Here is a 70,957-nt window from a genome sequence, read left to right as displayed (position 1 = left end):
TACGTGTCATATTGTCTATTTTGGTTCAATCGATGAAAACTAGTTCCTTCTCAATATTGGATATCCACCAAAGTTCAATGATATTGTGGAACAACAAGGGAAAAATGCAGACATTTGAAAGCTGACAGACAGAATCTACTTCAAATTGATTTTGCATAAGAAAAAGGACATGAAGGTAGCTAAAGTTACATGAGGCTAGAGGAGTAATGGAGCAAGCGGTTAATGCTTCACCAGTTATCGCTCTCGTCATGGTTAACAAGCAATACTTTTGGATAAAATGAGCTTTTGTTACCTTGATTCTCTCATACTCTCTTAAAGCACAGAACTTAGCATCTTCAGTAGCCCTAATTGTTTCCCTTAGCTCTTCGACTCTGCGAATCCTAGCTCTATCACCACCAAATATCTTTGAGGATGCAGCTTCGAGTTTCTCAATCCTTGACTGTAATGATGCCAAATCTGACATAAGTGTTTGTACAGTCAATAATGCACTTGCCCGATCAGACAATGCAGTGTGGACAGACAGCATTATGCTTAAATGTTCATGCAGCGTATCCTGCCAAAAAGAAAGGAACAAAGTAAGATCATGGCCAGAAGTTCTACCATAAGCCACTTTAAAGCAGTAGAGATTATCGATAATGTAGTCCACAGGCGAGAATTTCTACCAGATATTTAACAGTTTGAGCATTCAGATCTCGGCATGCCCTGCTAGCTTTAACAGCTGCAGTAGCTACGCGTCTGCTGTCAGCTGCTCTTATCCTCTGCGAATCATACATTGCCTCCTCAGTCTCAAACTTTGTTAGTCTAACAAATGCCAGTCCAAGCGCTCCCATTGTTTCACCCATATCTTGTTGGGCCTTGACGAGTGCTTCTGCCTGCAGAGAAGACAGAAAACTTGATCAATAGCTTCCACCAAGACATCTTCAGTAATTTTCAGCATAAAACCAGTTTTCTGTACAAAAATCTACCATCGACTAATGTTGCCTCACATTATCAGACACGCAACAGTGTGGCCCTTGTCATATTCTGTACATGATAAACATGACCACGGCTAGAATCCTCTCGCGTTATTGATTCAAGAATGCATCCCTTGTTAGAATATATTGATGAATTACCCTATTACCTTTTCGAGAGTACTTATCTTTTTTCCTCTTTTGTTAGAACATGTTGGCCCATTATTCTAGTTCACCATGCCAATGTGTACAACATATCATATGAAAAGTTATCAGGAGAAAATGAATCCCAACTGAGTTAATTCTGATTTACAACTAGTTAGGCTTAACACACTAACATAAGCCATCAATTCACAGCTTCTTCTATTTCCCCCCGTTCGATTAAACCACTGCGCAGGCCAAACAAAGCATGTGCAAGACAATTCATAAGTCATAACTTCTGCCGAGACTACCAACATAAAAACAAATTATTACCTCAGTGAGTGAAGAAGAACATCAGGATGGTGGAACAATATGTGGTATCATTCTACTAATATAATAATAATCCTCTGCATGCTCTACTGCATATGCTGCAAACAGACACTCTTGGTCCCCCCCCCCCCCCCCCCCCCCCCTCTTAAAATGATCAAACATAAACATTGAAGCATGTAAAACCTCTTGTAATGTCAAATGTCTATAGTGTCCAAAAGGAACTAAACTTAACACGACCTGCAGAGTATGATGCTGAAGGAGATTCATTGACCATACTCCTATGTCATGAAATCCAATGTGTTTAGGTCAGTATTGTAAAGTTTTTCAATGGGGATATTGGGGGTTAAGTTCATCTTCAACCGAGACAATGAATCACCAATTAAACACTCTCCACTAGTTATTATTTATTAATTAGTAGTAGAATAGAAGAAATCCACTGCCTCACTGGTCAAAACTATGAGATGCGGCCTCCACTAGTTTTGGCATCTGAGGAGAAGAAATCACCTGTTGTGACGCACTGGTGAGATGCTGCTCCCACTCCTGCAGCTTCCCCTTCTTCTCCAGGAAGTCCCTATCCTCCTCCACCAGTGGCGGCTTCACGCCGCCCCAGTCAGTGACCACCGACTGCTTGAGCTCTTTGAATATCCTGAGCAGGTCCCTGCCGCCCTTGGCAGGCTGCACGACGTCCTGCGGAGCAGCGACGGCCTCCTCCCCAGCGATGAGCTGGCGCGGCAGCCTAGCCGCCCCATCGAGCATCCGCGACGCAACATCAGTGCTGCCTGGAAGCGGCATCTTGCCCTCGGTCTGCAGGAAGACGCGCAGCTCGTCGCTGGGCCCGATGGCGGGGTGCTCGGCGAGCCGCCACAGGTATCGTTCCAGCGCGGCGCGGCGCTGCGCCACGAACTCGTCCTTCTGCATGACCTGGCTCTCGACGGTGTTCTTGTCGGGCCGCGGCGGCACGAAGTGACCCCGGAAGGCCTCGGCGAGGCGGTCGGCGAGCGTGACGAAGTCCCGGAAGCGGCGCCGCACGGCGTGGCGGCGCTGGGCGGGGTCCCCGCGGCGGACGCTGGTGACGAGGTAGGAGACGTAGGTGGGCGCGGATCCGGGGACGAGCGAGGTGGCGGCGGGCTCGGCCTCGGTCTCCGGGTCGGAGACGGCGAGCAGGGAGTACTCGGAGGCCGCCGCGCGCGCGGATCTCGGCGACGCGGAGGAGGGCGAGGAGGCGGAGCGTGGGGAGGAGGAGCCGGCGCCGGCGCCGGTGGCGTCGGCGTAGGAGGGCGGGTCGACGAACGAGGAGGAGGAGGTCGGGGAGAGCGTGAAGGCGGCGGCGCGAGCCGGAGGGGAGCGGGGCGAGCGGGGCGAGGCGGCGGAGGCGGAGGAGAGGAGGGGGTCGAAGGTGGAGGCGACGGATGCGTAGTCGGAGGCGGCGGCGAGGGGGAGGGACTCCATGTCGTCGTCGCCGGCCGCCGGCTCCGGCGGCGGCGTTGAGGACATCATGGCGAGGATCGGAGAGGGAGAGGGTAGGCGGAGCAGATGTGGGGTGAGCGGACCACGGAGACGGCGGGCGGCGGGCTCCGGCGGTTTGTTGCGTGTGCGGTCTCTCGCGCGGTTGGGATATGGACACGCTCACATGGCCCCCTCGTGGTAGCGTAGGATACCGTGCATTCAAGCAACAGGACCGTTTATACTTCCCTACCGTGCAATAAACCAAGTCGATCCACAATGGCCATTTTCTTCTACCACCCAGCTCAGATAAAAATCATCTCCACCTCAGACGCCAACTAGCACAAAATCTGGGAAGCCGACACTGGTTTGAAATTGAAAGATAGAGTTTAGTGTTCAACAATTTTTTAAAATATATATATACATATGGAAAATACTCCCTCTGACCGGATGACCGGACGATGGAAGAAAAAACATCAAATGTTGGCGAGAACAAAACTACTGCAGATATTTCATCTCGATTCCATTTTCATACATGAGACAAAAACAAAGAAACATGTGCTACCATCCACATAACTTGCTATCAATCTTTTCTCTTCGTGACCAAAATCACCATGTCAGTTTGTCCTCACCTACTTTGCTTTTTCCACTCATCTATGCAGTAAGCAAGGTCCATAGCTGTTGGAAGTGTTGGTTTTTTTTTACTTTTACATAGTTGTTAGTGTTGCTTTTGTTCACCTTAGATGTTGAATTGAAACACTCCTTAGTGTTTTTCATTTGCTTGCCACAAACCTTTTCATGTTGCAAATCTTGGACATACACGATACATGTTGCACAATTAATTATGTTGCAATCATGGATTTATTGTTGTGCATGTGTATACTTTTTGTTGTGATAGATTATTTCATCTTTTTTAATGTAACCATGGTCATTAATATAATTATGTATTCAGTTCATATTTATAGGTTAGATTTGATTGTTTTCTATACAACATATTTTCCCGCTCTTTAGTTTTACTCTTTGTAGGACATATATCTATTGGCCCACAAGAAGGTTTGGACAGTCCCAAATATAAGGCTGAACATCGAGACGTATCTCACATGGAGACCATGGCGCAGGACGGCATGATCTACATGGAAAGACAAGAATTAGTCAAGGATTAGTAAAGTACTCGTTGTAATAGAGTATGGCTTCTCTAGCCGTATCCGACTAGTATTCTTGTAACCAACCGACCTGTAACCCTGCCCCCGTGTATATAAGGCGAGGCAGAGACCTCCTCCAAAGCAATCCAATACAACTAACACACATGACGTAGGGTATTATGCTATTTAACGGTCTGAACCTGTCTAAATCGTGTGTCTGCATTTACTTTTGAGTTACTGATCTCAACGAGCCCACTAACCAAAATACTACCTTAGGCACCCCCCTCGGTAGGTTGCCGGGTCTAAACACCGACAGCTGGTGCGCCAGGTAGGGGATCTCACCGAGAATCCGTTGGCGAACTTGATGGCACAAGTCATCATAAAGCCAATCATCGCGTTCAAAGGTGCGACGTTCGTCTTCGGCTCCTGGGTTTGCGTTGTAGATGGTGCTAGAAACTTCCGCCGCCACATCGCGCCGGCCCTGGAGAAGAAGCAGTCAACCATAAAGCTCCATCGCGTAGCGCTGGAAGACCTCGTCAAGAATTTCGATGAATTTTCAATTTCTGACCTGGTCAGAGGTTGGGGAGACGAGTCCGAGTACAATTTGACTTCTTCCTCCAGCCAGATTGACTTGCATGAGCCGACGCAGCAGCCATCGTGTGAGTTGGACTACTCTCAGAGTCGATTCCCATTCAGACTCCGTAACACGGCCACTGTCTATCAGACGTCTCTTTCCAGATTGCAATTCGACGCGGATGAGATCGAGGACCGTGATTACTACTCGCATCCAGACAAGGAAACCCCTTTATTAGGTCCACAACATGGCCTGATAATCACATCAACTCCACAAGGCAGATTTGTCTACTGGCCCAATATGAAGCCACTCGCTCTCAGTAGGAATGACGACTCGTGCCTCATTGCCTACCTCAACACCCTCCCGTACCAAGAGGGAACTCCTCTGTCACCCATCCTAGAAGAAGGTGGCTCTATAGAAGTCATCACCTCTAGTGCGGGAAGCTTCTCACCAGAGCGAGAAGTCTTTATGCTCCTTGCAAATCAAGATGGTGATCAAGAAGAAGAGCAACAAGACAGAATCCTCGACACGAACATCATCCAGATGATGTATCTCAAGATGAACACACTGCTGATATTGTTGGGGAGGAAACTGAAGTTCAAATAACTCAACGCTAGGAATGCTGCGAGAGCAAAGCGTCGCTGCCGTCTCGCAGTAAATCTACCCATCCAGATTCTGGATAGAGCTTTCGAAGAAGTTCAGACTCATCATCACCATACTCCTCTAGCCACCATCGTATCCATAGATCTCATTACTTGCGCGATGCCCTAGAACAAGTACACTGATCAAATGGCGGACTTGGCAGAACTCGCATATGAGCAACTTGATCGCATGAACCCCATACAGACAGTTCAACCCACCAAGTCCACTACAAGAAATGCGTTGATCTATGATGAAAATTTTATGATATTTGTTCTCATCATAGATCTATGACATTTCTAGATCAAAATGTCATAAAGTTTGACATCTGAGCAAATTTAGTGATAAAGTTACAGAACGTCATAAAATGTGCCACTGTAGCCAAAAAGAAATCATCACTCGCTGTAAAATGGTGGTTTTGTGACGATATAAGGTCTGTGAAAACATCATAAACCAACCAAGGTCCCACTGTCAGTGTTTAGACCCGGCAACCTACCGAGGGGGTACATGTATGGCGGAACCACCCAAATTAACATGGCTAAAGCACACTTAAGTCGCTTAACACGCGATCATGTACTTTAAACAAGTCAACTTGGTCGTCCGTCGGATTTCATCCGATACACCACTTAACTCAGGATCGAGAAAGCAAGACTCGCTCGAAGGCGAGTGGTTACAAAGATTACAACAGTCCATCCAGATTAAACAAGTGCAGCAATTTATTACAACATCAAGTTCGAAATTCAACAAAGTTTGTAGAGTTTTCAAGCGACAGAAATAAATAAGCGGAAACTAAATGTCATTGCATGATATCATGAAGAAGCCGATTATGACATCAATAATCCCTGTCCTCACCGTCCGAGGAGGGATCCCACTCAACCGTCCAACCAAGAGGAAGTTGGGTAGGCCAAGTGCCACTTCCAGCAAACTCAGGGGTATCAACATCACCTAAAAAGATGTGCCACAAACAAGGCTAAGAAACTATGCTCAACAAGACTTAACCGACAGGTGGTAACTACTCCACCAACTTCTAGACATGCAAGGCTTTTTGGCTGAGGGGTTTGTTTTTGCCAAAACAAACTAGTGTAGGTCCGTACTTTCAATATTTTAACCACCAGTTATAAGTTCATTTACCCGTCTAAGTTAGCAACTATACTAAACAAGCATAGTTTTCAAGCAATTTATGACAAGCATCAATTAAAATCATCATCAAATTCCATTCTTACTTATTATAGCATAGCGATCAAGTAGTCCCAAACTGTGAGAGGCAGACGAATCGATTCAAATTTCTTAACCATGCATGGCGAACCTAATCCCACGACATCCATGCACCGCGAAGGATCGCTTCATTTGCCAGCCATCCCCATCAAATCCCCAGACTCGTGTCAGGCCCACTTTCCTTGGTACAAGGCTCCATAGACCCGACATTTGCTGTTCTATGACCGTACTTGTCACCACATGCAGCCGCAAGGGAACTCCGTTCTAGAGACAGTGGAACAATCCGCTCACGTTCCGGTTCAATCAGGTACTAGGCTTCCCCATCCAATACTAGGTATGAGATTAGTACTTTCAAACACTTTATCACGAACACTATCACATCTCGATCTTACTCCAGTTTCATGTAGACAGACGGGGCAAACCATTGAGTACCGAACATAAGCCCGGCCCCGTCGATCGTCCTTATAGTTGCAACATAAGTAAAGCAATCAACTCGTATAACTCGCGAGTGACAGGAAATCACTTGACTTTTACTGAGTCCTATTAAGCATTGCAACTACTCGACTTAACATACTAGTGTTCAGATCAGGGGTACTATATTCGTGCATCTATGGTTTCAATCAACTCCTAGAACGTAAATGCGCAATCAAATAAATCAATTGTATTGCAAGTATTTAAAGATAGGAATCATGCTCCGGGGCTTGCCTGGAATCCAACACTAGGTTAGTGTTTGTTAGACGACACTCGCTTGGCGAGCATCTCTCATCTCGGCACTTGCTTAGTCCTTCCATCTTCAGGATAGGTCCACCATACACCGTCTTCGAGTTCGGTTCCATCATCACGTCTTTCACGTGGTTTATCTAGCGTATCTAGATGAGATGCAAGTGCATGAATACGAAGAATGGTAACATGAGATGCATTACATAAAAGCATTCAAGACAAGCACAAGGTTACACCACAAGACATAAGTACTTAGAGAGCAAGTTAGTTAACTAACTATCACTCATAACAAGCATGGCACACTAGTTAACTAAAGTCAAGCTATTGCAAGCATTTAACAGTCAAGAGCTAATAAAGCATAGCATCATACAAGAACTAGGGTGATGGTGCTTATCAACATGGCATACATAAGTGCATCACATAACTAGCAAGTTGAAGGTGATCAAAGTATATTACATTTATTTTTAAACCACTCATACACAAGCAAGTCACACACCGACATCACTGAGGTTCTAGCAAGCTATGCAACAAGGTTATTTTGTAGCAACATGCATACATGACCCTTTATTAGTTAAGTGCTTGACCAACATTATATAACACATTTATAAGATTCTCAAATAGATCAATTTAACTCTAATAGTGTTATGAACTAACTAACAAACACACAAGGCAACGTCAAGTTAAAGCTAATAACTTAAGCACATACATCGAATCTATACAGCAACACAGTAGTCACTTGTTGTAACCATAACTAGAGATATAAGCATACAACAAGGGTGAACCTAGACTTTATGTAAGTTTAAGAAAATTATCTAAAACTTTGTTAGTCACACCAAAAGCTGATTCAACAAATAACAAGGTGAAGCACACCAATAACCAGATCGGTATAAACAAGGATAGAAAACTGACATGAACTTCAGAGAGCAATAAAATGAGTTCTAGACATCCACCAAACATGATTATTAACTTGGTATAAACCTTATTAAGTTATATATAACTTTATTATTGTCATATCAAGATGATTGAATAGTTAACAAGGCTATACAATACAAAGAAGCAAATCTGTCCAAACTTGGACAGATTCTGATATTAAAATTTAGACAGCCATAAGTTGAGTTATTGCTTTCACAACAAGATGGTTCTATACTTTTTAGAAATATTATAAAACCTTGCACAAATTTGTTATAAACACCACAAGCGAATTTCAAAGTTAACCAGGTCAAACATCACAAGGAAAACATCTATGTCCAGATTAGGACAGATTCTGTCATTCCACTTCACAAGCTCATAACTGGAGATTTAGAATACCAAAAGGGATGAACTTTAACAATTTGGAAGGTTCATGAAAATCCCTACACTTCTTCTATTATCTCCAAGATATGATTCAAATCTTAACTAAGTCAAACAACACAATCATTCAGACCTGTACAGAGAGCACGCAAAACCTGATAATGAACTTGTAAAATTTATAGCTCCTAAACCATCAGGCTTATGGTCATAAAAATTTAACACAATCTATATTATGAAGTTACCTACAACTTTTGTATTTACCACATTTACATAAAACCTCATTTGCATCACGAAAACATTTGCACCACAAAAGTACACATGCAGCCAAATTTCAGAAGGTAGCATATTGTTGGTTTTCACGTGTTTCTCCCAACAGAGAGTTCATACATATCATTCAAGGACTCAAACAACATCCATATAGATACACTATATTTTACAAGATTGGTGTAAATTAAGTAGCATCTCATGGTTAGGAATATGCCTATTTGTTATTAACTTTCATTAACTTCCATAGAATGACATGTATATATATTATTTTTAGTGCTATATGAGAGCAACTAGTTTGGGGCTGAGATTTTTATGAGTGGTAGATGCTATCAAAACATGACTACGGTACAAATTTCACATGCTCAGGTTTTATAATATGATTGCTACGAAAAAGATAAATTGCTCTTGCAAGAAAGCATGTAAAAGCAAGATAATTCTAAAGATCATTATTTCCAAAAAACACATAGCCATATAATATGTTATTATAGTATAACAACATCATATACAAAGGTAGTGGAACAATATTTTCTATTTTTAAACACTTCTAATATTCATAAATCATATAACAAGTATTAAACAAGTTAAATTAATAACTAAGTCATACATGCACCAATAAATATCAAAGTTTTACCACAGCACAAGAGCATCATTTATAGACTACCATAAAAAGTTCACATAAATTGGAGCACCACGACTTTAGATATGAAAATGACAAGCAAAACAAGCTAAAATTTGCATATTTATCAAGATTAAATCAAAACATGATAAAAAATAGTGCACAACTAACATGTTTAATATTTTTCTTAGCTAGAGGATGTCATCACAAGACTAACACAACTGGAATCATAATTTTTGGACTTCTAGAACTCAAGACACGCATCTAACCAACTTAAAAGGATTTCTAAAAGCACTTTGCAAGAATAAATAAAAAACATTAGAAACTTTCTACTAACATATATCATATTATGACTCTACTGCATAGTTCTACTCACAAGTATTCCAAAACATCTTCATTTTCTATTTTATGATTTTTCTACAATTTATTACGAATTTCCAAATTTTCAGCCTTTTTAGATCTAGGAAATAAAGAAAACCGAGGTAAAGTTGCAATCTAACCCCTGGATCTACGAGTTAATTGCGTAAAAGTCCCTGGATTTCACCTAGCCCCCTACACTTCCTTCTTCTTCCCCACACAGATCTCCCATGCACAAAAGCACAGAAACAGGCACACGGTTCAAACTTGCCGTCCATGGCCCTAGGGGCCGGCGAGGGAAAGGCAAGGCACGGCTTGGGAGAGAGGAGAGGGGCGGCGTAGCAAGGTTGGGAGGCTTACCATCAATCTAGGTGGTGAGGAGGGGGTGCAGCAAGGTCTTCCAGGAGGTTTCATGGCAACAATTGGGGGCGGTTGGATACTCGCCGGTGGGGTGCCTTTGCGGCGTAGGAGAGCGGCCCGGAAGTGGCAAAATGGATGCGGGATGGCTCAGGGGGCCATGGGTGCAAGAGATTGGAAGGGAACAGCTCACGGCCAGAGTATTTGGCCGCAGAGGGCTCCTTGGTGTTCTAGCGGAGGCAGATGGAAAAACATCGGATTCCCGGCGGTGGAGGCATGGCGAGCGGCGTGGACAGGACGGAGGGCTTGATGGACAAGTGGGGGAGGTGGTGGTGCGGTGGATTGAGTGGAGGATGCTGGAGTGCGGCGGAATCGGCCGACAAAGGTGCTCGGGAAGGCACTGGCAATGGTGGAGGAGAGTTTTGGTCTGGTTTGGGGAAGCCTAGCAGCACTAAAAAAGGAGGGGGATGGCGAGACGATAAGGACGAGCGTGAGGATAATGATGACACAGTAGCGGGCGCGGCCATTGGCGACGAGAGCAAGCTCCGGTGGCTGCCAGCCATGTGGCGCCGGTGCTCAGCACGCCAACGGGCGTGCGTTCTGATGATGAGGAAAGAGAAGACGACTTGATGAGTGGGCCCGACCAAGACATAAAACATGCCAACTTTGCTCCCTTATTTGACATAGCTACAGATGTTAAAAAATTCCGCAAAAATACTCGTTGGAAAGATAAAATTATCAAGAATCCAACGCAATAGGAATCAAATCCAAAGCTATTATGGTTTGTGCACAATTGATAAAACAAAATAGCTAAAATTAACTTTAAATGAATTTTTAACCCACATCTCTGAAAATTTTGGTAAAAATATTTTAGAATCACTAAATGGTGTCTAATCTTTAAATAAAATATTTGGGAGCACAGTGGTATGGAAGAAATTGGGGTTAATTCACAAATTTGGTTTTTCACCAATAAAAGATGATTTTCTGGGCACTAAACAATGCATGACCGAAACATTCAATTATGCACAAATGATACCCATGACGGCCAACTATGCACAAAAAGGTGTTCATAGGGCTTAAATATGCATGATGATGCTCATGATGCGTGTCGTGGTGAAGGTGTCGTGTATAACATGCGTTTTCTCAGAAATTTGAATTAGGCGGTTGAATCTCCAAAAGTGAAAGTTTGAGGACAAGGTATGCGCTATAAGTTTCATAAAGGCCACATATGAGAAACTCGATGGGCTTGGAAGTTGGATGGTGGGATCTTTGGTAGAGCATCGGCCAAAGCTATTTTGGAGTTGGATTTGAAATTTGACCGATCGTCTACTTGATTTTGGAACACTCTCTACTCATTTTCAAGAAAAGTGAAATTTAGAAAGGTTGCTCAAGTTGGAAAGTTCTACCACTTTTATATTAGCCAATGTATAAGTCCTTATTTAAAATTTATTTTTATTTGCTTCATAAGTGATTCTCAACAGGAGGGAGTTTTTAACACTTGGTTCAAAATTTGAGGTATTTTTGGACCTTAACTCTCAGCAATTTGGAGTTAGCTTTGATTTGCTTGTTAATCACCCTATTGATTATTTGATTTAGGTTCTTAATTACTCGGGCTGTCACAGCCTACCCTCTTAAAGAGAATCTCGTCCCGAGATTCAGGTGATGATATGGAAAGTGGAAATGGAGGAATAGCAAGGAATTTAGAAACAAAACCCCTGACAGCTTATCATTAATCAGATCCAACCATGGAGTTTTTCTCAGCAGTCTTGAACCAATTGATAGGATTTCGGAGGTCATTGTATAGAGTGTTCATATGTGGCTCAAGTGAGAAAGGTCTAGAGATGGGAGAAAGATCGGGGTTACTTGAGGACAACACATGCACCAAGTGTTGAGAGTGATAAAGATGGCATAGTCAATTCTTGGACGGCAAGCAGATTACTTGAGCTTGGCTGAGAGCTGGACATCCAAATAGCAAGAAAACCAAGAGTTGGAATACCATTTTATCATGATTTTTTTTAGGTACCTTAAGATGTATGCAATGCACGGATGCATCATAACGCTTCCTCACATCGTTCTAAGCAATATATTGGGTTCACACAACAATTTCAGCAAATAACAAACTTAAAGAAACTGAACACTAACAGTCATATCATGTTTTTTTAATTACTATAACTCTTAAGTTACTCATCCACAAATCATGAAATTCTATCATAAGGTTCCTTAGGTATTTGTTCACAAGTTTGTTATTTAAAAATTTAGCTTAAACGGCCTCTAGGAAGGCCATATGATTAGATCTTTCCATTGTGGTGTAGTCTGAAACCGTTTGTAACCACGCCTCACTGATCGGACCATTACTCTCAGACTTCTTAGCAGAAACTTTTGAACTTTTACCAGAAGTACTTTAGGTAATTAGTGACAAGTTTGGTGTTCAAAGGTGGAGCCAAAACAGCTTCTAACCATGTGTTCTACTCAGACATTTACCAGGTGGTACATTCTGGAATTTTCAGAAATAGTGCAGGAATGAGCAGATTATCTCTCTTAAACCATTGATCCAATCCTGCTGAAATTTCACCACAATGTTCTATGCTCAGTGCTTAACAACTTTGGTTTAAGGGGGACTACCAGAAAAAGTCCTTAAGGTGGTCGAAAAATTTAAAATCCCAGTAGGTGTGCAAACTATTTTTTTTTCAGTAAACAGGCGGGTTAATAATCTGAACATATCTCAAAACCTACTTGGCCAATTCTTACCAAATTTTACCAGCATTTTGTTTAAGAGATTTTACACGACTGTCCTATAGAGAGTTTCTGGAGTGAACAAAAGTACACAACTCAAAAGAACTCAACAAGACCAATGTTGCTGAACGAGGTAGCTAGATGATCCTTTGCACGTACAAGCTTTTAGATGAACACATGTGCAAGATCGGTTTTCATCTTTTAAGTTGCCACCTCTTTGCATCTCCAGAAGGAAACTCTACCACCTTTGATTTGATATAAGGATCTTCCGATTAGATATGAGAGATAACCAAGGAAGAGCTCACGTGAAAATAACACATCGGTGTAGTTCTGCAATGGATCATGACTAGAAACCTCGATACCAGCGCGTGATGAGCAGCACAGCCTTGTGTGTGTGTGGCGGATCCACCTCGGATTAGCTTGGTTAAATAGGGTTGCGCCGCCTAACATGCGACACCCATGCCTAAGCCAAGTTAACACGAAGTGCCATCGGATTTCATCCGATTAACCACTTGAACAGGATCATTTTAGCAGACTCACACGAAGGTGAGCGGTTCCAGAGAGTACAACAAGTCCACCGAGTTAACAACTTAACCACTTAGTTTGATTATGAAATAAACATCAGAGTTTTACAGGATTTCAGAAAAACAACAGAAGGTAAAACACTAGCGGAAGCAACGTCGTGGTCGGACATCCCTGGTGAGGCCAGCCGGGACATCACTGATCCCTCTCCTCGCCGTCCGAGGAGGGATCCCACTCGACCGTCCAACCCGGAGGGAGATGGGGCGGCCAAGAGCCAGCAGGAGAAGGGTCGGGAGCAGCAACTTCACCTGAAAAACAGGAGCCACAACAAGGCTGAGCTACTAAGCTCAACAAGACTTAACCGATAGGAGTAAGCTACTCCACACTTCTAGACATGCAGGGCTTTTTGGCTGAGGGGTTTGTTTGCCAAAAGCACTAAGTAAAACCCTATTTTCAAGTTTTAGCTCCGGTTCTAAGTTCATTAACCGGTCTAGGTTTTGCAACCTATTCTAAGCAATCATAGAACCAAAAACAAGGTATGTATATATCAACAAACCATGTCATCATCAGATTCCTCATTTACTCAGGGTGACATAGCGATCAAGCAGTCTCAAACTGTGAGAGGCAGACGAATCGATTCGAGTTCTTTAACCATGCATGGTGAACCTAACCTCACGACATCCGCGCACCACGGAGGTCGCTTCCTTTGTCGGCCTTCCCCATCAATCCCCTAACCCATGTCGAGCCCATTTCCTTTGGTGCAAGGTTCCACAGACCCGGCATCTGCCGTTCTGTGACCACGCTTGCCACCACGTGCGACAACCAGCAGGGGAAACTCCGTTCCAAGAACAATGGGGCGACCGCTCACGTTCAGGTTCAATCCGGTACTCGGCTTCCTCATCCCATACTAAGTATGAGGTTAGTACTTTCAAACACTTGATCACGAACACCACCACTGTCGGGCCTTAGCAAGTTTCATAGATAGACGGGGCGATCATCCGACCACCAAAAATTTACCCAAAACCCTGCCCCGTCCATCGTCCTTACAGTTGTAACAGAAAGGTAGACATCCAACTCCTACAACTCGCGAGTGACAGGGAATCACTCGGCTTTTACCGTCTCCTAGTTAAGCAAGCAGCTACTCGGTCCAACAGCTAGTGTTCAGATCATAGGAAACTAGGTCATGCATCTAGGGTTTCAAACAACTCCTATACGTAAATGCACAAGCATGTTACAGAAGGCATGCGCAAGTCTGGTAAAACAACACAGGGTTTTCATGCAACCGGGGCTTGCCTTCGAGCAAGGAGGAAGAGAACTGCTCGACTTCGGGGGCGGCTTCGGCTTCTGGGGGCAGGAGCTCAGCTACACCGTCGTCTTCTGGCGCCGGGTGCAGCTCGTAGAAGCCGTCGGCGAGGCGCAGCTCTACACGAATGCAATGCATTGGTTAGCATAGACGGTTATTTCAACAGCAACACTTGCAAGCCTGAGCCCAGAAACTCACGACAAAGAGCAGGAGGGTGGGTAGGTTCAAGGGAGCTGGTGGAGATCAGGAGGTAAGGGTTGTAAAGGATCTTATGATCTGATCCTTAAACCAGAGGATGTGGTATACTAGGGATCCTTAGACGCAAGCGCTGAAGGGTTCCCAAGTTTTACACATACACCCTCGGGTTGAAGAAAAAGATCACAGCCGAGCCCTCGGGCGAGGCGGATAGGGGTCGGCGGAACAGATAGGGTCGGGCGAGACGGAACCGGGGTCGGGCGGATAAGAGGGGTCGGGCGAAGCAGACTGGGGTCGGCAGCTTACCTTCTTCCTACAAGGAAAGCTTGGGGTCGGGAAGAAGCAGACTTGGGCGGAGGGACTAAGGCTTTGAACAACGGCTAAGTCCGGCAGTGCTCCGGCGGCGGCGGTGCTTCTTGTGGATCACAAGTGAGCTCTTACGCAGCACGGAGGAGCAAGCGGCTGGGTGGCTTGGGGAAAACGGAGTGGAGCGGAGAGGAGAGTTCCTCAAGAACTTAGTGTGTGGCGCTAGGAGCTTGAGCAGGGAGCCAGAGAAATGGCGGAAGACAGCAATGGCGGAGGGAACTCCGGCGGGGCTCGCGCATTCCCTTTTATAGCGGTTGGGAGGGTAGAAGGGGAGCGGCGCGAAGGCCGAGGAAGAAGCAATGGAGTGCTCTGCCTGGGCGGCAATTGAGCGACGACGGCGGTGGTGCAGGACTTCGGGGATGACGCCAGCGGTCATTGGGCTCTGGCGTCAGGGCAGTGCAGGAGCGGGTATGCCGGTGGTTGAGATTTGGCGGTGGCGGGCATTGCCGTGCGGTAGATTTGATGGAAGTGACCGGTTTAACGGCGCTAGAATCGAGGGCGCACAGGTGAAAAGACAGGCAGCCACGGGCGCGCGGGCGAGCGCGGAGCAACAGATTGTCGGGCGGCTTCTGACAGGGCGGGGAAAGGAGCTATCGCTGCCGTGGTCGGGGTTGGCGAAGGAGGAATCGTCGGGTAGCGAAGACCAAGCGGCGCGACTGTGTTCGAAGTGACGGAAAAGACGGGCAACATCGGGCTCTGCGGCCGGGATCTGGTGATGTGATGATGGGCGCGGGAGGCGAGGCGTTGTAGAAAGGTTGCAGAGGGGCTTCCGCTGCAATTGGGGAAGAGGGCGCGAGAATCCATTCGGTCGCGGGCCAGAGACAAGGCGGAGCAGCGGGCGTCGGAGAAGATGAGCCACGCGGTGGGGAGACTCTGAAGCGGGCATGCAACTCGAGTGCGCCTGTCGCGGAAGATCTGGGGGAAAAGATCTCGCGGGTCCACCGGTCAGATAGAACGGACGTTTTGGGAAGGACTTAGAGGGATCCGACGGTGGGCTAGGTTTGGCGGGGTCGGAACCGGAGCGAAGCGGGGAGGGGTCGGGTCTCAGGGGTCGGGACCGGTCGGAAGGTTGAACACTTAGGCGCGGAAAACTAGACAGGTGATCAGGGGCTCAGATTAAGATTAACTTGGAAGATTTGGGGCCGGTCGTCACAGCGTGCACCCACGGGAGGCTCTCAGTTTTGTCACGGCACCATTAGTCCTTAATCAAGATACCATTACCGAGCATACCACCAACAAGAAATCCCACATGTTACAGATAGATCTTGCATAGACAAGCAGAACATGCAGGAAGGATAGCAAGCAAAGATAGCTACAAGGTATGGAGTCAACAAAGAGATGGTCCAAGATAGAGATACCACACAAGAGTAGATATTGATAAGAGCGTAGTCCAACAAAAGAAGGATAGCATGAGAGAAAACATAGATTAATCGCTAAAGACAATTGAACATGAGATTCTTGCTTTAATTCAAGGCATATCTTCTGTCCACCAAAGAGATTAACAGATCACGATCAATCTAAGATTTAGTTGGTAAATCAACGACAGGCTTTACAAGAAAAATAGTAGGAGACCAAGATAGAAAGCGGGATTAACCTTACACCAGATCATATTAAGGACAGAGAGATCAAAACAAGGATTTTGGGCATGATTTTTGCAAACAAGCACAACAACAACTCATACGCTCACCGAGGACAAAGGTTGACAACCATGGTACCACCTAAAGACAACACATCCCCACCTATGTCACGGTCTTAAGCAAGCATTTGAGAAACTCAATCAAACTAGCTTAAGTAACTAATACTAAGCACCAAGCTCACACAACCTAAGCATTTATCTACAACAACACAACCACATATAAACATGCTAAACATGGTGGTAAGGTGTTGTTATCTTCTATTTCTTTTACTGAATAGGTGTATATCTCTTCTTCAATAAAGAAGGAAAGTTTTTAACTTACATTTAGCAAACTAGTTTCAGGCATGTGCAACATGAAAACACGGTTACATAGACACACCATCACATAAGCAAGCCATAGGAATAGATTAGAAACTAATCTAGTTATATTGGTAGCAAGCAAGAAAATTGAATAATTGCATTCAAACGGAATTCTGCATACCTACAAAAATTACAGCAGCTAAGATACATCCAATAGGCTACTGCAGAAGTTTCAGATTTATTTTTGAGCAAGAAGAACAACCTATATAATCCTAGCAAGCAGAACATGCTTAAAACAACTTAAATAGGTTCAGGCTACTTAATAGTGTCAAACAACAAGTTTTATATTTTTCTTGCATTCAAGATGTCATCAACAAGCTACGAAAATTATTTCATACACAGAAGATATATACAAATTTTATAATCATTTTTGCATGGAAACAAGCATTGAACAAGGAAGATAACATTACATTGATCACTTTATTGCAACTAGTCGTGCATCAACAAGATCACACAACTAGAAAGCACAAGCATGCAGAACCACATACAGAGAGGAGACATATTGTACAAGTTGTAACAAGTTACTTATTTTTTTTTTGGACAAGGGTGAGAGGAGCATGTTTATGCACAAAGCAATAATCATGATGCATGCACATCCTATTCGACCTCACAACCGAAAATAATTGCCAAAAAGCTTTGGACTTACGTGATTAGTGCCGGTGGCAAGACAACATTTACGGCTCTCACTATAATAACTAGTCAAAATTTTCTATCCATCGTTAACTTACGCAATCGCGGTTTCAACTTGAACCTTTCATGCCAGCACGTCACGAAAGCGTCCACAAACATTACCGTTCACTATAGAAACGGCACCCATGCATTTAACGCTGCATGGATAGTGCAACAACCGTGGAAATAGGCCCTTTTGAATAGAACCATATAACCCTTCGCATACTCGTGATGCGGAATCACGCGCACGTATAATAGATGTGGGCGAACAACCGTGATGATAGGCTCGTTGGAATCGAACCATACCACCCTTCGCATGATTTAACATACGAAACCTTTTGCATGTGTAATAAACGTGGGCGAAAACAACCATGATGATAGGTTCATTGGAATAGAATTCCTATTACCCCTCGCATACTCGCGATGCGGAACTCTGCACATGTATGATAAACGTGGGCGAAAAGTGCTGGAAGTCAGTATAAATAACCAATAGTTAATAGCCACCTAAAATTAACCAAAATCCCCTAGGGCTTCTCGTACTAAGTTCATCCTTAACGACCGTACGAGATTTTCAAACTAATTTCTTGCAAGTTTTATTTTAGAAAAGGTGTTTAAGGTCTGTTGTTTTCTCTGTCATGCTTTCAAGCTCTGGTACCAGCTATGGTGGAACCGCCCAAATTAACATGGCTAAAGCACACTTACGTCGCTTAACACGCGATCATGTACTTTAAACAAGTCAACTTGGTCATCCGTCGGATTTCATCCGATAAACCACTTAACTCAGGATCGAGAAAGCAAGACTCGCTCGAAGGCGAGTGGTTACAGAGATTACAATAGTCTATCCAGATTAAATAAGTGCAACAATTTATTACAACATTAAGTTCCAAATTCAACAAAGTTTGCAGAGTTTTCAAGCGACAAAAATAAATAAGTGAAAGCTAAACGTCATTGCATGATATCATGAAGAAGCCGATCATGACATCAATGATCCCTATCCTCGCCGTCCGAGGAGGGATCCCACTCAACTATCCAACCAAGAGGAAATTGGGTAGGCCAAGTGCCACTTGCACTGAGCTCAGGGGTATCAACATCACCTGAAAAGATGTGCCACAAGCAAGGCTGAGCAACTATGCTCAACAAGACTTAACCGACAGGTGGTAACTACTCCACCAACTTCTAGACATGCAAGGATTTTTGGCTGAGAGGTTTGTTTTTGCCAAAAGCAACTAGTGTAGGTTCTTACTTTAAATATTTTAGCCACTAGTTATAAGTTCATTTACCCGTCTAAGTTAGCAGCTATACTAAACAAGCATAGTTTCCAAGCAATTTATGACAAGCATCAATATTAAGATCATCATCAAGTTCCATTCTTACTCAGTGTAGCATAGCGATCAAGTAGTCCCAAACTGTGAGAGGCAGACGAATTGATTTGAATTTCTCAACCATGCATGGCAAACCTAATCCCACGACATCCGTGCATCGCGAAGGGTCGCTTCATTTGTCAGCTGTCCCCATCAATTCCCAGACCCATGTTGGGCGCACTTTCTTTGGTACAAGACTCCATAGACCCGGCCTCTGCCATTCTATGACCGCACTTGTCACCACATGCGGCCGCAAGGGAACTCCGTTTCAGAGACAGTGGAACGATCCGCTTACGTTCCGGTTCAATCAAGTACTAGGCTTCCCCATCCCATACTAGGTATGAGATTAGTACTTTCAAACACTTGATCACGAACACTATCACATCTCGACCTTAGTCCAGTTTAATGTAGACAGACGGGGCAAACCACCGAGTACCGAACATAAGCCCGGTCCCGTCCATCGTCCTTATAGTTGCAACATAAGTAAAGAAATCAACTCATATAACTCGCGAGTGACAGGAAATCACTTGACTTTTATCGAGTCCTATTAAGCATTGCAACTACTCGACTTAACATACTAGTGTTTAGATCAAGGGTACTATATTCGTGCATCTATGGTTTCAATCAACTCCTAGAACGTAAATGCGCAATCAAATAAATCAATTGTATTGCAAGTATTTAAAGATAGGAAATCATGCTCCGAGGCTTGCCTGGAATCCAACACTAGGTTAGTGTTTGTTAGACGACACTCGCTTGGTGAGCATTTCCCATCTCGGCACTTGCTTAGTCCTTCCATCTTCGGGATAGGTCCACCATACACCGTCTTCGAGTTCGGTTCCATCATCACATCCTTCACGTGGTTTATCGAGCGTATCTAGATGAGATGTAAGTGCATGAATACGAAGAATGGTAACATGAGATGCATTACATAAAAGCATTCAGGACAAGCACAAGGTTACACCACAAGACATAAGTACATAGATAGCAAGTTAACTAACTATCACTCAAGTCTCCGTAGAGATAGCAAGCATAACAAGCATGGCACACTAGTTAACTCAAGTCAAGCTATTGCAAGCATTTAACAGTCAAGAGGTAATTAAGCATAGCATCATACAAGAACTAGGGGTGATGGTGCTTATCAACATGGCATACATAAGTGCATCACACAACCAGCAAGTTGAAGGTGATCAAAGTATATTACATTTTTTTTAATTTACTCATGCACAAGAAAGTCACACACCAACATCACTAAGGTTCTAGTAAGCTATGCAGCAAGGTTATTTTGTAGCAACATGTATACATGACCATTTATTAGTTAAGTGCTTGACCAACATTATATAACACATTTATAAGATTCTTAGGTAGATCAATTTAAATCTAATAGTGATATGAGCTAACTAATAAACACACAAGGCAACGTCAAGTCAAAGCTAATAACTTAAGCACATACACCGAATCAGGACAACAACACGATAGTCACTTGTTTTAGCTATAACTAGAGATATAAGCATCCGACAAGGGTGACCCTAAACTTTATGTAAATTTAATGAAATTATCTAAAAATTTGCTATTCATTCCAAAAGCTAATTCACAAGTTAACATGATCAGATATGCCAAAATCTCAGGTCTGTACCGATAAGGATAGAAAACTAACATGAAATTCAAAAATGTATAACCAGAGTTCTAATCATCCAACAAGCATGATCATTAAATTTATAGAAAGCTTATTAAGTTATATACAACTTTCTTCTTATTATATTTAGGTGATTCAATAGTTATTTAGCCTTAAACACACAAAGCAACAATTCTGTCCAAAATATGTGTTGAATGTGACATGCAACTTTAGACAGCAATAAGTTTAGTTCTAGATTTCACAACAAGGTGGCTCTAGACCTTTTAGAAAGATCAGCAAACCACACACAATTTTGTTATAAACACCACAAGCTAATTCCAAAGTTAACCAGGTCAAACATCACAAGAAAGACATCTCTGTCCAGATTAGGACAAATTCTGTCATCCCACTTCACAAGCTCATAACTGGAGATTTAGACCTCTAAAAGGGGTGATCTTTAATAATTCTAAAAGCTACTGAAAATCAACTACACTTCTTCCATTATCTCCAAGACATGATTCAAAGGTTAGCTAAGTCAAACAACACAATCATTTAGAGCATGCAAAACTTGACAATGAACTTGTAAAACCTATAGCTCCTAAATCATCAAGTTTATGGTCATGAAAATTTAACACAGGCTATATTATGAAGTTACCTACAGCTTTTGTATCACTACATATACAGAAAATATCATTTGCATCACGAAAACATTGCTACAACAGAAACTACTCTAGTAGCCATTCAGCACATATGCAACAAGGTTCCTCATTTAGTTCTTTAACAAGTTAGCATATGCATAAGTTAAACACATAGCTCACAACTACTATGAACATAGTTAATTAGCATTAGTTATAGGTAACATGGAACATCCTAAACACCTTAAGCAAGAATTAAAGCAAGGATGAAGAACTTATATAAGCAACATAATCATTAGTTGTTATGTTAACATGAGAGCATACATATGAGTTATCTTCAAATCTTAACCACTTCTTATCATAACTTAGCATCATATGTACCCCTCAAAAACAACTATTAAAAGCATCACATGACTTAAGTATATGCATCTACTAGCAAACTTTCATTAACTTCCATAGAATGACATGTATATATATTATTTTTTTAGTGTCATATGAGAACAACTAGTTTGGGGCTGAGATTTTTATGAGTGGTAGATGCTATCAAAATATGACTACTGTACAAATTTCAAATGCTCAGGTTATATAATTTAATTGCTATGAAAAATACAAAATGCTAATGCAAGAAAACATGTAAAAGCAAGATAATTCTAAAGATCATCATTTTCTATAAAAACATAGCCATATAATATATTATTATGGTAGAACGACCTAATAAAAAGGTAGTGGAACCATATTTTCTATTTTTAGACACTCCTAATATTTATAAATCACATAACAAGCATTAAACAAGTTAAATCAATAACTAAGTCAGACATGCACCAAAAATATGAAATTTTTACCACAGCACAAGAGCATCATTTATAGCCTACCTTAAAAATTTCACAAAAATTGGAGCACCACAACTTTAGATATGAAAATGACAAGCAAAACAAACTAAAATTGCTTATTAAATCAAAACGTAATAAAAATAGTACACAACTAGAATGTTAAATATTTTTCTTAGATAAAGGTGTCATCACAAGACTAACACAACTGGAATCACAATCTTTTGACTTCTATAACTCAAAATATGCATCTAACCAACTTAAAAGGATTTCTAAAAGCACTTTGAAAGAATAAATAAAAACATCAGAAAATTTCTACTAACATAGATCATATTATGACTCTAATGCATAATTATACTCACAAGGATTCCAAAACATCTTCATTTGCTATTTTACGATTTTTTTACAATTTACTACGAATTTCCAAAGTTTCAACCTTTTTAGATCTAGGAAATTAAAGAAATCCGAGGCCATCTTCCAATCTAGCCCTCAGGTCTACGGGTTAATCGTGCAAAGGCCCTTGGATTTTGTGCCTACACCCCTGGACAGATTCCCACCTTAAACATAACTCCTAGACTTTATCCCATAACCCCCTAGACTTCTATTCTTCTCACAACTCACTCCTATCTTCTTCTTCCTTGGAACAGATCGCACAGGCACAACACGTTAGGCACGCAGGGGCAAAAGGGGCCAGTCAGGGAGAGAGGAAGGAGGCGCGGCAGCGCTAGGGGAGGGTGGCAGAGCCATGCCCAGGGCCAGGGGCCCTACCTGAGCGGCGCAGATGGGGGGATAAGCAGCGGCGCATAAGAGCTCCGCGGGGTGGCAGCAAACGCCGGCGACATCGCCGGGAACGCCTGTGGAAACTCGATGCAACGGAAAATGGACAAGAGCATCACGGTTAGGAGCTCACCTAAGTTCCATTTGAGCTGTTTGTTGGGGACGAGGAGGGCCGGAGCATGGGGCGCCATGTGAGGTCAACGGCGATGGTGGAAAAGATTCTGTAACTTGGGGAAAACTTCGATTCCCATCGATTCGGTGGGAGATTGAGGGAGAGGAGGGGCTGAGGGTGTAGCTGGAGAAGTGGTGTAGCTTTGGGTGAGAGGAATCGAAGGGAGATGGCAGGAGTTGGATGGATTTCGCTGGTGAACAGGAACCTCTCGAGCTGGCTGTCTGGGGCAATAATGGAGGAAGGCTTGGTTTGGGGAGGCTCTAGCTTGGAGGATAAGGCCGGCTCAAGGCCTGGGGATGGTGCGAGTATAAGAATGACACGGCAAGGCGTCGGGGGCACGCTAGACGGGCATTGGCAAAGCTGCTGTGACACGGCAGCCATGGTGTGGGTGTGTGCGCACGGCGAGGTGCTGTGGCGAGGCACGACAGGTGAGGTGCTGCAGCGAGACGCGGCAGGCGAGGCAGAGCGTCGACTGGTCAGTGCGCAGGCGCGGGTTGGGCAATAGGGGTGGCGCGGGCGAGCTTGCGCCACGGGGCAGGTGACGTGCAGCACGCTCTGGTGCGCGTGCTCTAGCGCAGGGCGAGAACGCGGGGCAGTTGCAGGGCAAGACTTTGGGACCATATTGCGCGCAATTTTTGAACTAAACCATGTTGGGTCCCTTTACAAAAATTGTTGTCCTAACAACCGAGTTCAAACTTTACTAAAGGTTTTTGCCCAGATTTCAAACAGATTCAGAGATAAATCACATCAAAGTTCATCAAAAACTGAAATTTTCAGACTTTGAAACATTTCAGCCGAGCTGCTCGTGTTGAACAAACTGGCTGTGTTTGACCTCATTTTTGAAAACGTTTTGTGCTGATTTTGGCCTAACCTTAATAAGCAAAGTTGTTAAGGGATTGTAGCACTAAAAATTTGATGTAAGGCTTGACTTGAGTTCATATTAGAAATTTTGAGAAAAAGGGCTGCAAATTTGGGGTTTTTCATGTTTTTCTTAAATTGCCATTGATTTGAATTCTGGGTTTTTGAACTGCTTGTGTTCAATTTCAAACAAAAAGCTAATAATAAAAGTTGTTAGAAATGATGAGTTTAACAACTATTAGTTGGACAAAATTTCAAATTCTTATATAAATTTTAAATTATGGACTAATCACCTTTTAAGCTCTTAGTGGCAAAAGTTGACCCTTGACTCGTTTACTTAGCTGCTAATTGCCTCTCTTAGGCTCAATCAAGTTTAATTAACCTAGGGTTGTTACAGATGGTCCTTCTGATCGAACGTGATTGGGTGGTTTGACCAGAGCAGGAAAGTAGGGACAGCTGAATCGATGGCACATACCTCTCGATAACGCACTTTGTGCTACCGCTTGGAGTGGTAGGCGTCAAATCTCCCGAAGATCATGAGGCAGGTTTCAGGTTCGGGAAAGCTATCTCCATCCTTGCCCGCCGCGGTTTCCTTGTTGGCCACGCCCTCCTTGCTCTTGCACTCCTTTGGCTTGCCAGCTTGTTGCAGGAAGCGTTTGAGGAGTTCGCAGTTCTTGTAGAGGTGCTTGACGGGGTACACGTGGTTGGTGCAGGGGCTCTTCATGAGCTTCTCGAAGTGATCGTGCTGGCCCGGCTCTGGTTGCTTACTCGGTTGGTCGGCCGCGGCGACCAAGGTCGGGTCGGTCGGGCGTCGCCGATCCTTCTTGTTCTTCTTGCCCCATTGCGTGGAGGGGCCCTCATCCCGGTCTTCGCGCTTGGCCTAGCCCTTGTCCTGACCACCGCTGAAGACCGCCCTGACTGCCTCCTCACCAGAGGTGTGAGTCGTGGCGATGTCAAGCAGCTTGAGGGTGGTCCGGGGCTTGACACAGTCGAGTTTGTGGACCAGGGACTTGCACATTGTCCCCGAGAGGAACGTGCTAATGACATTAGGAAGGGAGTTGCATTGCTTCAAGAACCTACGGATGTAATCCTGCAGGGACTCGTTAGCTTCTTGCTTACAACTCTTAAGGTCCCAGGAGTTCCCAGGGCGGACATATGTCCCCTGGAAATTTCCTACAAAGACCTTTTCTAGTTCTGCCCAGTCACGGATGCTGTTGGGTGGAAGAAACTCGAGCCACGCTTGAACGAACTCCCCTACACAGATGGGGAGGTAGTGGATGATGAAATAGTCATCATCGGCTCCTCCAGCTTGACAGGTGAGCCGAAAGTCTTCAAGCCACACTCCGGGATTTGTCTCCTTAGTGTACTTGGTGATGTTTGTGGGCGGTTGGAAGCGCTGTGGGAAAGGCGCTCTTTGGATGCGGCGACCGAAGGCCTGTAGTCCCGGTCCGTCTGAGCTAGGGCTCTGGTCACCGTTCCGGTCGCTCGGTTGGCCGTCTTGCCTAGGGTGCGCTCCTCGTCGGACTGGTTGCGGCTGCGTCAGCCGCCCTTGCCGCCATCCGTTCGACGTCAGCGTCATGCCATGCCAAGCGTCGCGCGTGGATGACGCTGCACACGTCATGGTTCGGCCCCATCCGCTTGTGCATGGGCTGACGCCGCAGCGCTGGTGTTGGGTCAGGCTGCGGAGCTACCGCAGCACTCTACCCTGCCCGACGTGCCTGCGGGGGCGAGCGGATGGAGTGGTTCGGCTGGTGCGCCCCCAGCGCTCCAGTTGGGCAAGAGGTTGCGTGTTGCTATCGCGATGCGGAGCTCTCCGCCTGCTATACGGCGGTAGTTTCCACCAGCACCTGGAGATTCTAGTGGATTGCCTGCTCCTGGGGGTCAGCTGGCTCAGGGAGGCTGCGTAGAAGCATCGCTGCAGCAGCAATGTTCTGTCTGACCTGAGTGAACTGCGGGAGGTCATCCCCTCCTGCCAGAATGTTGTGCTGGACCTGGCGGGCGCGGCCCCGAGCGCCGCTTGCCGTGCGGTGCTTAGTGATGCACTAGGCGCGCCCACGGAGGTAGCTGCTGGTCCTTCTGCCGCTATCGCAGCTCGTAGCCGTGCGCCTGCGCTTGCGCCAGGGCCTCCGCGTGGTGGTTCGGTGGGGTGTGAGTCTCAACAGACTCCACCACCTCCGAAAGCTGTTCCGAGGCGTCCGCCATGGCGCACTCCCAGGACAGAGGATGGTCAAGTGCCATCATGTCGCCAATGCTGGAGCTGTCGCTCTCAAGCTCCTCATCGCAGAGGTCGTGAAGGGAGGCGGGTGCGTAGTCTGCCATTCCTACGAACTCGCACAGGTGGACAGACGATGTCATGACTCTCCAGAGCCCCCGTGTGTACGCGTCCATGATGGATGCAAGACCAAAGGGGAGCCAGGCGCGTGGCGAATGTGGCAGGGACAGCGGAGCTCCTCCAGAGAGCTGATGAAATGTGTAAGCCAGTGAATACATGACAGTATCCACATCATTAACCGCGGGGTTCGTGCCTAGCACGGACTCGGAGCGCAAGCGCCTCCACATCGAGATCGTCGAGTGGCTTGTGGTCGACGATGCAAGCCACCTTTCCCGGGGATGTGGGGGGAGTCGTCTCCTCGCGGAGGTAGAGCACGCTGAGCTGATCGGCGATGAAGTCCAAACTTCCGAAGCGGAAGGCCTGGAACGGCGCAAAGATGGGTGAAACCCATGTCCCACTGAGGGTGGGAGCGGGAAACTCCAGTGAGCCGAAGCGAATCGTATCGCTCGATCCTTTCATGCCGAATGTGGCGGTAAGGTGGGCCATCCGATGACCTGCAAAACACGAATGCAACGGTGTCTTCCCCACGGACGACGCCAACTGTTGGTGCGAAATCTTGCCGATAAGTAAATATTTATAGTTTTGACGTGTGTTAAACCGAATATGGCTTAGCACACAATGACACAGGATATATATTGGTTCGGGCAACGTGCCCTATGTCCAGTCGAAGTCAGTCAGTCGACTTTATTCCTGAGCCCAAGTTCTCAAAATTTGCAGTGGGTGGATAAACGAGAGGAGTATGAGAGGGGGTGCCTGAGTCCTGGCCTTGTTCTCGTCTCAGTGGAAGAGAGTGGCAGGAGCCCAGACGTACGCTAAGTGTGTGAGAGTGCGAAAGCGTAAGAGTGCGTATGTGTGTGTGCTCGAGAGTCTCCCCGAGAGTGGGGGATCCATCCCCTTTTATAATACAAGGGAACGGCCTTACAGGTCAAAGAGGGTAAGAGAGTGAGTGTTCAGGCGCTGCCTAGTCTTGTCGAGGCCCACGTCATCTAGTGTGGTATGGCCTCCATCCTCGGTCCCTGTTCTCCTTGCCAGGTCACTCCGTCGTTGTGAGTAGATTTACGGCGGCACTGTGCAAGGCGCATGCAAAGCGTGGCGCGGTACGGTTTGACGTACGGCTGGCTGTCTCGGGTGCTTCCTCGTTATCCATCCCACCTGCTCCCTTGCCCCCACCAGGCGGGAGTCCCCAATCGGTTGTCCTAGCGGTACGGGTGGTAGGGTGCATCCCCAGTTGGGGAGACTTGGTCGGGAGAACCTGGTCGGGAGAGCTCAGTCGGGGTCGCGCTGCGGCCCCACCCCCGACCGGCTCCTTCCGGTCGGGGTGCCAACTAGGCTTCCTAGTCAGAGAAAAATGGCTAGTGGCCGCATCGAGGCCTCAGCCTGGCCACGCATAGCCGGGCCGGCCCAGGTGTACGTTGTGGCTGTCCCCTTCATTGGGCCAAGTGTCGCGGGAAGGCAGTCCCGTTGGGGACCCTGAGTCTACGGACCCGTCAATACGGGATCATTCCGGTTGGAAACGGGATCCCACAAATACGGGCGGGATACACCCTCAATCGTATCCCGTCCTGTTTCTAAATACTCCTGCCCGTTTCCCATCCCATTATCGGACCTTATCGTCCCGTTTTCATATAACTCAAAATATAAGATAAATATAGTAAAACGGCAGATGGAAATGGGATTTTGTACGTCTGCTTTCATCCTTATCTATGGGACCATATGCTTGGGACGTACTACCTCCATCCATAAATATATGACGACATTCAGGATAAGCTGGTTATTATTTAAACTAAGAATTACTCCAATACTCCAAGCCAACAAATATTATAATAAAATCATGTACTCCTTCCGTCCAAAATTACTAGTCATTTTGATTTCTTTAGATACATAGTTTTTAATGTGCACCTAGATATATACTATGTCTAAGTACGTAGTAAGGTACATGTACGTACAAAGTCAAAATGAATAGTATTTTGAGGACGGAGGGAGCAGGTGTCACGTTGTACCGATTACACTTTCCTATCCTCTTAATAATGGAGTATATACGTGTGTAGGCATGTTAAAAAATTACTAAATTGCTTTTATTCATGCCGCTGCCACGCTCTATTACCGCTATGTTGTGGGGGAAAAAAAACTAAATTGGTTGTATCCGCAGCTTTCAGTGAAGTACTACGTGCTAAAGTCGGAGAACCCGACCCTCTAGGATTAAAATCGGAGAACCCGACCCTCTAGGATCGGAGATGGTGAAGAGAACCATCCATGATGCTTGAGATATACGGTATACCATGAGTTAAACAAGGATCATTGCGCCACGACTCTAAGCCAACAAATTTTATTACAAAGATGGCAAAAAGAGCGAGAACAACATTGAACCTCGCTCTCAGGTCTCAGCTAACAAATATTATGAATCAATGAAATAATACGATTACCACTTAAGAATTTAAGAATTTTTGTTATCTGAAGTCATCATCACGCACCACCGTAAAAACACAGCATATACAAAGACTAGAACTGCAATTGACTAATCTAACGTGTCCTAGACTCCTAGTACACGGCTTCAGTAGTAGCATCAGTAGGAGAAGGTGAGCGGGCGCTAGACGCGGGCGGTGCTAATCCTGCTCGCGCGTGAGGAACACCTGCTGGCGGCGCTCTTCTGGTACGGTGACGTGTGCGATTCAGCTACAGAGACCAGCAGTGACGACGGGAGCGGCGTGCTGGGGGTGTAGTCCGCCGTGGAATTGGCGCGGCTCGACGGGTTAGCTGGGATGTAGTCCGGCGGTGAAGCGATGCTGCTTGACGGGGTTGCCGGGGTATAGTCCTATCGGTGTTTTAGATCGGCAACCCGTCTAGGGGTACCCTAGGTGGTCTTTTATGCGGTAAGGATCGTCGAGAATCAAGGAATCAATGGTGATGCAAGGAACACAATTTAGACAGGTTCGGCCGCTAGATCGCGTAATACCCTACGTCCTATGTGTTGGTTTGTTTTTGGTGAACTGGAGTTGTTTTTTAAAGGGGTCTCTGCCCGCCCTTATATACACGGGAGGGTAGGGTTACAAGTCTGAGTTCTAGTCGGGTACTATTACAGAGTTCTACTCGGTAAGGTCCGAGTAGTTTATCATAAACATACTTGACTAGTCCGAGTAGGATACGCCCATCCTTGTTCTGATCATGTCCGAGTACGCCCCACGGTGGGCCGTCCAAGGTCTACTCGTGGGCCTGGGGTGTATGCCCGACAAGCCCCCGAGTACTTTGTAGTCGTGCGCCATAGTTTTGGGCACTGCGGGCACTATCCGAGTAGCTAGTCGTAGAGGTTGCAGACTGAAGTGCTCGAGTACTGTCGCGTAGCTGGAAGGTACTCTTGTTTTGTTCCTTCGAGTTGTTTCTGTCCCGAGAAATTTTATATTGTCCCAAGAAATTTTATATGGTAGTGCGATGTCAATCGCACTCCATATGGAGTAGCCCCCGAGCCTTAGGTTGAGTCGAAGAGTCAGGCTTAGGGTCAAAACCAGCTTTTGTCCTTTTTACCCTTGGAAATCCTTGAAAAAGAAAAAACTGACCAACAGGTACGGTACCCGCAGCCCCCGAGCACTTAGGCGATCTCTGTCATTGAAGTGGTCAGCAGTCCGTTGAAAAGAGTAGCCGTTGAGTGTTTAAGGCGATTAATCTGCAATTAATCTGTTAGAATCCGTCCGTTGCGTAACTGACGCGTGGAAACCGGAGTTGGCGGAGATAAAACTGGAAATCCCCCTTTCGGTTGGTTTTACGCCCACGGTAATCAGATCTGTTCTTCTGCCTCCCCTATCGTCCTGCTCCATATTTGCGCCACCGTCAGTGCTGCCGCCGCCATTGCCACCCCTTGAGGTAGATCCGAGGAAGGGTGCCGTTCTAGCTTGAGGTTGAGTCCGTCGAATGCGCACCAAGAAGATGGGCAAGAAACTTGAGAAGACCCAGGGTAAGGCTCCGGCGACGGGCAAGGCGAAATCCAACAAGGGGAAGGAGCTGGTGCTGCCGGCGCCGAAGGTGGGGCCGACGAACTAGACTGCGCCGCTGCCGCCTGGGGCAACGTGGCAACATTCCGTGATGAAGGAGGAAGCCGTGCAAGCACTAGCCGATGCGAAGCTTCTTCAGCCGAAAGAGATTCTGGAGTGGCATCCCGCATTTCCAAATGCGTGGCAATTTGAGGAGCATCCAGGCGAGACCGTGATGCTCACGCACTTTGTGGAGAGGGGGTTGGCAGTGCCCACCTCCGACTTCTTCAGAGGTATTCTCGAGTACTATAAGCTTCAACTCGTGCATTTGAACCCCAATGGTGTACTGCATATGTCGATCTTTGTACACCTCTGCGAAGTGTACTTGGGAATTCCTCCAAGTCTTGAGTTGTTTACGAAGCTGTTCCGCTGTAAGCCTCAACCGAGTGCCCAAAGGACAGAAGCCTTTGGAGGCACCGGGTTCCAACTCAGGAACTCGGGCACATACATTGAGTATAACTTGACTAACTCCCATGGTGAGTGGAAGAAGAGGTGGTTCTATATTGGGAACCACGATCCTCGTCTGCCTGTGGTGACTAGTCACGCGCCCAAGCACGCGGAAAACTGGGTGAGCGAACCCGAAGACACTCCCGAGCTTGATCACCTAATGCAGCAGATTACCGAGTTGAAGGCACTCAGTCTTACTGGAATCAATGTGGTGGCTAGCTTTCTAAAGAGAAGGGTCCAGCCGCTTCAACAACGTGCTCACTCGGGAAGTGAGTACGCAGGTCTTAAGGATCCATCGCGTATGTCCAATGAAGATATATCCGATGATGACGTAGAGGCGCTGCTGGCCAAGTTCTTCAGGAACTATCAGGGAATACCAGTAATTCCTGTGACCCTTCGTCAGTATGACGCCTGGTATGAGCCAGAAGTGGTATGTCTTTGCACCTAACTTGTACTTTTTTGACTTGTGTGATATTTTTTTTGTTGATATCGACTTGTTTTTTGTAGTCTTGAGTTCTTGCTGGCTACTTGGTGTAGTCGGAAGAAGAGTTAGAAGCTATTGCTGAGGAGTCAGAGGACGAACCCTCTCCTCCTGTCAAGAAACGCAGAGTGGTCCGCAAGATGTCTGCGGCTAAGTCTGCTTCAACCCCTGAGAAGTCTCGGGGTGCCAAGGTATGTAGTCGTGAACTTATCTGTAGCTGATAAATTTGAACTTGCTATTTATGACCAATTCTTTTTTGTCATAAAGGCTGCTGACACGGCGCTTGGTAGCGATGAGGCTACTTCTGAAGAAGTAGTCGTAACCGACTCGGGTGTCGGTGATGTATGTGTTGATATGGTGCCAGAGATGGTGCCATCAACAGCAGTTGGAGTAGCTCCCGAGTTGTCCGCACTGGCTCCGTCGGCTGTCGTGATGCCCGTTGCTGACCAAGCGGTCCTGGGGCTACCTGCCGGAATAGCGGGTGTTGCCAAGGAGGTGTCGCCAGTACTTGCTACTGGTACTTTGCTGTCCAATGTGATTGCCAGTGGTAAGCATTGTTCCTTTCTAAATGTATTTGTTTGAGTTGTATTGTAGTCTTGACTTTTGCTTCACAGGCCTTGGCGAGAAGATAGCACCGGCAGCTGTTCCTACAGCGCCCTGTACTCGGCCGCCTGTTGCCGAGAAGAAGCGTGTGCGATTGCCACCATGCTCAACCCAGTGACCTTTCGGGTCTGTTGAAAGACTTTAGTTTGTCTTGAAATCCTGTAGTGACGTATTTTGGTGCAGAGATGCAGAGGAAACGATCCCTGTAGAAACAGGGGTAGGGTCGGATCCCTCGACTACATTATCTGCTCCTTTCGAGGACTTAATCGTTGAGGAGGTACCCAGGGTTGACGCCGGTCGTCTTGGAGCTACCATGTCGATGCTTCAAGACATCATCCGTTCGGCGGAAGTTCCTGTCGCTGCATCGGGTTCAGGAAGTGCTGCCTTATCAACATCTACTGGCGGATCACTAGCCGTTGTGGGTGTTGAAAAAGCCAAAGAGGCGACTGCTCCAGGTATGTTTCTGTAGTCTTGTTATTGTAGTCATGGTGGGTAGCTGACATGATAAATATTGTAGGTGCCACTCTGGGTACGATTCCTCATTCTGCGGAGAGTACTCAAAGACCGGTGGTCGGCCTGCCATCCAACTTGGAGTTCCAGAAGGCCATCGATGTTTTCCGGAGCTTCCAGGTGAATTTCCCTTCCCCTTTTTTTTGAGTTGTCACATGGACCGAGTAGTCGTGAGGCTTTTGACTCACCATAATACCTTGCATACTTGGATCTCTTCAGAAACGAAGTCAACAGGAGTGTGCCCGTTTGACAGAAACTCTGAGGGTTCATGAAGTTGGGGCGAAGTCTTTTCCCGTGGAATGTACGGATCACACGGTTCTGCAGCAAAAACTGGAGAGCCGCTACAAGTCGCTGAACAAGAAGTATCAAGGTAAGTATTTCGCCTACTCTGAGTATGTCCAGCTGTAGTCGGCTGTGACTGAACTTGTTGTCTTGTAGAGCTCAAGAAGCAGGAGGCGGCTGTAAGGAGCCAAGTTCTCAATTGGAGAAACGCGCACGACCGAGTGGCGGATGAAGCCGACCATCTTCGGGCTGTGCTGACGGAAGCACAGGCTGCTTGCGAGCATCAGCGGAACCGAAAGATGCAAAATGGCGTGATGCTTGCCATGGCCATGGTAGCATGCAGAGATCATGCTCAGACCATGGGAAGATTTCAGGACGAACTCCAGGAGCTAACTGCAGCAGCTGATGACTTGGTGAACGCCATAGCCCCCGTGGAAGAAGGCGCAGGGCCGCAGTCACTAGTTGAGCGGTTGAAGGCTGCCCCGAGTAAAGTGGTGGGACTCTGCAAAACTGTTTGTAAACAGGTCCTTGCCATTGTGAAGTCCTACTACCCGAGGACATACTTGGCGGCAGCTGGTGATGGTGTGGCTCGCAACTGCACAGAAGAAGCTTATGCGCAGTACCTCGAGGAGGTCGAGCCGATTGCATCGAAGATGTTGGAGTTTGTCTCTCTAGAAGAGCCTTGAGCTTTAGTATGTACTCGTGTATTTGTGTCGAGTACTTTGAATGATGCTTTTGATACTTGCCCATTGGTCTTGGTGCTTTGAAGTTTGTTGTCTTCCGAAGAGTAGTTTTACTCTAGCTTGTCCGATCCAAAGCCCCGGGGTCGGCTGAGCCTGACCCTCTGGGGGAGGAGCTCCGCCTCGCCCGACGCTGAGTCCTGGGGTCGGCTAAGCCTGACCCCTTCGAGGGTGGAAACTCCACTTCGCCCAACCCCGAGGTCTGAGGTCGGGTGCGCCCGTCCCCTGAGCAGAGGGTCGGGGTAGTTCAAGCCCTCGAGATAATGGTGTGAGCGTAGGTCGCGCTTAGCTTGTAGTAGTTCCAAGTGTCGAGTAGTCGTAATGCTGTCGAGTACTCTATTTTTGAAGGTCACGAGCATACTGTACTCCTTTGTCCTTTGTGGATGCATGGGTGTACTGTGCTCTTTTGTCCTTTGTGGCATAAGTACCATCACGTGGGCAGAGTCAGGAGTCGTCAGACTCATTGATCATGGGCGCATAGTAACTCTCGGGCAGGTGGTAGTTGCATCTTTCTGCTATAAATAGAGTCAGTTGGAGAGTGAACCAAACCAAGCTGCTGAGTGTCAATGGATTGCCTTCGGTTGCTTTTGTTTGAGTGTAGGGAGCCATCAAAGAGTGCACCGGTGCTAGAAGATTCCTCGTAGATTGAGGCCACCTTCCCTCCACAGACTCCTGCGCTCGTAGGGATAGCCGCGATGCTAGAAGAATCCTCATAGGAGGTTTCGTCGCACGCCTCATCTTGCAGCTCATGATCTAGTGGAGTACGCACTGGAACTCGCGGGTGATGGGTGCTGAGTGCTGCGGTCTTTATCCCGCTCTCTGAGAGGTGGAGGTGCGGCCGTAGAGTAGATTGGCTCCACAAGGCTAGCAAAAGAGCAGCCTTGGTTCCCTCTAGGCGTGTCGTGTCGGATTCATCGTTGCCGCTGTCGAGGTAGTGGCAATGCTGGAGTTCCTGGCGTTGCCTTGGGTAGAGGACCTGGATATGGCTGCATTTTGTGCAGCTTCCTTGCGTGTGGGCCCTTCCCCTTGTGGTCGGCAGACCTGAGTGGCCTTGTGATATAGTAAAAGCCTGAGGCTTAAATGCAGCCCGCCAGTAGGCAGTTGCTTGTAGTCTTTGTGTATTCCAAGTACTTGTACTCATATGTAACCTGATGTATCCTTGTTTCAGTAAAGAAATATTGATACGGAGATTTTATACCAGGGCAATGATCCTTGTTGAGTTGATAACTCGTGTCAAAGCTGAGGTATCTTGAAGTCGATAGTCGGGTAGTTAGCCCAAGTAGTCATCGTGAGTTATTGCCTTGAAGCAGTTACTCGGATGCTGCTATGGGTAATAGCGACAAAGATGCTCTATATTCCAAGAGTTCGGTACTTGTTCCCCTGAAAGCTCTTGGAGTCTGTAAGATCCAGGTCCCGTAACCTTTGATACGATGTAAGGACCTTCCCATGGTGAATTGAGTTTATGCAACCCTGACGTGTCTTGGATACGCTTAAGGACCATATCGCCCGAGTTGAAAGATCTTTCCTTGACGTTGCGGTCGTGGTAACGCCTAAACCGTCAAGGTATCTGGCAGATTGCACTAGTGCTGCACATCTTGTTTCTTCTAGACTATCTATATCTGTTCGCCGTGTTTCTGTTGCCAATTCTTCATCGTATTGTTCAACGGATGGTGATTGCCACATGATGTCAGCGGGTAGTATGGCTTCCGAGCCATATACCAGGAAATAGGGTGATAGCCCCGTAGTCTTGCACGGTTGGGTACGTAGGCCCCACAAGGCATTGGGTAAATCTTTGAGCCATTTGCCACCTTTGGTGTTACCAACGTCATGTAGTATTTTCTTCAGGGCGTCATGTATCATGCCATTGGCACGCTCGACTTGTCCATTGGCTCACGGGTGAGCAACCGACACATAGCGGACTTCGATGCCGCTATTCTCGCAATATTCCCAAAAGTCGTGATTGTTGAAGTTTGACCCTAGGTCTGTGATAATCCTGTTCGGAAAACCGTAGCGGTGTACGATTTCGTCCAAGAAGTCGAGGACCCGATCTGCCTTGGGGCAAGTGACTGGTTTGACCTCGATCCACTTAGTGAATTTGTCAATTGCCATGAGTACCCGGTTGAATCCTCCTGGCGCAGTTGGCAATGGCCCTATCATGTCGAGCCCCTAGCAGGCAAACGGCCATGTTGGAGGTATTGTGACTAGCTTGTAAGCCGGTACATGTTACTGTTTTGTGAAGAATTGACAACCATTGCATTTCTAAACTAGTTGTTTAGCGTCGGCCAGAGCCATTGGCCAGTAGAAGCCTACTCTGAAAGCCTTGCCAACTAGTGTCCTCGAAGAGGCGTGGTTGCCACAGATTCCTCTGTGAATTTCTTCTAGGATTTCTTGGCCATCTTCTCATGTGACACACTTCATGAGTACTCCAGACGATGCACCTTTCCTGTAGAGCTTGTCTCTGACTAGAACGTAATATTTTACTCGTCGGGAGATTTGCTCAGCTTTATTTTTGTCGGATGGTAGCTGGTGATCTTTGATGTAGTCGATGAAGGGTGTCCTCCAGTCGACTTCTATCATCATGACTTCACGAGAGACGTCAGCAGTTAGGATTGCTGGCGGTGCGACTTGGTCGGATATGGACGGCTTGCGCAGTTCATGTACAAAGATTCCTGCTGGAACCTCTGTGCGAGTGGAGCCCATTTTAGATAGGACGTCGACGGCAACGTTATTGTCGCGGACGATGTGATGAAATTCCAAGCCTGAGAACTTGTTTTCCAGTTTGCGGACTTTTTTGCAGTAAGCGTCCATGTTGTCCTTGTTCCGGTCCCACTCGTCATTGACCTGGTTTAAAACGACTAGAGTGTCACCGTACACCAGTAGTCGTTTGATGCCGAGGGAGATTGCGAGGCGAAGGCCATGTAGCAGTGCTTCGTACTCGGCTTCGTTATTAGATGCTTCCCAAAATATTTGCAGCACGTACTTGATCTGGTCTCCCCTGGGGGAGATGAGTAATACGCCTGTGCCGGCTCCTTCAAGTTTGAGGGATCCGTCAAAGTACATTACCCAATGTTCTGGTCGTTCGACTGGTGTTGGAACTTGATTTTCAGTCCATTCAGCTATGAAGTTGACCAAAGCTTGGGACTTGATGGCTGTCCTTGGCTTGAAGTCCAAGGTGAGAGCTCCGAGTTCAACTGCCCATTTGGAGATTCTACTCGTGGCATCTCTGTTGTGGAGAATTTCGCCGAGTGGGAAGTCGGAGATGACTGTGATGTTGTGCTCTTGGAAGTAATGGCGCAGTTTCCGGGAGGTGAGCAGAATTGCATATAAAAGCTTTTGTATCGGTGAATACCGAGTTTTGGAGTCAGAAAGTACTTCGCTGACGAAGTAGATAGGTCGTTGGACCTTGTAAGCGTGGCCCGGTTCAGACCGTTCGACTACTATTGCCGTGCTGACGACATGAGTAGTAGTTGAAATGTATAGGAGCAAGTCTTCGTTCGGAGAGGGAGCGGTGAGCACAGGAGGCTTTGACAGGAAGTCTTTGAGCTGTGTTAGTGCCTCATCTGCTTCTTCCATCCATTTGAACTTGTCCTAGCATTTGAGAAGCTTGAAGAAGGGTAGTCCCCGTTCTCCGAGTCTCGAGATGAACTGGTTGAGAGCGGCCATGCAGCCTGTGAGTTTCTGCACATCCTTAATACTAGCTGGTGCCTGCATGTTTGTGATGCCAGATATTTTTTCCGGGTTGGCCTCAATACCGCGATGGCTAATGATGAACCCGAGTAGCTTACCGGAATGTACTCCAAAGACGCACTTAGTAGGATTGAGTTTCCATCGGAAAGCACGGAGACTAGAGAAAGTTTCCTCCAAGTCAGCAATGAGTTCCTCCCGGTTTTTTGTTTTGACAACGACGTCGTCGACATAAGCTTCGACATTGCGGTGAAGTTGCTTTTCGAAGCACATCTGTATGGCCCTTTGATAAGTTGCTCCTGCATTTTTTAGTCCGAAGGACATTGTTTTGTAGCAGAAAGCTCTGAAAGGCGTGATGAACGCTGTTTTGGCTTGATCTTCTTCTTTGAGGCTTATCTGGTGATAGCCTGAGTAGCAGTCGACAAAGCATAGCAAAGCACACCCAGCGGTGGAGTCAACCACCTGATCGATCCTGGGTAGCCCGAAAGGGTCTTTTGGGCAGTGTTTGTTGAGGTCGGTGTAGTCAACACACATTCTCCAATCGTTGTTTTTCTTACGAACGAGCACAAGATTGGCGAGCCAGTCAGGATGAAAGACTTCTTTGATGAACCTTGCCGCGAGTAGCTTGGCTAACTCTTTTTTGATTGCTTCTCGTCTGTCCTGAGCGAACCGGGTCGTTGCCATCTTGGAGTAGCTTTGGGATCGACATTGAGAGAATGCTCAATCAGTTCCTTGGGCACACCTGGCATGTCAGCCGGTTTCCAAGCGAAGATATCGTGGTTAGCCCGAAGGAAGCTGACGAGCGCGAATTCCTATTTAGGATCTAGCCCTGTTCCGATCAGGGCTGTCTTGGAAGGATCACCCATCTGGAGGTCAACTGATTTGAAGTCTTGCTCACTGCGGGTTTCACCTTTGTGGACCCCGACTTGTTTTTCGGGATTTCTAGTTCGGTTGGATGGAGCTTCTTTGAAGTTGTGAAGACTTGTTGTATGGGACTAGGTGCTTGAGTAGTCGTAGCAATTTCCACGGCTTCGGTGTCACATTCGTAGGATCGTCGTAGATCTCCTCGCAGCGTGAGTTCTCCCTTGGGGCCTGGCATTTTGAGTAGTAGGTAAACATAATGTGGTATGGCCATGAACTTGGCGAGTGCTGGCCGTCCGAGTATAGCATGGTAAGATGTCTCGAAGTCTGCGAATTCGAATCTGATGTACTCGGTACGGTAATGTTCTTTAGTTCCGAAGGTGACTGGAAGGACAACTTGTCCTAGTGGTATAGCTGCGTTTCTAGGCACGATGCCGTAGAAAGGTGAATCCGTTGGAGTAAGCATTTCGGTAACGTCGAGACACATCTTCCTCAATGTCTTGGCAAAAATAACGTTGAGTCCGCTTCCGCCGTAGATGAGTACTTTGGTTAACTTTGAGCCTGCCACAACTGAATCCAGGACAAGTGGGAAACGGCCTGGTTCTGAGAATTTGGTCCATTGATCTTTTCTGCTGAAAGAAATTGGAACTTCTGACCATTTTAACGGTGTAGGATCCGTTGGTTCGATGGCCATGATCTTCTTGAGTACGAGTTTGTTGGCTCGCTTGGATGCAGTGCCTGGGATACCGCCGAAAATGACGTTGACGGTTTTTGAGGCTGTCTGGAAGTCGCCTTCTTCGTCTTCATCGTTGCGGGCTTTGTTCTTACCCTTATCTCTTTTCTTGGTGTACTCTTCAGGTGGTGGTGGTGCGGGTAAGTCTTGCATGACTCGGCGCATGCTGTAGCAGTCTATCGCCGAGTGCTTGCTAGTCGGGTGCCATGGGCACTGCTTTTTGAGTAGTTCAGTGAAAGTTGCCTCTTCATCATTTTTGTGGAGTTCCTTTTTCCTGGAGTTGGTCATGGCGGCAACAGTGTTGTCGGGCTTCCTTTTGCGATTGTGATTACTCGAATAATTGTTCCGAGCATCATTATGCCGAGTTCTATCTTGGTCGTTATTATGGTTGTTGTCGCGTCCACGATTACGGTGGGAGCCGAACCGTTCTCACTCTTTGTCTTCCTCATCCGCCCACTGCTGCACCATGACTTTGAGTTGTTTGACATCAGCTGGTCGTCGACGACCGAAGTCTTGGTATGTTCGTCGATCGTAGAGTCCATTCTGGAAGCACTCAATGACGTCTATTTCGGAGATATCAACTATGGTAGCCTTCTTTTCGAAGAATCGTCGCAGATAATCGCGTAGGGTTTCGCCGTCCTTTTGCTTAATTTGGCTTAAGTCAATCTTGTTGCCTGGTCTAGCCATGGAGCCGACGAAGTTGTTGGTGAAAGCCTTTGTCAAGTCTGCCCAGGAGTCAATGGACTTGGGCTTGAGCGACTCAAGCCAAGTCAACGGTGCGGGTTCCATGCATATGGGAAAGTGAATAACTTTGGTATCATTATTGCCCCCGGCTGCTTGGATGGCTAGCGAGTAGCATCGTAGCCATTGGATTAGGTCTTGTTTGCCATCGTACTTGGTGATTCCAGTTGGCTTGAACTTTTCGGGTAATTTTGTTTTCATTACTCGGTTTGTGAAAGCAGGAAAATGGTTGTAGTTGTTAACTTCTCGTTCGCGCCGACTGTTGAGAATTTCTCGCAGATCGATGAAGTTGGACATTTCGTGGTTCTTCTGAGTAGGGAGGATGCTTTTAACCGAGTTGGTGCAGCTGACCTCACCAACATCCTTATGTCGAGCAGGGGCCTTATGCTTGCTTGGACCTTGGCTGTGTTGCCGAGGTTGGTTGACTGTGTTGTCGTTTCTTGGGGTGGTGTTATTGTCTGCAGCTCCCCCGCTACCTTCTTGATGAGCTGTGATACGAGGAACAGATGGGATTGGCGATTCTTTGTCGAGTAACTTGTAAGCTTGCTCCGCGAATTGTGCGATCAGTCCATTGCCGCGCTGCACGAGTTGAGCTGTGGCTGCGTTATCCTTATCCTGAGGCATCAAAGTTATAAAAAGGTTGATTGAGGCGATAGCCGCGAGTGGAGTATTGTGCTCCTGAGCCTGGACTGCGTTGAAAGCCCTTTCAAGATTTGTAATGGGAATGTTTGTAGCCATCGACTGTCGTCGCTCGGCTCGAGTAGCGTTGCGCGTCCTTCTTTGGTTGCGCTGCTCGGAGGTTTCATCGTGAGGGGCGTTAGCTGTAGACTCATCTTCGGAGATGTTGTCGATTTGTGCTAATCGCCTGGGGGTTCTGTTCTGGCTGGTACCCCGGTTGTTATTCTGAGTAACAAGTATCTCCCTGTCCGGGTAGTAGCTCCCGAAGCTTGGTGTTGCGATTTCTATGAAACTTTCCTCGCAGTTGTAAGTGAGTGGAACACCTTCTTGATATGGGAGGTTGTCTATATGGGCGACAAGGCGCGAGTCGTAGTCGCGGTCAAGAAGATATGGTCGCAATCCCGGCCAGTGGACGAATCTGCCTTGTGATGTTCAAGTTATTACCAATCCTTGGGCTGGACCAGATAATGGTATCTCTGGTGAATAGGATGAGTCGGAGTCGACGTCTTCGTCATGCCCGAGTTCGAATTGGGTTCGAGCAAGAAAACCTTGGTGGACTTTGGTTGCGTTGCGAAGTCCGTGCGGGAACCGTTTTGAAATCGAGACCGACTCGGGCACTGGCTGGAATCGACTAATCCGATGCGAGTCCGACTCCAAGTTCCGGGGTCGGTTGAGCCCGACCCTTTGGGGGGTGAACTCCGCCTCGCCCGACCCTAAGCCTTGGGGTCGGGTATGCCTGACCCTTGAGCAGAGGGTTGGAGTAGCCTGAGGCGAAGTTGAGTCCGACGCGTAGTCAAACTCGAATTCGTCGATTTTGAAATCTTGATTTTTTCTGATCAGATTTTCTAGTTCCTTCTCCTGAGCGTCGACGATCTGGCGCCGGAACGAACCCGAGCCGTCCGCGACACAAAACCAAGATCCGAAAACGAAGGTGGCGCCGGCTTCGATGAAGAAAATGGGCCTGATGATGATCTTTGCCATTGAGTTCGCGCTAAGAAACTCGACAAATTCCCCTACCTGGCGCGCCAGCTGTCGGTGTTTTAGACCGGCAACCCGCCTAGGGGGTACCCTAGGTGGTCTTTTATGCGGTAAGGATCGTCGAGAATCAAGGAATCAATGGTGACGCAAGGAACACGATTTAGACAGGTTCAGGCCACTAGATCACGTAAAATCCTACGTCCTGTGTGTTGGTTTGTATTTGGTGAACTGGAGTTGTTTTTGAGAGGGTCCCTACCCGCCCTTATATACACAGGAGGGCAGGGTTACAAGTCTGAGTCCTAGTCGGGTACTATTACAGGGTTCTACTCGGTAAGGCCCGAGTAGTTTTCCATAAACATACTTGACTAGTCCGAGTAGGATACGCCCATCCTTGTTCTGATCATGTCCGAGTATGCCCCACGGTGGGCCGTTCAAGGTCTACTCGTGGGCCTGGGGTGTATGCCCGACAAGTCCGGCGTGGAATCGGCATGGCTGGACGGGGTCGCTGAAGGGTAGTCCGGCGGTGAAGCGACGGTGCTCGATGGGGTTGCTGGGGCGTAATTCGGCGAGGTGGTACGGCTGGACAGTGTCGACGGGCTGTATTCTGATGGAGTCGATGCTGCGTATTCTAGCGAAGGAGCAAATCTCGATCTCGGTGTCGACGGGCTGTACTCCGGCGGGGTCGACGGCGTGTAGTCTGGTGAGGGGGCAGAGCTCGACGACGGTGTCGCCGGTGTGTACTCCGATGGTGTAGCTGGGGTGTACTCCGAGGGCATCACCGGCGTGTAATCCGCAGCTGAAGAGGCGCCGCTCGATGGGGTCGCCGGCGTGTACTCCGGCGATGCGGCGTGGCGCAGAGGAGACGCCGCTAGGAGGCAGTGATTCAAAGATGAGGACAGACAGGGACAGGCAGCATCTGCATCGCTCGCCCGCTCCAGGAACCTGGATCCTCCCAATCGAGGCCCGCCGCGCCCGCTTCACGCTGCCCGCCGAGGAAAAGGCGTCGCCGCCGCTAGACGCCACGCGCTTGCGGGTCACTGCCTCCGCGGCCATGACAAGCAACTGAACCTAACAGATCCGGCGAGGGATTCGATCGCCGAGGGGTTCGGAGAGAGAGCAGCGGCGAATGATGAGTCTGGAGTGTGAAGGGGGAGAGCTGGAGAGGAGTTGCCGCCGGAGAGGAGGTGAGGGGAGAGATTATGGCACGATGGGGGCGGCGGCAGGCAGCAAGGCCCATGTCCGAGTCTCGCTCGTCAAGGTTAGTGTGGCACCTACGCGCGCCCCGCTTCCGACTTTCCGAGTCCGACTTGACTAGGCGTCGCGTCTTGGTCTTGTCGTTGCGCTTGCGCGTTCGTCTCGTAGTTGATCATTTCGAAATCTCATGATTTTATATATAAGCATTCGGTATACTTATTAGTTGTAGCAAAAGTGTATACCTAGGGGTATTTGGATCTTTAATCCGGACTAAAATTCATATCACATCGAATATTCAGAGACTAATTAGGAGAATTAAACATGAGTTAATTATAAAACTAATTACACAGATGGAGGCTAATTCACAAGATGAATCTATTAAGCCTAATTAATCCATCAGTAGCACATGTTTACTGTAGCATCACATTGTCAAATCATAGACTAATTAGACTTAATAGATTCGTCTCGCAAATTAGTCTCCATCTGTGCAATTAGTTTTGTAATTAACCTATATTTAATACTCCTAATCAGTATCTAAACATTTGATGTGATAGGAATTTTAAGAGGAACTAAAGAAACAAACAAACCCTTGTTACTTTCCTTTTGTGGTTGTAGCAAAAGGTCGATCTGAGAGCCCTATACATGCTGGCTTGCAATGGCTTCATCGCAGACGCCTTCTTTTGCTGAAACTGATCTTCAGGCATCATTTGGGTTTGCTACAAAAACTAAACTCCCTACTGTGTCGAATACAGACTGATCCCCAGATTTAAACTTCTTTTCCTTATTTTCTTGACATGCTTTGCGCTCCCCCTACTGATTCTGATGCTACAAAATTTGTCGGGGTAAAAAAAAACACCAGTAGGCAGAAAAAAATAAGTTATGAACTGATGCTCAAGCCGGCACATGTCAAAATTCTTCTTTTTATCTGCAGATAGATCATGCTTATCGCAAAACAGTACACATAACTAGAACTGCAATGCAAAGCATTTGTACAATCCAAGACAGCTTTAAGAAGAAACGAGATTGGCATATTCCTGGATGCTGAACACTATTTCACGCATGGAACATATGGTAATCTCCGTTGCAGATAGACGAAACTGGGTCAAGTGGCAAACTAGGCACCTGCCGAAAGGCCAAGCAACCTCAAGCGCTCTCAGCCACGGGGTAGTCAAACACAACCTCCTTCCCACAAAGCCTCCGGTAGACTGTGCTGAAAGTGTCGAGCTTGTACTCAGTGTTGGTTCGCTCCTTTGGATCCAGGAAGACCTGTCACACCAAAGATGTGTATCATCAGTGTTGTTGAATTTGGAAAGAAAGCATAAAGACCATGAATGGTCCTTTTCAAGATATGACCAATGTAACACCATTGCATTCTGTATGCAGATGCACAGATTGATTCAAAAGCATCACAATAAACAAATGACAAATGACAAATGATTTTATTATAGGCAAACAACTGAAGTGAAGTACTAATTTCAAAGAATCAAATCGAAGAATTGAAACAAATCCACCCTTAGTGTTTCTAAAGGGAAAGATGCTTAAGACACATCTAATATATTTTGAGGGTAATGCTGTGTTTCTATCTTTTCATTTACAAGGAAGGAACAATTGCTATAAATTGCACTGCCAACTAGAAAACAGAATACAAGAACATGCGAACTTAAGACAAACTAATTGCATATCCAGCTCGAAAACAGAAAGAGAGCAAGATGCCATATTTACAAATTACAACTACAGATATACTGAATGAGCAGCTGTGTTTCTATGATTCATATCAAACATACCTTCATGACTTTTGCACCATCCAAGTGGTATCTAACACGCTTTCCAACAATCTCAGCTGGGTACACAACATCTTCCAAAATGCCATCATGAACAGTGGTAAGAGTGCGGCTACGGGGACGGACAACAGCTGAGCCCTTCTTTGGGGGCCTCACAATTCTTCTAGTCGCAATGAGAACAACATCCTAAATCAAATTAGCACAGAGTAAAAATGAAGTCATGACAGCTGATCAAGCATTAACAGGAAATATAACAATACAACTGTAAAAAGTAATCATTCTCAATCATTTATAATGCTACATACCAACTTGAAGCCTAAGGATTAGTAGAAACTCTGGACTAAATAAATAAAAACATCTCTTAAAAACTAGCAAGGTGCTAAATAAAATAAAATGCCCTTCAGGTTCAGTTCCTACAAATGCCCATAATACAATAAACAAGGTTTCAAATAAATATGCATGCCTAATCACTCACCAAAGGTCATGTTTTAGAACAAAATACATGCTTGATGTATTTTGAAAAAATAAAACAATTTTACTCAATTCCCAGTATCTATTATCAGGGAAATCCTATACACGTTGAGTAATACAGATACAAATGTGCTCACTATGTCCAAAATATGACTTAATTGCAGAAGAGCTACAGATGATCTATCATACGTGGAAAAAAACCCAGCAAACTAACCAAGCACTAGTGTCCCAGACTGCACAGGTCTGAGTAAATTTTATCCATCTACATTTCAAATACAGTCATTTTTCTAGTCAACATGTTCATTATGAGGATAATGTAAATTGAGTACCGTTTTCTATCTTCCACAAGGAAGGTGTACAGCCAATCAACTAAAAGTTACTATTCCCACCAATTGCCTTTACGGTAGATCTTCTCAACTTTTCTCTAAATATAAGTCATAAAGCTTTTAGACACATTTTCTCTCTCTTTTTCACACCTTACGCCCTTGCTGAATGAATGCTATCACTGTCATAAATAAATAAAGTATCTTTTCCTACAAGGGAATAACTGTAGGGTAACAAACTCATTTTCATCTATGTCCTTGATTCATGCATCCAAGTCTAAAACTCACAAGTTTAAATCTAGGAGTAATAGCTCTCTTTAGAGGAAGACTCATATATGTTAAGCAGTTTGTTGTTAAAGCTACAACAACCAACACTCAACACAAACAAGCAGCTTGTCACTTGTCAGATTTGTTTCCAATAGTTTTGAGCAATCCAGTTCTCAGGACAAGAGCTTTAAAAATATTGAAGCTACTGGGCATAGCACATATGACATATGCTTCAAGAAGTATATTATGTAAATGCAAAACTGTAGATCATTTTCGCACCTTCCCACTGAACTTCTTCTCAAGCTCCCGAATAAGCCTCACATGAATCTTCTTGTAAGACTTTTGAAGCATGTATGGGACATGGATGATAACAGCCTTCCTGTTGCCAGGCACGTCCATCTGCCTGCACAAAACAATGAAAAGAATTTATTCAAATTAGATTACACCAAATGCACCCAAAGTTCAAAAACATAAGCAAGGCAGAAGATACACACACTGCTCCATTGATGTAAAGGTCCTTCAAGTCACTCTTAAGCTCCTGATTCCCATTCTCGAGGTCAAAGAATGCCTGCAGCACGGAAAATTAGACTCTAGAATTTCAAAGAGTAAACAGACAACTGAGCAATTCAAAGGGTCTAACCTGGGCAACTGTGTCCTCAAACTCAGTTGGCTCTACACCCTTGTCCTTCTGGATCTTCCTCCTTGCCGTAAACATCTTCTCTAGCTTGAGCTGACACTAAAGTTCAACCAAAGTTAACCTCTGAACCAAAAGAGCTTTGAAGGCATTTATCAACTATGAAATTGTCCTCTTATCAAAATACACATCACGTTGTAACTCTTCAGAAAATACTAGCCTGCATAAATTACTGATTGATGAATTAAACATTCAAATAGCAGCAAACACATGTTTTTGCAGCTCTACTTTGACAATTACAAATGATCCAAAAGTAAGGAGAACGATTTTGAGCCACTATCATCCTAAAAATCTACATGTGATCAAATGAATTCCTCAAAATTATTAAACAGTATTACCATAAATGAATGTAGCATCCATAGAAACGAAATGCACCCTACTGTCAACAATTGCAAATGATCCAAAGTAAGGAAAAAGACTTTGAGCCACTATCATCCTAAAAAATATAAAACGGTATTAACATAAATGGAATCACCATGCAGTAAGATCAGCCACCTATCTCACCAAAAGCTGCAGAATTGTGTAATGTAGCACGTCAGCTAATTCCACATGCCGAATTGTTTTTCAGTTTCTTTCTTTGACAAGCTACAGGTATCTAGGGAGCAGTCAGCCAGTCAGTCATATTCATTCAGATTCCAGCAATATTTATGAATCCTTCATGCAACTCGGCTAAATCAGAGTCCGGGGGCTGAAACAAATACGGGCAGGAAACCATCTACCTAAACCAACCTGATAAGTGATAACGCACATCTGCGCTACAAGCTACCAAGAAAATAGGGGAAAAAACAGAGCAAGTTGATCTAGATGGTGACATTCCAACTATCGATAGACGGGAATCTGGACTGTACCTCGGCGGCTTCACGCGAGACGGCGGTGAGAGCAGGGGCAGAGGCGCCGCGCAGAATGGCGGCGGTAGGCGGGCAACAAGAGGAGATGAGAGGGCAGGGTAGGGTTCTCTGGGACGGCCTCTACCGCTTACGGTCGTGGGCAATCCTTTCTTGGGCCTTTTCAAATTCCGAGCCCAGCCCGTTTCGTGATGAACTGATGGTACGCCTACGCGATTACATCTCTCGTCTAGCTACAAAACAGTACTGTTATTTCGTTGGCGTCCGTTTGGCATTCTTCCTTCTTTAAGGTGATCATTAATTTCACGTTAATATCACCAATTAATTTCGTATACTCCTAGATGTGAATTGGTTGTCAAAGACTCTAATCCCATGGCGTTACCCGCTAAGTATGGGCTGACCGAATGAACACGAGCTCCACCGCCTCTTCATCTCCTTCACCCACCCGCGTTGAAGCCACCGCCCTCCGGCGGCCAGGTGAGCTGGTAGGCGAGGCTTCCGTCCTCCTCCCCTTCACCGCTTTACTCTGATGATCGCCTCTTGCCAAAATCCGCAGCGTCGGCTCGACGCCCGCCGCCTGTTCGACGGGATGCCTCGTGGGAAAAAGGCCAAGAGCACGGCGCCCACGGCGCCGGCACCGGCGCCGGCTGGTATAGACGCTCTGCCGGACGGCGTCCTCGAGCACATCCTAGGCTTCCTGCCGTCGCCAGAGGCCGTTCGTACGTGCGTGCTGGCCCGGCGCTGGCGTCACCTCTGGCGTAACGCCACGGGCCTGCGCGTCTCGTGCCTCGCCGGCGGCAGCGAGGGGGACTCCGGAGAAGGGCCGCCGTCCCCGAAGCGGATCCGGGACTTCTTGGAACGTATCCTGCTCCTCAGAGGGCAGGCTCCCCTCGAGACGTTCGAGCTCAGGTTCTGTACCTTCGACGGCGACGGCGACGACACGAGCTGCCTCAGCCGCTGGGTCCAGCACGCCGTGGAGTGCAAGGTTCGGACGCTCAGGCTCGAAAACATCTGGGTCGACGGCTTTGAGCTGGAGGACCGCCCCCTTGTGTCCCAGCTCCTGACGAGGCTGCAGCTCGAGGGCCTGGACTTGAAGAATACTTTCTGCGACTTCTCGGGGTGCCCATCGTTGGAGCATCTAGTGATTGAGTCCTGCGAGTTTTGGGATGCCTATAAGGTCTCATCAGAGTCCCTGAAACACTTATGCATGACAAGCTGCATTTTCAGCAAAGTCTCCAGCACTGTTATTCATGCCCCGAGTCTTGTTTCACTGAGGCTGGATGGCCATTTGTACAGGGCTCCTGTTCTTGAGATCATGCCGTCGTTACAAGGGGCATTTGTTAGAGCCATCCACGAGAATTTGGACTCTGGGTATTGTGATGATTACTCTGGGGATTGTGATGGTGAGGATTGCTACTCTTGTTATGGTGCTGTGGATTGCAACTACAAGTGTATGCTTCTGGAAGGTTTATCAGAAGCTGAGAATTTGGCATTGATATCTGAATCCAAAGTGGTATGCATACACTTTTGGCTTCAACAGTACACCTTTATATTTTCGCATTATTTCTGTTGCAGTATCTCTATCCAGTTATTTGCTTCCGTGCACTCATTGAGGTTCTCTACAATTGGAGTTCTTTAATCATTTCATATTTCACACTGAGTATCGATTGATCCTTCTGGTTTCTGCCTGCACTTGTCCGGTTTATCTACGAAAGGGATTTGAAATGGTGCCCTATATTCAGCAGGCTGAAGACTTTGATACTCAATGACTGCTGGTGTGTGGCACCTGACTTCCCTGCACTGACTTGCATTCTCAAGCATTCACCTATTCTGGAGAAGCTCACTCTTCATCTTTTCTCCAAGGTGTGTATATATTTTTTTTGTTGAAAGTGGATGGTGCTGCCTTGTTGAAGCAATTGTACACTATTGATTGATCTTGGTAAAATGCTTATGTTTTCTACAGGGACCTAAACATAAATTGGAAATGATAGGAAGGTACAATCCAACTGATAGAACAGCTGCAATATAAAAACACCTTAAGGAAATCGAAATCAAATGTGAAGTGGTTGATGAGAAAGTTCGCAAAGTTCTCAAGTTTCTTTGTACATTTAACATATGTAAGCAAACTGGTGACAGTACACTCTTGATGCGTTCTGTATCTCTGAAATTTACCTTCTATTGTGGGGATGGAAACAAAGACTGAATAAGCTCATAAGTTTGTTAGAAAGAAGATTAAATTTTTCTAGTGTCAAATTAATTGATAAATGCTGCTGTTGTGGGACTGGGGACAAAAGGGAGCACAATCTAATCCATTGTATTCCCTGTATTGTCCAGGAAGTTGAGGTTTAATCTTGACTTGATTGATAGTTGGAATAGTTGACTTGTTGATTAGTTCTGAACACTAGCACTAATATCTGAATTGAGTTATTCTGAGCAACTATTTTTTTTACCAACAATTCTAAGCAACTATAATAAGCTGCTGGTAACTAGCAACCAGTGGGAGCTGAAATTTCTGTTTCTGCATGAAGGTAACTAGGAAGCCAACTTATTATTCAAATAATAAGTTGGCTTGCTAGTTACCTTTATGCAGAATCAGAAATTCCTGCATCTACAAGATATAAGCAGGAATATAATAGCTTGCCTTGTCAAGTACTAGTTCTATCCGTTACTTGTTTTCCGGTGCTCGCTATATATGAGCAGGTAAATGACCTTGGTGACCAAATGGCAATAATCATGCTTGTCTGTAAAATCCAATTGTATGCATTTATTAGCCACTTTTCTTCATACGTTTCTTCTTTCTGTGGTTATATAAACAATAGTGTTGTATCCTAACTTTGTTTTCAAATGCTCTTTTTGTTCCTAAGGAGTTCATACAACTTCTTTATCAATTTCCTTCATGATTTTATTTTATTGTCCCACTTCTTTCAGTTTTATATGCTTAGCAATTGCTTATATATTGCTAATTACTTACAAGCTTAATTTTCATAGAGTTAGAAAGCTGTACTCATTTTCATGGTAACTCATTTTTCATTTTCCTTCTTTCTAATGCTTTCTCATTACTGAAAAGAAAATACATATTAGTTATTTCCCATTGAAACCCTTCAAGAAGTTTAATTATAACATGTTTACGTCGCACTGTTCATGATGTACTGTAGCACCAGCACAAGGATAGTTATTTTACTTTTAGTTCAATTCTTCCTTATAGATATTTTTTATCAGTTAGATATATTCATAGTTCTAAAATATTTTTCTTGTGTCCAAGTTGAGTCATCCCTCTAAAAGGGAATGATTTTGTATTTTATGTAACTGAGTTTTCTTTTATGTATAGTGTTTGTAACCCAACTGTGCCTTTTGATTATTTTACAGGTTTCATTTTCAAGTAGGCGTGAGAATTAAATTCACTCTGTCGGTGGATCTACCATCTCTCGGCTATTCAGAAAGAAGGCTAAAATTTGACAAGTTTGTTGTCTTTAATTTGTTCATGCGTATATTATTCTTGTGTGATTATTGTCGATAATGGTCATTGGAAGGTCTATTGAGAAATTACAATGTTCTGGTCGGTCATGGTTTATTAAGCAATGCTTCTTGTATCGCTCTTATGGTTCGCGTGGATTTACTGCTCGAGCTCGCTTTTACTGGTTTATGTGCTTCTTTTTTTCTTAGAGCACTAGTAGGCCTGTTTGGAACGAAAGAATTGAAAACAGAGGAATGGAAAAAAAATGTAGGGATTGGATGAGGGTGTAGTAGTAAAACAGAGGATTGGAAAAATGCAGGAATTGATAGAAAGAGTGTTCGGAGCCTAGGAACTATAGTACCATTAATAAGAAACACACGCTAGCGATAAAAGATATTAGCTTTTAATAATATATTAGTTAACATTATTGTTTTTTAACCAGCTGCATGTACACGGTTGAAAGGACCTTTGATGACGTCTAGAGGGGGTGAATAGAAGAATCTGAGGTTTTACAGAAAGAAACTTACATCAATAATTTAAGGAAACTTCGGAGATTTTTCGGATTCTTCGCAATTTGCGAAGATTCTGTGGAAATTTACGGAGTATCTGGAGATAATGAAAAACTCACAACGCGCCCATGCAGAACTCAACCAAAAGTAGATCGATGAATTACCATATATCATTGAGTTGGTACCAAGATATTTCACTAGATACTTGTAGCTCAAACCTTCTCAAATGATACATAAAGATGAAACCTAGAGATGAGCTAGCACAAGCAACAACTAGCGAAATCAACAAATCAAGCACAAGACACATAAGGATTTGTTTATCGAGGTTCGGATTCCTTCACCGAGGATTCCTACGTCTCCATTGGGTGCTTCCAATGAAGCCAGGTCGCTCTCAACTCTTTCCCCACTTCACTTCTTGATTGCTTCCCTTGCGGAGGTGAAGTCGAAGCCTTCACAAACACCCCGCAGCACAACACAAGCTTGGGTGCTCACCGGGCGACGCCTAGCCGTCTAGGAGGCTTGACCTCCAAGAGTAACAAACATCACAAAGATTTCTTGCTATGAACTCAAGTGCTCAAGGAAGGATTTGCTCTCTTTCACTCAATCTTTCAAATCCTCAACCCAAATCTCTTCTCTTCTCAAATCTCTTACAATCCTAGAGATAGGAGGGCTCAAAAGGGCTGTGGAGATGTGTTTTCGTGTGGGGAACCAGCAGCAACAAATGGAAGGGGGTGAGGGGTATAAATACCCATCCTCAAAAACTAGTTGTTAGGCTGTTAAGTTCCGGAATCTCTGGAAAAACCTCCGGAAACTCCGGAACCCCAAAACTAGCCGTTAGGTTCAAAAAGTTCTGAAAACTTCGCAAAATTCTCCGAAATCTCCGTAGGATTCTCCGAAATTTCCGCAGGTCCACTAGACAGCACAAGACACCTCAGGGAAAAGGCCATAACTTTTTATTCCGGACTCCAAATTCGATGATCTTGGACTCTACGGAAAGCTTATTTAGAGGGGTATCCATTTCCAATGAAAACAAGCTCCAAGACCACTCAGTGCAAGTGTTGTGATAAGTGTTTTTCTCATGTTAGCACTTGAAAGGTTAGGTTTGAGCACCGAGACATAAGCGAAGTTATCCACGTTACATCCCTCTTGATAGTACGGCATTACCTATACTCAAGATCAAAGAATAAACACAATATCAACCACTTGAGCTTGAATATCTTCACCATGCCGCTTTTCATCAAAATCACACTTTGAGAGGTTTCCTAGTATTTCTTTCTCTCTTTCTTGAGCATTATCCTCCTTGAGCTAGTGACTTGATGTTCCTCGATATATATGATCAATAATCAACTTGACATACTCAAGTCACCTCAATTCTTATGATCCAACAATAATTTAATGCTTTGCAATGCTTCACTTTTCATGGCTTGATTGGTTCCTCGAAGTTCACCTAAGCACTAGCTTCTTCACCCTAGCAAAGATCCCAGGGCTCAAGCTATCGCTTGACCAAACTTTGGTTAGTTCCTCGTTGCTAATTACTTGCTTGACTTCTTCCTCCAATCATGCCACTTTGAATTTAACTTTGCTTTGACATCAACGATGAATACCCATTTGAAATCCATATCTTTGAATACTTGAACTTGATTCATACTTGAATATTGTTCTTATACCAACATTATGTCCTTGAAATACTAAGTACTTAGTCAAATATATTCTTTCTTGATAATAAGGAATACCATCCATGTGACCAAGCAACCTATCATTTAAATTCCATTCAATTCACCATTGCTCTTGATCACTTATATTATTGTTGTAATCTTGATCAATCCTCATGCAATTTTCAACTTTCTTTGATTATACAAGCAAACAACCAATGTGACCATATAATTTCACTTCCATCTTTGTCTCTGTCACTCAATTCAATCTTTGCTTGTCATTTCTTTACTTTTGCATGCTTGTATGACATGAGCTTGATTTTGTCATTTCTAATAAAAATTTACCAAAGCTCAACAAGCTTATTAGTTCTTGAATTGCTTTTGTCATTCAATCACCAAAACCCACGAGGGCCTAGACACTCTTTCAACGGTCTGGCTTGCCATCTCGTGGGCCTATGGTTCCTGAGTCTTTTTTTTCTTTTTACATAGCATTGTATCTTTATCCCTTCGTTTGTTCTCATCTAGTCATTCTCGTCTCGTAGCTCTGTCCCATTGCTCCCTCATCTCTCTCGTCTTGCGAAAGCTATGGACTATTTAGATCGGAGCTGGCTAGCTAGGGAGGTTAACGCTCGGGGCTAGGGAGCCGCGGTGGCCGGCTGCTCCAGAAGGCCGCGCATGCTGGTGCCATGCCACGGCGGCTGGCCGGACTGCTTGGGAGTTGTTTCTGGTGGGAGGACGGCGGCTCCAACACCGGCGACCCATTTCACATGAAAGGATGAGCTGCGGCAGTGCGATTTCTGAGGAGAGGTGAGATTCTAGAAGAGGAAGGTGTAGGCAGATCAAGCAGCAGGCAGGGCGCGATGAGGTCAACCTCATCGAAGGCTCCGACCCCCTACAACTCTCGGGTACTGTCCATATTTTTCTAGTACAGATAACAAATTTTGGATTTTAAAATATCTACAAGCCGGTACTGTCCATATCTATAACAATGGTACTGTCCATATGTATACAAATGTATACAAATCAAACCAAGTTAGTTACCTAATTCCAGTTACCCAATGTATACAAATCAAACCAAGTTACCTAATGTAGCAAATTTCATTGACAAGTTTCAAATCAAATCAAAACAAAACAAATCAGAACTGAAAAAAAATACCTTGCAGTCGGCGGGGGATCTCCTCCTGACATGGTTGGATGGCGGCCGTCGACGGGGCGTTGATGGGGGTGGCCATTGGCGGGGCTCGGGAGACACGGTCGGCGGGGCTAGGCGGCGGGCCTCAAGCGCCACCGGTGTGGGTGGCGGCGGCCGTGCTCTGGCGAAGAATTGAGGGGTCGGGCGTTGGAGGAAACAGGCGCGGGACGGAGAAAAACAGGCGCGGGGGAGTCTCGGAGGAAAAGAATGAACCATTTTTTTGTAACCAGTGGCATACCCACCAACTCCACGAGGAGTTTCGAAAGAGGTGGTTTTGGAGCTGCAAAAGAGGTGCTTCAAAACTCCACCCCCATTTGCACTATAGCTCCATGAAGTTGGCAGCTCCATGGAGGTTTAGAGTTGGGGTGTTTGGCTGGAATTTTTGCTGGAGTTGCTGAAGTTATGGAGTGGAGCCATGCTAAACAGGTCCTTAAACTCTGATTAGCCTACTCGTTAGCTCTCCTTCACGCGCGCACAAAAATTTCGGGATTGGAGTGGATGTTTTGTTTCCTCCATTTCACATAGGAAAGGAAGCCGTTTCGGAGGAAAGAAAAAACTCATTCCTGCATTCCAAACACAAGATGACGTAAGCAAAATACAGGAATCTCGTTCCTTTGAAATTCCTTTGAAAAAATTCCATTCCAAACAGGTCCTTACAGTGCATCGTTCCTTGCTGGTTGCTTCCTAATTCTTCGAGTGTGTTACGTAGTGGAATGAGTGCAGAGATATAGCTGGATAGAATCCATAACTTGACAATATTGTTGCATTGAAAGAAGGTAGGTGATGATATGTCGATTGTAGATCGATGATGCATAGCCTACTTAGCATTGGTGGTGCCATGATAGATAGTACGTCTATGTCTAGTAGTTGAGACAAGGTACGAATATAGAGGTTTGTGTTTTACAGGCATAAGTACAATTCTATTATTGAGATGATGTTAGATGGATTGAACCCTGAATCCTAAACACAGTGGTTTACAACAAATTCTGCAGTTACAAGATTACATTTTATTCTAAATCTTAAACCCTACCTTCAATGTGAATCACGGATGACGATGTGAGCCACACCATGTCGTGTCTAGCCCACCTATAGTCCTCTAAATTAGAAGCCAAATGTAATGACGATGATGCAAAACTGTGTTTTAATTGCACTAATTTGTACTAGCTATACTTGAGAGCTATACTTGAATGTAACAAAACTTTCATATTTGCAGAAAGGCAGAGGTGTCATCACATCACTTTACAAGAGCTCTCATATACTCTCTTGATTCGTTATTACACACTTACAAGGTTACATGTGTATAAAGAAACTATAAGTTCGAAAAAATGTCATAAATATTATACTTCAAGTGTTGTATAATGTTCTGCTTTAGGTTTCCTTTTACATTTTAGATATAAATACGTGTCCGCATGCTTTATTCCTTAATCTTTCTTATGCATGCCATCGATCATGTATGCAGATTATGTCTGTCATTTTAGTAGCTGGCCACCGGGTAGGAGGCTTGCTGGGCAACACCACAGGCGCCAGTGCCCCTCTCGAGCCTCATGTATCCTCCTTCACCCCAGTTCTGCCCCCACTGGTTTTTGAGCAGCCAGTACTGGCTCCCATCCTCCGCCGTGCCATACCCAACCGCCGTCACCGCATGGTTCAAGTTGTTGCCGCAGCTTTCTCCGGTCATTATTCCACCATTGTAGAACTGGAAGTTGTGCGCGTCGACAGCCACAGATACAGGCTGGTTGGCAACGGCCGTGGCGAGCGCATCCTCGTTGTTGCTGGGCACGTCCTGGTAGCTGCTGATCGTGACCGTGGGCTGGACGGACTGGCACATGCCCTGTGCAGCGGTGTATGGATAGGTGTCCTCAGTGGTAAGGCCACCGTTGTTGATGATGTACTGGAAGGCTTTGTCCATTGAGCCGCCGTTGCAGCCGTTGTTTCCGGTGGAGCAATCAAGCACCTGCTGCTCCGACAGCGAGATCAGATTGCCGGTCGTGATCTGATGGATGCCCTCCACCGCTGCAACCGCAGAAAACGCCCAGCAAGAACCTGCAAAGTTTAAAGGTTTTAGTCTCGATCATCACAAATTTTGCTGTTATAATGTGGTCATTCAAGAACGATGAATGTACGTCCCAAAATATAAAATATAGATATGTTTAGTTTTTTCAAAAGTCAAATCTTTTTAACTTTGACCTGCAATACCTTAAAAAAAATTTATTTCAAATAAAAAGATTACATATTATAATAGTTGATTTCATGATAAATCTACTGATGCATTTTTTATACTATTAGTCTTTATGATTATTTCCCTATTCGCAGTTAAATTTGAAAATATTTGACTTGGAAAAAGACTAAACATCGCTATATTGTGGGACGGAGGAAGTACTACTTCGTATGCATATATAGATATTGAATAATTACCACATGTGCCCTGGTTCTTGACACCGGTGACTGCACCTTGCTTCCTCCAGTCAACCGCCTGCTGGTCATCTGACAGTGTAAAGTTCTCGTACTTGAAACCAGGCATCTTCTTGGCCACGGTAGGCACTGGCTTGAAGCCAGTGTAAATGGCCAGGAACTCATCGTTGGTCATGTCGGCGAACTTGTTTACCGCCAAGCGATACTTCTTACCACCTATGGCATTGGACCTGTCAACAAAAGCGGCATTCTCCTTGAATACCTGGAACCGGTGCACCTTCTCTGCCTCGTCGTTGTAGGTGCGGCCGTGCTCCGCCATCCACTTATGGTGCCTCGCCTTCATGGCCTCCTCGCTGTAGCCACCAGCCGACATGTCTCGGGCCTCGACCTCGACGAAGATGTGGCCCATCATGGTGATGACAGCAAGAAGCATCAAGGCGGCCGTGATGCGGGGCTTGTTGCCACCAATGTTGGAGGCCATGGTTGTTATTGTTCACAGTGTACCTGGCTATATTCCGAATTGCGGATATGTGTGCTCGATGTAGTATGTGTTGTGGGAAGCTAGCTACTGTATTGTTGGTGTGCTGTTGAAGGGCAGGACGCCGAGGGTTTATATAGAGGGCTTGGAACTGAACTGAGCTGAACAATTCCGTCCGGTCAGTAGGACTAACTTATACGTCAGTTCAAGTCGGTGTCAACCGTCAAAGGTCTTCAAATTGAAGCTGGTTTGGAAGTTGCATATCCTTCCATTCCATCTAACGTATACGTCGTGTTATGTTTGGCATCAGCTGTTGTGAAGAGTATGAACTTTGGGGTAGCTGCCTTAGCAGAAACTAAAATCTAGAAGGCCCATTCCACACTTATGCATGGTTCGTTCCACATTGGAGTGCGCACTACATTGATTAGCAGCTGATGAAAATACCTTGGATCGTCCTACACGCTAGCAAGTGGATCTACCCCGGCCAAACTGCATCGACAAACATAGACGACTTGCAATTAATTTTCAAAGATTTTATTTCCACTGTTTTCGATACTTCTGCAACTGATTGTTAGGTTGTCGTTGGCAACAATACAGCGGTCTAGGTCCATGGATATCGTTGTCTGATTTCGGCCGGAGGACGGCAGTGATAGATAGCAACTAGGGTTGTTTTATTGTGGATACCGTTAGATACTGTGGATTGTTCAAATAAAAAAGATACTCTACATCCATTTGAATTTCTCAAAACTTTGAAACGTGTATGAATATGCAAGCTAGCGTTGTAGGAGCAAGAATAGACTCGAATGATTGTAACTTTAAGTGAGTGATGATGTACAGGAAAATATGGTGGTCTCTAACAAACTCTTGTTTTATATAATAGACTTTTTACGTCATTTGTAGTATATTAGGAAACAGGTACGCGTTGTCCTCCGAGAGAATTCTAAAACAATTAAGATCTGTTCAGAATAGCTCCAGTAACGAGCTCTAGGTTGGATTTACAGTTTCTAGACTAAATTAAACTAATTTAAATTTGTACGTTTAATCTAAAATATGTGGACCACACAGGGTAGTACTCCCAGCATTGCTGTCAAAATTTTGCATCAAAGGGATGTGTTTTGGTTCATCAGTTTAGATATATATATATATATATATATCATTTGCTTAATAAATTATGAAGATTTCAAAAGTAGGATTGATCCTATTGTCAATGAATTATTGGAATAAATATGCTTGTTGCAGATTTATAATAATTGAACTGTTCTAAGGCTCTGTTTTTGTGTCGATATTGGAGGACTTGGCATTTAATTGGGTTCAATACAAAATGAGCCTAGATATTGAATATTGAAATGGGTTCAATACCAAATCGATTGTTAATTTGGATGTAGATGACTTTGCTAGATGGAATTCAACTAGGGTCAACTGCCAATTCTGTGTTTGGACGTGCATACCATAAATTTGGGAATTCACACATCTTCATCTCTTTCTCTGCACCGCTGCCTCCTCCTCGCATGGAAGGTAGGGCTCATGAGGCGTCTTCTCTTCTTCTCCCCCGCGGAGGTGACGCTCAGGGTCAACGGGGATTCGAACGATGGGTGTCAGACCGAAGGAAGGTGCTACGGAGGAGAGGTGCATGGGAAGAGGCCTGCGACGAAGTGGAGGAGGGGAGTGGAGCAGGGGCAACAGAGCTGTGAGGAAGAAGAGAATGGGTGCCGGCCATGAGGAAGAAGAGAAAGAAGGGGGCCGCCGGCCGTGAGGAAGAAGAGAAAAAAGGGGACCGCTGGCCGCAAGGAAGAAGAGAAAGAAGGAGGCACCAAGCACTACAAGAAATGTGCCGATGTATGATAAAAAATTTTATGACACATTTGTTCTCATCATAGATCTATGACGTTTCTAGCTGAAAACGTCATAAAGTTTCACATCCGAGCAAATTTAGTGATAAAGTTACAGAACGTCATAAAAGTTGCCACTGTAGCTAAAAAAAATCGTCACTCGCTGTTACATGGTAGTTTTGTGATGATATAAGGTCCACAAAAATGTTATAAACCAACCAGGATCCCACATGTAAACATTTGTTAAAAAATACAGTGTGCAAAAATGTGGCAGAACCGCCCAACTTAAACTGGTTTAAGTGCGCCTAATTGTTGTCGGACCAGCAATTATCCGAAACGCACTTAAAATAGTATAAGTCCGGTAGTCCGTCGAGTGTCCCAAGGACTCCTTGAAACATCCACGACGTGACCCCTAGCCATACTTCAGGATCGCTTCCACGAAGGGAAGGTATCAGCAAATATTACATTTTTACATACATACCAAGGTGCGAATTATTACAGACCATAGTTTGAAACAAACTTAATAATGCATGTCAAAGCAGTTCTAAAAGTTTAAAACATAAACGAGTCCAGGTGAAAGTTAAACATCTGAGTTTTATTTCTAGGGTATTATAAGACTCACAAAATACCCTAGTTCTTCCGGGCTTCTTCCTCGGCGGACTCCTGCTGGGGTTCTGAAATAGCAACGGAGGATTCCCCTGAGTATGGGGTACTCAGCAAGACTAACCCGACTAACCAATATAAATAGTTTTTCCAAAACTGAATGATAGCTGTTTAGTGTACCGGCTGACTCCCTTTTTTTGCTGAAAGAGCTTACTATAAGTGAAACCTTAATTTTATCTTTTATTTCAGATTGAGTTTGTTACCTGACAAGTCTAGATGGCGAAAAGAAATATCTTTGCAAACAGTTGGAAATTAAGTCATACAACATATTTAACTTCGTAAAAACATTGCATTCACTGGATTACACTACGATACTTAACGGTGATCAAGTGCATTCATAACCGAGAATTGCGACGATCAGGATCAATTTACATCCTGCAGGAGAACACCTTGACCACTAGCTATGTACAACTGTCCAGGTTGTACATAACGACCTTTCGATTAGCCGTACCCAAAGATTGGGAATATGACTACCCGAACCCAAGAACGCACCCCCACATGGGACCCCACGTCTGGCCTGATCTCCATGTGAGTTTCAGGCTACGCCCATACCATTCTCTAGCACGTCAAGCACGGGTACGAAATATTCCCGATCAGAGAGCCAACTAACCTACCGGGCTTTACTGGTCCCATACCCAGTAAGCAACAAGGTGAAACTCACTTGATCAAAGGTTAAGACAACGATCAGACCTTAACCAAAATAACTTAGCAGACAGAACTACCGTCTCTAGCTTCTATCGGCATTTCAAATTTCCAGGCTATTTTCCTTGACTTAACATGTATGACCAAAATTTACCTTAGAGTTAAGCAACCAAGTTGCTTGAAGTATCTAAGCATTGCTAAGCATAGGATAGTTACTAATTAGTGAACAAGTGGCAAAGATGTCCTCTAAAACAAGGTAGGATCATGCACAAGAATAGGTCTCAATCAACTCCTAGACTTAATGCATTCATATGGAAAATAACCAATAATTGGACACATGAAATAATAACTCCAAAGTAGGTAGGTATAGATGCACCGGGGCTTGCCTTGATCTATAAAAAGGTTAGCGTTGTCCGACGGACCGGCTTCACCGGGAATCAACTCAACAATCTCCTCAAACTTCGAAGGTCCTTCAGATACATCCAAGAATTCCACTTCTGGAGCTTCGGTGTCTACGATTTAGCATATGCAAGAGTTAGAGATGCAAACTTTTGAACACACGACTATACAACTTTCCTTCATGATAAAGTTGCAAGCCAACAAGTGACTATACAACCTATCATCATGATAAAGTTGCAAGCCAACACTAAACTACCCACAAAGGTTAACCCACCATTTTTTAATCTTTTTACTAATCCTACCTTAGGCCTTTTCTTTTATTTTTAGAAAGCATTATAAATATTTTCTAATCTCAAAACTTAATTCCTATGGATTAATAATAATTTGTGAATATGAAAACATTATTCAAAATTTTATGCATTTAATAAAGGTTAAGCATTTATTTAAATACCTTAATAAAAATGCATTAAATAAATACCTAAATTTTATTATTTTTCCTAAGGTTTAAAAATTGCAATGCATAAAGGAAAATAAAACAATCCTAACAAAATTGGTTTCACTATTTTTGGACACTTCTAGAATTTCCCGTGATTTAAATGGTGAAAACCAAATTTACACTATTTATCTACAAAAGGAAAAACCTATGATTATCCAAAACCTTCGGACAAACTTTTCTTACTCCCCTCCTTTCTACCCCTTCTCTCAAGCGTTGGGCCCCCTTGGACCGGCCCAACCTTTCCACCACTAGTCTACCCGCCAGCCCACCTCTTCTCTTTCCCCTTTCCCTGGCGCGTGGGCCCCTGGCGCTAGGGTCTTCTTCTTCCCTGCTCCAAAAACAGGGCGCAACAGGGGGCGGCGCAGCTCGATGGCCGGCGCCCTTCCGGCGATGGGGCCGGGCCGGGGAGGCACCCCCAGGCCACGACGTACCCGTGGGCGGCGGCGGTCCCCCGGGAGATGGCCGGAGCTGGCCTCTCCACGGCGGCGGGCGGCTTGGCCGGCGGCCGGCCGTGGCCAAGCATGGCAACGACACACACATGGCCCTTGGCTCCTCCTAAAGCTCCCTAGAGACTCGTGGGCTTACCCAAGACTTACCACACGAAGAGAGGATAGCAGCAAGGGGGAGTTCGCCGTGAGCAGGATGTTGGCGGCGGGCGGACGGAAACGACGGCGACTAAGAGCTCGCCGGCGGAAAACTGGAAAAACGGGGAGGTGCAGTTGTTGGCGAGGTGATGGTCAGGATTTGGGTGGGAGGAATTGATGCGGGACGCGGTGGAACGGCGGGAATCGGCCGGCGGTAGTAGCTCGGTCGTGCTCTGCTTGTGAGGGTGAAAAACAGAGCGACGCGGTAAAGAGATAAGCGCAATGGCGGGAACAGTACATATACGTTATTTTTACCACATGCATGAGTGCCACCTTGGCTAGCTCGTAGACTTGCGTGGGTGCGGATGTGGCCCTATGCATCGCACTGGACAACGAGCGAAAGTGCCGGCGGCGACACGTCTCTGCTTCTACTTGTTCCCCCTTCCTTTACTCCGAAACTTAGACCTCCAAAATGGTCGATTTCAAATCCTACGGTCCCAAAGTCCTTTAAACAAACTTGTAGAGGAACTCAAGTACTTCAATTGATATATTGGCCTCTACTCGAGACAAACACTCTAGCGCCGAAATTTTTAAGCCCTAAGTTCAGGCAGAACTGAACTGTACTGAACTCCTTTGATTCAGTTCGTCAGGTCACTGTGACAGGACCATTTGCCCTTCTTTTGACTTGATTTGAGTAGCTCAAACTTACTCCATATAGTTCAACCTTCATCCATTCGTGCTCTATAACTAACAATGATTCCATTTTGCACATGAACTCATATACCTCTTACACTATATTTCCCTGAAACTTGCTCTAAACATGGTCATCCACTGCTGTTTCAGACTTAGGAAAAATCACTTCAGCAACTAGGCTGAAAACTGCTTGATTGCCGATTTTGAGTCCCATTTTAAATTTAATTCCTCCACTTTCTCTGGCCAACACCATCCCACTAAGTTTGTCTAAGGACCATATTTCACTAATGTTCAGAAACCTTTGCCCACTTATATGAAAAATTATGCAGAAACCAATTCCGAAGTTGGGTACTCATAATGATTTTTCAGAATTGCGTATTTTCGAACAGGAAATAGTAACTCGGTTGATTCCTTTTTCGGTTACATTTTTGAGGGTTTTAAGACTAGAATTAGTCTCCAATTGCACTCTTAGTTTGGAGAATGGAAAGGAAACTGCGTCAGATAGAACATCTTTCTCTATTCTGCATAAGGTAATTGGGGTGGTTGTTCAATGATGACTGTTTACCCAATTTTGATAGTTTCAAACAACTCAGGGTACTTGGATTCTAATTCTTCAGCCCGTTCCCAAGTAGCCTCATCTGGAGTATGATTTTTCCATTGTACTTTGTAAAGCTTGATGCTTTTGGTTCGAGTATCTCTTGTCTTTTGATCTAGAATTTTAATGGGTCTCTCTTCATAAGTTAGATCTAGTTCTAGCTCAACTTCCGGATCTTCTAAAATCTCTTCTGGAACTCTTAAGCATTTCTTAAGCTGAGATACATGAAATACATCATGTATAGAGGCAAGTTGGTCTGGTAATGAAAGCTTGTATGCCACTAGACCTTTTCGGCCCAGAATCTCATAAGGACCAATATATCTTGGAGTCAAATTATCTTTTACTCCAAAATGTTGCACTCCTTTCATCGGAGACACCTTAAGATACACGAAGTCTCGAACATGAAATTCTAAAAATCGTCTCCTTTCATCCGAGTAACTCTTTTGTCGAGACTGGGCTATTTCAAGATGTTTACGAATTTTTCGGACCTTCTCTTCCATTTCTATAACCAAATCCGATCCGAAATGTGTTCTTTCTCCTACTTCTGACAAATTCCAAGGGGTTCGGCAACTTCGACCATACAAAGCTTCAAAAGGCGCCATCTTTATACTAGCTTGGTAAGTATTATTGTAGGAGAATTCGGCTAGGGGTAAGCATTCATCCCATAGCTTTGAGAAGGTAAGAACATAAGCTCTTAACATGTCTTCCAAGATTTGGTTGACCCTTTCTGTTTGTCCTCCTATTTGAGGATGATAGGTAGAGCTTCTAATCAGAGTAGTTCCCATATCTTTATGCAGTTGTTCCCAGAACCTGGAAACAAACTGAGAGCCTCGATCGGAAATAATTGTCTTAGGTACCCCATGCAGGGATACAATCCGAGCCATATATATGTTCGCATAAGTTGACACTAGATATACGGTTTTGACGGGAATAAAATGGGCTGACTTAGTAAGTCGATCAACAATGATCCATATGGAATCGTGCCCCTTTGAAGTAGTAGGCAACCCGACTATGAAGTCCATGGAAATATCTTCCCATTTCCAAACAGGGATTGCCGAAGGTTGAAGCAAACCAGCAGATTTTTGAAGGATCGGTTTAACTCTTTGGCAGGTATCGCATTCAGCCACATATTTTGCAATTTCTGGTTTCATCATTGCCCACCAAAATCTTTGCTTCAAATCTTGATACATTTGTTACTTCTAGGATGAATGGCGAACCTAAACAGGTGTGCTTCATCCAAAATCATCCTTCTTAAATTTACATCCTTGGGAACTATAATTCTATCCTTGAAATATAGTCCCCCATCCTTATCTTGAGTGAACCCAGAAATTTTGCCTTCAGCTTTCTGTTTATGAAGCATTTTCACCCATTGGTCCTCCTTCTGGGCTGTTATAATTCTTTCTCTCAAGGTGTCATGTAAGATAATATTTTGGAGAGTACCTTGCGTTACTATTTCCAAATTTAAGTCTTCTAGCTCTTCACACAAAGTCTTAAGGCTAGATTGAATAGTGGTGCAGTGGCATTGAGCCTTCCTGCTCAAAGCATCAGCCACCATATTAGCTTTACCTGGATGGTACTGAATTTCTAACTTATAATCTTTAATTAGTTCCAACCACCATCTCTGCCTCATATTTAAGTCCAATTGAGTGAAGATGTACTTTAAACTCTTGTGGTCTGTAAAAATGCGACAATCACTACCTAGAAGGTAGTGCCGCCATATTTTCAATGCATGAAGCACAGCAGCAAGCTCCAAATCATGGGTAGGGTAATGCTCTTAAAGACGCTTAAACTGTCGAGAAGCGTAAGCAATAACCTTACCCTCTTGCATAAGAACACATCCTATCCCTGTTCCTGAAGCATCACAGTAAACATCAAAAGGTTTCTCCAAGTCAGGTTGAGCTAATACTGGTGTTGTAGTTAATAGTTTCTTTAGCAATTGGAATGATTCTTCGCATTCGGAGCTCCATTCAAATTTCACTTCCTTTTTCAATAATTCTGTGATTGGCTTGGAAATTTTTGAGAAGTTTGGAATGAACCTACGGTAGTACCCGGCCATCCCTAGGAAATTTCTCACTTCATGGATAGATGTTGGTGACTTCCGATCCAATATGTCCTTGACCTTTCCGGGATCCGCTTCAATTCCTTTTTCAGACAAAACATACCCAAGGAATGGAACTTTCTTCAATCAAAATTCACATTTACTAAATTTGGCATATAACTGGTGTTCCCGGAGTCTATTTAGAACAATACGCAGATGCTGCGCATGTTCCTCCTCATTTTTAGAGAAGACCAGGACATCATCAATAAAAACTACCACAAATTTGTCTAATTCTGGCATAAATACTGAGTTCATGAGGTACATAAAATGCGCTGGGGCATTTGTCAACCCAAAGGACATGACCAAATACTCATATAACCCATACCTAGTTGAGAATGTCGTCTTAGGAATGTCTTCGGGCTTTATTTTAATCTGATGATATCCCGACCGAAGGTCAATTTTTGAAAAGACCTTGGCTCCAGCTAACTGGTCAAATAACAAGTCAATCCATGGCAACGGATACTTGTTCTTAACGGTTACCGCATTCAAGGGGCGATAATCCACACATAGCCTCAAGGTGCCGTCCTTCTTTTTAACAAAAAGTGCTGGGCAGCCCCAAGGTGAAGTGCTAGGCTGAACAAAACCTTTATCTAGCAATTCTTGGAGTTGAACCTTCAATTCTGCTAACTCCTTAGGTGGCATTCTGTATGATCTTCTTGAAGTAGGGGCAGTGCCAGTTCTAACTCAATAGTAAACTCTATCGCTCTATCCGGCGGTAAATCAGGAAGATCCTCAGGAAACACATTTACAAACTCATTGACCACGGGGATAGATTCTAGAGTTACTGCTCTAGTCTTTTTAACCATCTGGTCCAAACATGGACGAGTGGGTAATTGGAGTTTGAAAGGGTGTCCTCGTGTATCCCTCAAACTAACGATCCGGTTATCCACATCAATTTGAACTTTATATTCTTTCATCCAATTTACCCCCAAAATGATATCTATCCCTTGATCTTCCAAAATTAAAGGAAAAGCACCCACCTTATTACCTTCTAAATTTAGAACCACATTGCAAGCTACTTGGTTTGTACTTTGGGTAGCTCCAGTAGCTTGAATAGCATACTTGGTATTTAGGGTGCGTATTTCTAATTGGTGCTGCTTCACAAAATATCTACTTATGAAAGTATGCGAAGCACCTGAATCAAATAAAACCATGGCAGGGCGATCATTGATAAGGAACGTACCTGCCAGGATAGGCTCGCCCTCTGGGATCTCTTCAACATTCATATACTGTACTTGCCCAGTCTTGGCATTCAGAAATTTTCGCCGGACGAATTTTTGACCAACACCTTGGCTGGAGGTTTGAGCTTTAATATTCACGTTTCCCCCAACCTTGGGAAAACAGCAATCCCGGGCAAAGTGACCCGGCTTCCCATAGTTAAAACAGACCTGCAAGTTTCCCAAGGGAGTAGGACTACGAAATCCAGAGGGTGGCACACTTATAGGGCGAGGAACATTTGTAGGATTTCTGGCACTCCATGGTTGAGGTGGTCTCTGTTGGAAGGAAGGTCGATATGCAGGTCGAGGAGGGCCTCGATATACGACCTTCATCCTTTGCGGGGCATTTCCAAATGTCCCAAAGGAAATATTCTTCCTTTTTAAAGACTCTTCTTTCTTCAGGGTTTCATCTAGAATTATCATCTTCTCTTCCGCGGTAATGGCCACACTCACCGCAGAACTATAGTCAGCAAAGGTGCAGGTAGACAGCTTCTCCTGCATCCTTGCGTTGAGTCCCCAGAGGTAACAGTCCCTCTTCTTGGTCTTTGTAACATGTTCCGGAGTATACTGAGCTAAGTGATCAAATTCACTCGTATATTCTAGGATGCCGCGACTCCCCTGCTGAAGCCTCAGAAACTGCTCCAGCTTCATCCGTAGAATTCCCACAGGTACGAATTGCGTGCGAAATGCTTCCTTAAAATTTTCCCATGTAATTTCCCTTCCAACAGGCTGTCTTGCCAGGTAACTAGTCCACCAAGTTCCAGCAGGACCTTGAACCTGAAGTCCAGCAAACTCTGCTTTCCGAGTGGCGGTGCAAAGCGGAATCACTCGGAACTTCTGTTCCATAGTCTGGAGCCACTCATTTGCTTCCAACGGGTGTTCAGCCTTCAGAAAAATAGGAGGACGAGTGTAAGTCACACCTCGTTCCGGATCCTGCCTACCCCCACCATTCCTGGTATTCTGTACAATCTTCTAGAGCAGCCGGGCTTGCTCGGCTCCCGAGTTCATGAGACTGGCTATAGCATCAGCCAGTGTCGGGGCCCTAGGTGGACTCTCCTCATGGCCCCTTGACCCCGAAGCATGAGGACCTCTTGGATCCGTCATTCTGTCAAAAGTTGAACAAAGTATTAATATCTAAGCAACAGTCGTTGTAACACAAATTCGATTATGAGTACAGAGTCGCGAAGCATAATTTTGCATTTAAGTATTCTCATGTTAATGACAGCCTAAGGATGTCAATAAATAGTTAATGATGAGCTTCGGAGCAGAAGAAAGGCACTATTGACTCAAAGTCAAATTCGAGCCAAATATGACCAAAATTGCAATTTGGAGTTTCAAATTTGGAAAAATTTGGCAAAGATATGAAGTTGAGGCTTGAGGGTGTTTAGAACTCAAAGGAGTGCAATTGGAGACTAATTCTAGTCTTAAAACCCTCAAAAATGTAACCGAAAAAGGAATCAACTGAGTTACTATTTCCCATCCGAAAATACACAATTCTGAAAAATCATAATGAGTACCCAACTTCGGAATTGGTTTCTGCATAATTTTTCATATAAGTGGGCAAAGGTTTCTGAACATTAGTGAAACATGGTCCTTATACAAGCTTAGTGGGATGCTGTTGGCCAGAGAAAGTGGAGGAATTAAATTTAAAATGGGACTCAAAATCGACAATCAAGCAGTTTTCAGCCTAGTTGCTGAAGTGATTTTTCCTAAGTCTGAAACAGCAGTGGATGACCATGTTTGGAGCAAGTTTCAGGGAAATATAGTGTAAGAGGTATATGAGTTCATGTGCAAAATGGAATCATTGTTAGTTATAGAGTACGAATGGATGAAGGTTGAACTATATGGAGTAAGTTTGAGCTACTCAAATCAAGTCAAAAGAAGGGCAAATCGTCCTGTCACAGTGACCTGACGAACTGAATCAAAGGAGTTTAGTACAGTTCGGTTCTGCCTGAACTTAGGGCTTAAAAATTTCGGCGCTAGAGTGTTTATCTCAAGTAGAGGCCAATATATCAATTGAAGTACTTGAGTTCCTCTACAAGTTTGTTTAAAGGACTTTGGGATCGTAGGATTTGAAATCGACCATTTTGGAGGTCTAAGTTTCGGAGTAAAGGAAGGGGGGATAAAGCAGAAGCAGAGACGTGTCACCGCCGGCACTTTCGCCCGTCATCCAGCGCGATGCATAGGGCCACATCCGCACCCACGCAAGTCTACGAGCTAGCCAAGGTGGCACTCATGCATGCGGTAAAAATTTCGTATATGTACTGTTCCCACCGTTGTACTTATCTCTTTACCATGTCGCCCTGTTTTTCACCCTCACAAGCAGAGCACGACCAAGCTACTGCCACCGGCCGATTCCCACCGTTCCACCACCTCCCGCATCAATTCCTCCCACCCAAATCCTGACAATCACCTCGCCAACAACCGCACCTCCCCATTTTTTCAGTTTCCCGCCGGCGAGCTCTTAGTCGCCGCCGTTTCCGTCCGCCCGCCGCCAACATCCTGCTCACGGTGAGCTCCCCCTTGCCGCTATCCTCTCTTCGTGTGGTAAGTCTTGGGTAAGCCCACGAGTATCTAGGGAGCTTTAGGAGGAGTCAAGGGTCGTGTGTGTGTCGTTGCCATGCTTGGCTACGGCCGGCCGCTGGCCAAGCCGCCCGCCGCCGTGGAGAGGCTAGCTCCGGCCATCTCCCGGGGGGCCGCCGCCGCCCACGGGTGCGCCGTGGCCTGGGGGTGCCTCCCCGGCCCGGCCCCATCATCCGCAGGGCGCCGGCCATTGAGCTGCGCCGCCCCCTGTCACGCCCTGTTTTTGGCACAGGGAAGAAGAAGACCTTGGCGCCAAGGGCCCACGCGCCAGGGAAAGGGGAAAGAGAAGAGGTGGGCCGGCGGGTAGACTAGTGGGGGAAAGGTTGGGCCGGTCCAAGGGGGCCCAGCGCTTGAGAGAAGGGGTAGAAAGAAGGGGAGTAAGAAAAGTTTGTCCGAAGGTTTTGGATAATCATAGGTTTTTCCTTTTGTAGATAAATAGTGTAAATTTAGTTTTCACCATTTAAATCACGGGAAATTCTAGAAGTGTCCAAAAATAGTGAAACCAATTTTGTTAGGATTATTTTATTTTCCTTTATGCATTGCAATTTTTAAACCTTAGGAAAAATAATAAAATTTAGGTATTTATTTAATGCCTTTTTATTAAGGTATTTAAATAAATGCTTAACCTTTATTAAATGCATAAAATTTTGAATAATGTTTTCATATTCACAAATTATTATTAATCCATAGGAATTAAGTTTTGAGATTAGAAAATATTTATAATGCTTTCTAAAAATAAAAGAAAAGGACTAAGGTAGGATTAGTAAAAAGATTAAAAAATGGTGGGTTAACCTTCGTGGGTAGTTTAGTGTTGGCTTGCAACTTTATCATGATGATAGGTTGTATAGTTACTTGTTGGCTTGCAACTTTATCATGAAGGAAAGTTGTATAGTCGTGTGTTCAAAAGTTTGCATCTCTAACTCTTGCATATGCTAAATCGTAGACACCGAAGCTCCAGAAGTGGAATTCTTGGATGTATCTGAAGGACCTTCGAAGTTTGAGGAGATTGTTGAGTTGATTCCCGGTGAAGCCGGTCCGTCGGACAACGCTAACCTTTTTATAGATCAAGGTAAGCCCCGGTGCATCTATACCTACCTACTTTGGAGTTATTATTTCATGTGTCCAATTATTGGTTATTTTCCATATGAATGCATTAAGTCTAGGAGTTGATTGAGACCTATTCTTGTGCATGATCCTACCTTGTTTTAGAGGACATCTTTGCCACTTGTTCACTAATTAGTAACTATCCTATGCTTAGCAATGCTTAGATACTTCAAGCAACTTGGTTGCTTAACTCTAAGGTAAATTTTGGTCATACATGTTAAGTCAAGGAAAATAGCCTGGAAATTTGAAATGCCGATAGAAGCTAGAGACGGTAGTTCTGTCTGCTAAGTTATTTTGGTTAAGGCCCGATCGTTGTCTTAACCTTTGATCAAGTGAGTTTCACCTGGTTGCTTACTGGGTATGGGACCAGTAAAGCCCGGTAGGTTAGTTGGCTCTTTAATCGGGAATATTTCGTACCCGTGCTTGACGTGCTGGAGAATGGCAGGGGCGTAGCCTGAAACTCACATGGAGATCAGGCCAGACGTGGGGTCCCATGTGGGAGTGTGTCGCTGGGTTCGGGTAGTCATATTCCCAATCTTTGGGTATGGCTAATTGAAAGGTCGTTATGTACAACCTGGACAGTTGTACATAGCTGGTGGTCAAGGTGTTCTCCTGCAGGATGTAAATTGATCCGGATCGCCGCAATTCTCGGTTATGAATGCACTTGATCACCGTTAAGCATCGCAGTGTAATCCAGTGAATGCAATATTTTTCCGAAGTTAAATATGTTGTATGACTTAATTTCCAACTGTTTGCAAAGATATTTGTTTTCGCCATCTAGACTGGTCAGGTAACAAACACCATCTGAAATAAAAGCTAAAACTAAGGTTTCACTTATAGTAAGCTCTTTCAGCAAAAAAAGTGAGTCAGCCAGTACACTAAATAGCTATCATTCAGTTTTGGAAAAACTATTTATATTGGTTAGTCGGGTTAGTCTTGCTGAGTACCCCGTACTCAGGGGAATCCTCCGTTGCTATTTCAGAACCCCAGCAGGAGTCCGCCGAGGAAGAAGCCCGGAAGAACTAGGGTATTTTATGAGTCTCATAATACCCTAGAAATAAAACTCAGATGTTTAACTTTCACCTAGACTCATTTATGTTTTAAACTTTTAGAACTGCTCTGACCTGCATTATTAAGTTTGTTTCAAACTATGGTCTGTAATAATTCGCACCTCGGTATGTATGTAAAAATGGAATATTTGTTGATACCTTCCCTTCGTGGAAGCGATCCTGAAGTATGGCTAGGGGTCACGTCGTGGATGTTTCAAGGAGTCCTTGGGACACTCGACGGACTACCGGACTTATACTGTTTTAAGTGCGTTTCGGATAATTGCTGCTCCGACAGCAATTAGGCGCACTTAAACCAGTTTAAGTTGGGCGGTTTCGCCACAAAAAATGTCATAAACCAAGGGGGATCCACCATGCAAGCATGAGTTGAGAAATAAAGTGTTCCATTTTATCTTAAAATATAGTAGGGTTCCACAAGTCAATTTGTGATAAAAAAAAGGGAGGAAAATAAAAAGGTAAGAGTGTCCAGAGCAGGGGTCAAACCTGTGACCTCTTGATTTTGACGAGTCAGCACTACCACTGAGACATGATGCAGTTTATAGTTTTTAAACAAGAC

At 45.1% G+C, this 70,957-nt stretch overlaps 4 protein-coding genes and 1 long non-coding RNA gene across 6 annotated transcripts in view; 1 reads left to right on the top strand and 4 right to left on the bottom strand.

The window, feature by feature from the left end:
- Positions 1-3,091, bottom strand: part of LOC117846815 (sorting nexin 2B) — a 4,019-nt gene extending 928 nt beyond the window's left edge. The window contains exons 1-3 of the mRNA XM_034727906.2: positions 1,926-3,091; positions 663-872; positions 293-553 (exon numbers count right to left, since the gene is read on the bottom strand). Coding sequence (XP_034583797.1) covers positions 293-553; positions 663-872; positions 1,926-2,918 — 1,464 coding nt within the window. The 5' untranslated portion in view covers positions 2,919-3,091. The remainder of the gene's footprint in view (positions 1-292; positions 554-662; positions 873-1,925) is intronic.
- Positions 3,092-13,356: 10,265 nt separating this feature from the next.
- On the bottom strand, positions 13,357-23,674 carry LOC140222382 (uncharacterized). The gene is made up of 3 exons (XR_011897830.1): positions 23,171-23,674; positions 19,897-20,060; positions 13,357-13,604 (listed from the first exon to the last, which is right to left on the bottom strand). It is a non-coding gene; the product is annotated as an uncharacterized lncRNA (long non-coding RNA).
- Positions 23,675-43,257: 19,583 nt separating this feature from the next.
- Positions 43,258-46,896, bottom strand: LOC117847090 (small ribosomal subunit protein eS7). 2 transcript variants are annotated; one of them, XM_034728247.2, is made up of 6 exons: positions 46,738-46,896; positions 45,836-45,931; positions 45,690-45,763; positions 45,475-45,598; positions 44,138-44,320; positions 43,258-43,619 (listed from the first exon to the last, which is right to left on the bottom strand). In XM_034728247.2, exons 2-6 carry the CDS (start codon positions 45,908-45,910, stop codon positions 43,497-43,499), a joined length of 579 nt encoding a protein of 192 aa, XP_034584138.1. In that variant the 5' UTR covers positions 45,911-45,931; positions 46,738-46,896; the 3' UTR covers positions 43,258-43,496. The 2 variants fall into 2 exon arrangements, with proteins under 2 accessions (XP_034584138.1, XP_034584140.1); XM_034728249.2 differs by lacking the exon at positions 46,738-46,896 and adding an exon at positions 46,394-46,490.
- A 274-nt stretch (positions 46,897-47,170) lies between these two features.
- Positions 47,171-48,524, top strand: LOC117850518 (F-box/LRR-repeat protein At4g14096). Its single transcript, XM_072292824.1, has one exon. It carries the CDS (start codon positions 47,264-47,266, stop codon positions 48,371-48,373), a length of 1,110 nt encoding a protein of 369 aa, XP_072148925.1. The 5' UTR covers positions 47,171-47,263; the 3' UTR covers positions 48,374-48,524.
- A 6,223-nt stretch (positions 48,525-54,747) lies between these two features.
- LOC117849989 (senescence-specific cysteine protease SAG39) lies at positions 54,748-56,550 on the bottom strand. Its single transcript, XM_034731751.2, has 2 exons — positions 55,957-56,550; positions 54,748-55,584 (listed from the first exon to the last, which is right to left on the bottom strand). Exons 1-2 carry the CDS (start codon positions 56,432-56,434, stop codon positions 55,016-55,018), a joined length of 1,047 nt encoding a protein of 348 aa, XP_034587642.1. The 5' UTR covers positions 56,435-56,550; the 3' UTR covers positions 54,748-55,015.
- Positions 56,551-70,957: the final 14,407 nt, after the last annotated feature.

This window comes from Setaria viridis, chromosome 3 (assembly GCF_005286985.2).
Source record: "Setaria viridis chromosome 3, Setaria_viridis_v4.0, whole genome shotgun sequence".
NCBI lineage: Eukaryota > Viridiplantae > Streptophyta > Magnoliopsida > Poales > Poaceae > Setaria > Setaria viridis.
This window is presented reverse-complemented; position numbering and strand designations above follow the sequence as displayed.

What these genes read in the sequence shown, in the direction of transcription:
- LOC117847090 (XM_034728247.2), bottom strand. Translation starts at nt 45,910, where the DNA reads ATGTTTACGGCAAGGAGGAAGATCCAGAAGGACAAGGGTGTAGAGCCA. An exon ending in CTTTACATCAATGGAGCAGT is followed by an intron (nt 45,599 to 45,689) that starts GTGTGTATCTTC and finishes TGTTTTGTGCAG; the next exon opens with GCAGATGGACGTGCCTGGCA. An exon ending in AGAAGAAGTTCAGTGGGAAG is followed by an intron (nt 44,321 to 45,474) that starts GTGCGAAAATGA and finishes AATTTGATTTAG; the next exon opens with GATGTTGTTCTCATTGCGAC.
- LOC117850518 (XM_072292824.1), top strand. Translation starts at nt 47,264, where the DNA reads ATGATCGCCTCTTGCCAAAATCCGCAGCGTCGGCTCGACGCCCGCCGC.
- LOC117849989 (XM_034731751.2), bottom strand. Translation starts at nt 56,434, where the DNA reads ATGGCCTCCAACATTGGTGGCAACAAGCCCCGCATCACGGCCGCCTTG. An exon ending in CAAGAACCAGGGCACATGTG is followed by an intron (nt 55,585 to 55,956) that starts GTAATTATTCAA and finishes TAAACTTTGCAG; the next exon opens with GTTCTTGCTGGGCGTTTTCT.